The sequence below is a fragment of the Rhinoderma darwinii genome, chromosome 13 (assembly GCF_050947455.1).
Source record: "Rhinoderma darwinii isolate aRhiDar2 chromosome 13, aRhiDar2.hap1, whole genome shotgun sequence".
NCBI classification, from domain to species: domain Eukaryota; kingdom Metazoa; phylum Chordata; class Amphibia; order Anura; family Rhinodermatidae; genus Rhinoderma; species Rhinoderma darwinii.
The window spans coordinates 5,351,662-5,423,750 of record NC_134699.1 but is presented as its reverse complement, the minus strand read 5'-3'; the positions used below and the strand labels follow the sequence as shown (position 1 = coordinate 5,423,750).

The following is a 72,089-nucleotide window of genomic DNA, read 5'->3' as shown; positions in this document are numbered from 1 at the left end:
AGATTGCCAGAGGCGAGTACATCAGCCCGTGTTTCCCAGGTACCTATAGAACGCTTATAGTATTGAACATGGAACTTTATTATAAATGACTATAAAGCCAAAGAGTGAAGATGAAAAGCGCAATGTGAGCTGAACGTCCCTGTGGCGCTGCGGTTATTAGTCTGTAGTCGGTGCGGAGTGCAGGGTCAGACTACGACCTCTGAGGACCGCACGGCCTGTACGAGACACCTAAACTAGCGGCAGCGGTCCGCTTTAGGATATGTTCACACATAGTGTTTTCAGCCGTGTTTTCGGGCCGTAAACGTCGTTCTGTTCCGACGGGCCGTTTTTTTCATGGCCGTTTTGGAGCCGTTTTCATAGACTATAGAAAAACAGCTCCAAAAACGTCCGTAAAAAAAAGCAGTGAAAATCGCGAGTGGCTTAAAAAACGTCAGAAAATCAGGAGCTGTTTTTCCTTTCCGTATTTTCAGACGTTTTTGAGTTTGTGTGTGCACAGAGCCTTACAAAGGACTTAGGTTTAACAAGACACATTAAATTTAAAACAAGTGGAGCACCCCCCTCCCCCCGACATGTTTCCCCACCGCAGTGACGTCCTCAGGGGAAAATGGGGTTAATGGCGTCGAACGCAACAAAGTCTCCTATTCATGACCTCACACGTGACATCCGCTACACTGATGCCGCCAATCAAAATGATTCTCATAGGAAAAAACCCCTAGATGAGGAGACTGACAGGAAAATGCTCCAATCCCACAGCACTAATGCCCAACCAATGAGGGACTTGCTTTCACTCTTGTGGATAGATTGATTGACAGGAGAATGCTCCAACCAAGCAGCACTAATGCCCAACCAATGAGGGACTTGCTTTCACTCTTGTGGATAGATTGATTGACAGGAGAATGCTCCAACCAAGCAGTGCTGCCGCCCGACCAATGAGGGACTTGCTTTCACTCTTGTGGATAGATTGATTGACAGGAGAATGCTCCAACCAAGCAGCACTGCCGTCCGACCAATGAGGGACTCGCTTTCGCGCCTGCGCGGTGGAAAGAAATTCCACCAGATTTCAGAGTATAAACTACAGTCCACCGCGCACGTCCGTGGCCTCACATATGGAGCGCATAGCAGTTTGTAAGTGACGTAAAGCGTTACCACAGGACCGCCAGATGTGAGCGGAAAAATCACCACAATGTCCGTTGACTAAAATGCAAGAATACAATGCGAGGCGCAAAAGAATATATAGAATAGATCAATTCTACTGGGAGATACGATTATCCCACTCTCAGTCCCTCTGTCCGTCACCGACTGCTCGGTGGAATATAAGATATTAGTTATTAGTGGGACAATATACAACGATCTGTATCTACGGGATGTTCGGGATGGAGAGAAAAAGGCGACTACATATATAGATAAGCCCGGATAGCGCTAAATATCAATAACCATAGCGACAGAAGGTTAAGGCGGAAAGATCGATCATCAAAGACGAGATATTCATTCCAATATATATACATGAGAAGATAAGAGAGACCTCCGGGAATAGGAGCAGCAGTGAGGTGTATATATATATATAGGGGCAGGACATTGGTGAAGACGATATGCGATCGCACCGTAGCAAGAAATATTTAGAAGATTAGACAATATTGAGAATATTAAGAAGAGAAAAAGATGTATTTATTATTTATAGGAGGTTCAGGATCGTCCGCGCAGCTCAGAAGGGCTTTGGGATCAATGAAATATTTATATTCACAGGAGGGCTACAAAAGTGAAGCCCCTCATGGAGTCCACCAGGACTGAGGCTGTTTAGGCGGTAAATCCACCGCGCTTCCTCCGGTAACAACCTACGGTCCATATTACCTCCTCTGGGACCAGGTTTCAACAAAGGGATTCCCCAAAATTGGATGGATCTGGTGTCATTCTCGCGCGCACATCTCGTGTCTCCGGACAGGGGTGGGGGGTTTCTTCTTTTCGTTTAATGGAACTTAAACATTTAGAAATTCGTCTTCTAAATTGTTGAATGGTTTTGCCTACATGGTCTTCAGGACATGGGCATTGCGCAATATATACTACGCCCGCACTCTGGCAATTCATGAACGGTCTAGTCTCATAGGACCTCCCGTCTAAAGGACTGACAAATTCCTTCATGTTTGGCATGAGAGGACAGAAGGAACCGTGTCCATATGGATCGGAACCAAAGGTGGGTGATGGGAGCCGAGTATCACGTGGGATCGATGGCTATGAACCAAAAATTCTCTCACATTTTGCCCTCTACGGTAAGTTAAACTTGGGGCGCTGGTTATTACCTCGCGTGGATCGTGGTCGGCCAAAATTATGGGCCAGTGTTTTTCTAAGATGGTTTTCACTCTCTGGGAACAGATATCATAAGTCCCAGTGCATCTAGTGTTCGTATTAATTGATTCCAAATTTTTAGTTTGATTGGCAAGAAGATCCTGTTCTGTCCGTCACGCCCTGGCATAGACCCTATAAAAGCTTTTTTTGGGGTAACCCCGTGCTCTAAATTTTCGATATAAGGGGTCACATTCTTTTTGAAAAGCAAGGTCATTGGAACAGGTTTCTTTTGGCTCGTAAGTACTGGCCTATAGGATTCCCTTCTTCAGGCTCGGTGGAGGATAAATACTCCAATGTAAAAAGCAGTTAGTGGCAGTAGATTTACGGAAGATGTCAGTGTGTACACTGCCCAACAGGATCCAGAGAAATTCACAGGTCAAGGAAATTAATCTCAGTTTCGTTAACTTCTTTCCAATGGTTTTATTATTAGGAATTGTGAGAAAATAAGGAAATATTTTCTTTTCACCATCCCATAAAATCAAAATATCGTCAATAACACGACCCCAAAACAAAATGTGAGAAGTGTAAAACAAAAGGTCTTCAGAAAAAAAGTGAAAATATTCCCACCACCCTAAAAATAAAATTGCATAGGTGGGTGCACAGATCGTGCCCATCGCGGTGCCTTTTAGTTGATGGTAAATGTTACCATCAAATGTGAAAAAAATTATCTGTAAAAAAGGAAAATCAAGAAGTTTAAGAACAAATTTATTATGTGACTGGAACTGAATCCCCTGGTGCTGAGAAAATGTTTGACGGCTGCAAGGCCAAACTCATGTTGTATATTAGTATATAACGATTCTACATCAATACTTGCTATGAGAGTTGTCTCTGTGACGTGAATTTCGTGAATCCTGGTGACCGTGTCCTTGGTGCCCCTCAAAAAAGATGGAAGAGAAGTGACAAAAGATAAAATTTCATCAGCCCAAGTGCTGATCCCAGTGTTCGGTTATCATCGCCTGAGACTATAGGTCTGCCGGGGACAGGGCGAGAGGTCTTATGGGCCTTCGGCAGTTCATAGAAAGTGGCCAAAGTGTGTACAGGGTTATACATGTGTTTATATCCGTCTTGTGTGAGGAGATCTTTAGTTTTAGCTTCAGTGAGTATATTCCATAATGGAGATCAGAATTTCTCAGTAGGATTTCCATCCAGGATTGTATAAGTGGTGATGTCACCCAGTAACCTGTGGACCCCTCACAGTCCGCGCGCTCCATGATCACTATGGTCCCACCTTTATCTGATGGTTTAAAGATTAGATCTTCATTTCTAGATATTTCTTCCACAGCTATTTGTTCCTTTTGCTGAGATGATCATAGACTCTTCAGCTTTATTCGTTCTGAGTTGTTGTAATTCCGTACTGAACATTTTTACAGAGGTGTCTATATACGAGTACTGAGAAAAGGGGGGGGCACTCTCAGATTTAGGACGTAATGAAGAAAAGGGACCAATTGCCGAACTCGCTGGATATTCATTCTCATCGTACGAATCCTCTAACGCACCAAGGGCGCTCCTCTCTCTCCGGTCCATGTCGCCATTATCCTGTGAATTCGCTTTGTGATATTTGTGTAACGCAAGTTTTCTGGCGAACAAATTTCTGTCCTTAATCCATAGAAATTCACCGTACGCCGGTGCAGGAGTATAAGACAAACCCCTCCGCAAAAGGTTCTCCTGATGAATGTCAAGTTGATAAGTAGAAAGATTGAAAATCTGCATTTCATTTTCTCTTGTGTCCTCCCTTATTGCATCTCCACCCAATGCGATTTGTGATTGAGTCCCCATCTTAGTGTTGCTGGTCCTAAAAAAGGAAAAGTATTGGGGGGACCTGTAGGGGTCCCTATTGGACAAGGGATGTTCGTACCAGTTTGGTTTATTATTGATCCAGTTGGATTGGATGTCACAGTTGATGTAGAAGAAGTTGGTAGATAAGGATGGTGCAGTAGGGGTTGTGGGTAGCCCCCCCATAAGTGGGATTTGTCTGCATGGTGCAGCGTTCGAGAGTGTCAGGGTAAGAGTGCGCTTGTCATCTAGGAGGTCTCAGAGGGTCCGGATGTTTGTTTTTTTTGGAAGGAATATAATTCCGATTCCTAATTTTACGTTTGGTCCCCGGTCTCGCTTGTTCGTTTGTCTGGAATCGTCTGTACCGGAATGATCAGATTCTGAGTGATCGGTGCGTCTCGTTCCCAGTTATATCTCGTATCTTGATTATAGATGGAGCGTGGTCTACGATTGTACACTTGTCCAGTATCAAAATATCTGCAGTCTCGTACGTATTTCCGATGTGTCCTATCTTTATTTTCTCCCTGTAGATTTCCTGTATCTGTTTTGTAATCGGGATTCACATACCCTGAATTCCGGGAGGGAATTAATGACTGTATATCACTAGTTTATTTTCACGTTGTGTCCCGATTTTTAAAAATTCACACTTCTCGAACTCCAGATGATAATTCTTCTTACTAATAACTCATTACGTATGCTGATCTCCCCCCCCCCTGTAATGAAATCAATATCCCCACGAATTAATATTACTCCCAATTCACATCATGTGGATATTGATTTCATTACAGGGGGGGGGGGGGGAGATCAGCATACGTAATGAGTTATTAGTAAGAAGAATTATCATCTGGAGTTCGAGAAGTGTGAATTTTTAAAAATCGGGACACAACGTGAAAATAAACTAGTGATATACAGTCATTAATTCCCTCCCGGAATTCAGGGTATGTGAATCCCGATTACAAAACAGATACAGGAAATCTACAGGGAGAAAATAAAGATAGGACACATCGGAAATACGTACGAGACCGCAGATATTTTGATACTGGACAAGTGTACAATCGTAGACCACGCTCCATCTATAATCAAGATACGAGATATAACTGGGAACGAGACGCACCGATCACTCAGAATCTGATCATTCCGGTACAGACGATTCCAGACAAACGAACAAGCGAGACCGGGGACCAAACGTAAAATTAGTCCGAATTATATTCCATCCAAAAAAAACAAACATCCGGACCCTCTGAGACGTCTAGATGACAAGCGCACTCTTACCCTGACACTCTCGAACGCTGCACCATGCAGACAAATCCCACTTATGGGGGGGCTACCCATAACCCCTACTGCAAAATCCTTATCTACCAACTTCTTCTACATCAACTGTGACATCCAATCCAACTGGATCAATAATAAACCAAACTGGTACGAACATCCCTTGTCCAATAGGGACCCCTACAGGTCCCCCCAATACTTTTCCTTTTTTAGGAACAGCAACACTAAGATGGGGACTCAATCACAAATCGCATTGGGTGGAGATGCAATAAGGGAGGACACAAGAGAAAATGAAATGCAGATTTTCAATCTTTCTACTTATCAACTTGACATTCATCAGGAGAACCTTTTGCGGAGGGGTTTGTCTTATACTCCTGCACCGGCGTACGGTGAATTTCTATGGATTAAGGACAGAAATTTGTTCGCCAGAAAACTTGCGTTACACAAATATCACAAAGCGAATTCACAGGATAATGGCGACATGGACCGGAGAGAGAGGAGCGCCCTTGGTGCTTTAGAGGATTCGTACGATGAGAATGAATATCCAGCGAGTTCGGCAATTGGTCCCTTTTCTTCATTACGTCCTAAATCTGAGAGTGCCCCCCCCCCTTTTCTCAGTACTCGTATATAGACACCTCTGTAAAAATGTTCAGTACGGAATTACAACAACTCAGAACGAATAAAGCTGAAGAGTCTATGATCATCTCAGCAAAAAGGAACAAATAGCTGTGGAAGAAATATCTAGAAATGAAGATCTAATCTTTAAACCATCAGATAAAGGTGGGACCATAGTGATCATGCAGCGCGCGGACTGTGAGGGGTCCACAGGTTACTGGGTGACATCACCACTTATACAATCCTGGATGGAAATCCTACTGAGAAATTCTGATCTCCATTATGGAATATACTCACTGAAGCTAAAACTAAAGATCTCCTCACACAAGACGGATATAAACGCATGTATAACCCTGTACACACTTTGGCCACTTTCTATGAACTGCCGAAGGCCCATAAGACCTCTCGCCCTGTCCCCGGCAGACCTATAGTCTCAGGCGATGATAACCGAACTTAAGGATCAGCACCTATGTTGATGAAATCTTTTATCACTTCTCTTCCATGTTTTGAGGGACACCAAGGACACGGTCACCAGGATTCACGAAATTTACGTCACAGAGACAACTCTCATAGCAAGTATTGATGTAGAATCGTTATATACTAATATACAACATGAATTTGGCCTTGCAGCCGTCAAACATTTTCTCAGCACCAGGGGATTCAGTTCCAGTCACATAATAAATTTGTTCTTGCATTTCTTGATTTCCTTTTAACAGATAATTTTTTCAGATTTGATGGTAAAATTTACCATCAACTAAAAGGCACCGCGATGGGCACGGTCTGTGCACCCACCTATGCAAATTGATTTTTGGGGTGGTGGGATAATTTTCATGTTTTTTCTGAAGACCTTTTGTTTTACACTTCTTACATTTTGTTTTGGGGTCGTGTTATTGACCATATTTTGATTTTATGGGATGGTGAAAAGAAAATATTTTCTGATTTTCTCACAATTCTTAATAATAAAACCATTGGAATGAAGTTCACAAAACTGAGATTAATTTCCTTGACCTGTGAATTTCTCTGGATCCTGTTGGGCAGTGTACACACTGACATCTTCCGTAAATTTACTGCCACTAACCGCTTTTTACATTGGAATATTTATCCTCCACCGAGCCTGAAGAAGGGAATCCTGTAGGCCAGTACTTACGAGCCAAAAGAAACTGTTCCAATGACCTTGCTTTTCAAAGAGAATGTGACCCCTTATATCGAAAATTTAGAGCACGAGGTTACCCCAAAAAAAGCTTTTATAGGGTCTATGCCAGGGCGTGACGGACAGAACAGGATCTTCTTGCCAATCAAACTAAAAATTCGGAATCAATTAATACGAACACTAGATGCACTGGGACTTTATGATATCTGTTCCCAGAGAGTGAAAACCATCTTAGAAAAACACTGGCCCATAATTTTGGCCGACCCCGATCCACGCGAGGTAATAACCAGCGCCCCAAGTTTAACTTACCGTAGAGATCAAAATGTGAGAGAATTTTTGGTTCATAGCCATCGATCCCACGTGATACTTGGCTCCCATCACCCGCCTTTGGTTCCTATCCATATGGACACGGTTCCTTCTGTCCTCTCATGCCAAACATGAAGAAATGTGCCAATCCTTTACATGGGAGGTCCTATGAGATTTGACCGTTCATGAATTGCCAGAATGCGGGCGTAGTATATATTGCGCAATGCCGATGTCCTGAAGTCCATGAAGGCAAAACCATTCAACAATTTAGAAGACGAATTACTAAACATTTAAGTTCCATTAAACGAAAAGAAGAAACCCCCCACCCCTGTCCGGAGACACGAGATGTGCGCGCGAGAATGACACCAGATCCATCCAATTTTGGGGAATCACTTTGTTGAAACCTGGTCCCAGAGGAGGTAATATGGACCGTAGGTTGTTACCGGAGGAAGCGCGGTGGATTTACCGCCTAAACAGCCTCAGTCCTGGTGGACTCCATGAGGGGCTTCACTTTTGTAGCCTTCCTGTGAATATAAATATTTCATTGATCCCAAAGCCCTTCTGAGCTGCGCGGACGATCCTGAACCTCCTATAAATAATAAATACATCTATTTCTCTTCTTAATATTCTCAATATTGTCTAATCTTCTAAATATTTCTTGCTACGGTGCGATCGCATATCGTCTTCACCAATGTCCTGCCCCTATATATATATATATACACCTCGCTGCTGCTCCTATTCCCGGAGGTCTCTCTTATATCTTCTCACGTATATATATATATATTGGAATGAATATCTCGTCTTTGATGATCGCTCTTTCCGCCTTAACCTTCTGTCGCTATGGTTATTGATATTTAGCGCTATCCGGGCTTATCTATATATGTAGTCGCCTTTTTCTCTCCATCCCGAACATCCCGTAGATACAGATCGTTGTATATTGTCCCACTAATAACTAATATCTTATATTCCACCGAGCAGTCGGTGACGGACAGAGGGACTGAGAGTGGGATAATCGTATCTCCCAGTAGAATTGATCTATTCTATATATTCTTTTGCGCCTCGCATTGTATTCTTGCATTTTAGTCCACGGACATTGTGGTGATTTTTCCTCTCACATCTGGCGGTCCTGTGGTAACGCTTTACGTCACTTACAAACTGCTATGCGCTCCATATGTGAGGCCACGGACGTGCGCGGTGGACTGTAGTTTATACTCTGAAATCTGGTGGAATTTCTTTCCACCGCACAGGCGCGAAAGCGAGTCCCTCATTGGTCGGGCGGCAGCGCTGCTTGGTTGGAGCATTCTCCTGTCAATCAATGTATCCACAAGAGTGAAGCAAGTCCCTCATTGGTTGGGCATTAGTGCTGCTTGGTTGGAGCATTCTCCTGTCAATCTATCCACAAGAGTGAAAGCAAGTCCCTCATTGGTCGGGCGGCAGCACTGCTTGGTTGGAGCATTCTCCTGTCAATCAATCTATCCACAAGAGTGAAAGCAAGTCCCTCATTGGTTGGGCATTAGTGCTGCTTGGTTGGAGCATTCTCCTGTCAATCAATCTATCCACAAGAGTGAAAGCAAGTCCCTCATTGGTTGGGCATTAGTGCTGCTTGGTTGGAGCATTCTCCTGTCAATCAATCTATCCACAAGAGTGAAAGCAAGTCCCTCATTGGTTGGGCATTAGTGCTGTGGGATTGGAGCATTTTCCTGTCAGTCTCCTCATCTAGGGATTTTTCCTATGAGAATCATTTTGATTGGCGGCATCAGTGTAGCGGACGTCACGTGTGAGGTCATAAATAGGAGACTTAGTTGTGTTCGCTGCCATTAACCCCATTTTCCCCTGAGGACGTCACTGCGGTGGTGAAACATGTCGGGGGGTCTCCTCTTGTTTTAAATTCAATGTCCTGTTAAACCGAAGTCCTTTGTACAGCGACCGCAGCTGCTAGTTTGACGTGTTTGTTTGTGTCGCGGCCCTCCAGCTGCCTGGGTCTTCCATTTTGTGTTTTTAAGGCTTATTATTAGGCTTCAAATATGAAAACTAGTGCAGACGAATGGAGCAAGCGTCGCCCATAGCAACCAACTTATTTATCAATATGGCTGCCACAACTCTCTAGGCGCGTTGACATATTTGTATTCCCCATGCCACCGCATGGCTGCCATATAGTACAACAATATTTTGCAGCAAAGAATTGGCGCACTTTACGGTTATTTTTAGCCACGCCCATTTTAAATTACTGTATATGGTATAGAAATTACATCTCAGACATTGTTCATAAATTATTTCATCTGCGCAGGAGATATTAATATCCAAAGTGAATATCGTGATCCAACCATCACAGCGCAGGAGGCGGAGCAACAGGATTCAGCGATCGGCCACAGTGAACAATCCCAAGACGATTTAATGAATGAATCAAGTCTCCTGGGCACTGAGGAGGATGAGGGTAGGGGACGGTCGCGTTGTACCCGCAGCTTTACAACCTCTACACACAGCAGGGAAAAAATTCTTAGTTCAGATCTGCTCCTGGGAAAGCTGGGTGACAACCAATGTGACCATCAATAAAGCTCCCAGAGACTGGCACCCATCTTTCCCAGAATTCTAAATGGCAATACTATCAACTTTTGAAAGTGCCCATATAATGCAAGCTACATAGTAATGCCCATACAGTATTGCCTGCCATATTAGTGCCCGTAAAATATTGAGCACCGCATCCCAGTGCCCATATACTACCAACATTAGTTCCTATAGGATGTGCCAACCACTTATCACTACCACCTTATGTTCTATATAATAGGACCAGCCATATCAGTGACCATATAATAGGCCCAGCCATATCAGTGACCATATAATAGGACCAGCCATATCAGTGACCATATAATAGGACCAGTCATATCAGTGACCATATAATAGGACCAGCCATACCAGTGACCATGTAATAGTACCTGCCATATCAGTGACCATATAATAGGACCAGCCATACCAGTGACCATATAATAGGACCAGCCATATCAGTGACCATATAATAGGACCAGCCATATCAGTGACCATATAATAGGACCAGCCATATCAGTGACCATATAATAGGACCAGCCATATCAGTGACCATATAATAGGACCAGCCATATCAGTGACCATATAATAGGACCAGCCATATCAGTGACCATATAATAGGACCAGCCATATCAGTGACCATATAATAGGACCAGCCATATCAGTGCCCATATAATAGGACCAGCCATATCAGTGACCATATAATAGAACCAGCCATATCAGTGACCATATAATAGGACCAGCCATATCAGTGACCATATAATAGGACCAGCCATACCAGTGACCATATAATAGGACCAGCCATACCAGTGACCATGTAATAGTACCTGCCATATCAGTGACCATATAATAGGACCAGCCATACCAGTGACCATATAATAGGACCAGCTATATCAGTGACCATATAATAGGACCAGCTATATCAGTGACCATATAATAGTACCAGCCATATCAGTGACCATATAATAGGACCAGCCATATCAGTGACCATATAATCGTACCAGCCATATCAGTGACCATATAATAGTACTTGCCATATCAGTGACCATATAATAGTACCAGCCATATCAGTGACCATAGAATAGTACCAGCCATATCAGTGACCATATAATAGTACCTGCCATATCAGTGACCATATAATAGAACCAGCCATATCAGTGACCATGTAATAGCACCAGCCATATCAGTGACCATATAATAGTACCTGCCATATCAGTGACCCATATAATAGTGCCAGCCATATCAGTGACCATATAATCGTACCAGCAATATCAGCAACCATATAATAGGACCAGCCATATCCATGACCATCTAGTAGTACCAGCCATATCAGTGACCATATAATGGCACCAGCCATATCAGTGACCATATAATGGCACCAGCCATATCAGTGACCATATAATAGTACCTGCCACATCAGTAACCATATAATAGTACCTGCCATATCAGTGACCATATAATCGTACCAGCCATATCAGTGACCATATAATAGGACCAGCCATATCAGTGACCATATAATAGTACCAGTCATATCAGTGACCATATAATAGTACCAGCCATATCAGTGACCATATAATAGTACCTGCCATATCAGTGACCATATAATAGTACCTGCCATATCAGTGACCATATAATAGGACCAGCCATAACAGTGACCATATAATAGGACCAGCCATATCAGTGACCATATAATAGTACCAGTCATATCAGTGACCATATAATAGTACCAGTCATATCAGTGACCATATAATAGTACCAGTCATATCAGTGACCATATAATAGCACCAGCCATATCAGTGACCATATAATAGTACCTGCCATATCAGTGACCATATAATAGGACCAGCCATATCAGTGACCATATAATAGGACCAGCCATATCCATGACCATATAATAGTACCAGCCATATCAGTGACCATATAATGGCATCAGCCATATCAGTGACCATATAATAGTACCAGTCATATCAGTGACTATATAATAGTACCAGCCATATCAGTGACCATATAATAGTACCTGCCATATCAGTGACCATATAATAGTACCTGCCATATCAGTGACCATATAATAGGACCAGCCATACCAGTGACCATATAATAGGACCAGCTATATCAGTGACCATATAATAGGACCAGCTATATCAGTGACCATATAATAGTACCTGCCATATCAGTGACCATATAATAGGACCAGCCATATCAGTGACCATATAATAGTACCTGCCATATCAGTGACCATAGAATAGTACCAGCCATATCAGTGACCATAGAATAGTACCAGCCATATCAGTGACCATATAATAGTACCTGCCATATCAGTGACCATATAATAGAACCAGCCATATCAGTGACCATGTAATAGCACCAGCCATATCAGTGACCATATAATAGTACCTGCCATATCAGTGACCCATATAATAGTGCCAGCCATATCAGTGACCATATAATAGTACCTGCCATATCAGTAACCATATAATAGGACCAGCCATATTATCCACCATATAATAGTACCTGCCATATCAGTGACCATATAATCGTACCAGCAATATCAGCAACCATATAATAGGACCAGCCATATCCATGACCATCTAGTAGTACCAGCCATATCAGTGACCATATAATGGCACCAGCCATATCAGTGACCATATAATAGTACCTGCCACATCAGTAACCATATAATAGTACCTGCCACATCAGTGACCATATAATCGTACCAGCCATATCAGTGACCATATAAAAGTACCAGTCATATCAGTGACTATATAATAGTACCAGCCATATCAGTGACCATATAATAGTACCTGCCATATCAGTGACCATATAATAGTACCTGCCATATCAGTGACCATATAATAGGACCAGCCATATCAGTGACCATATAATAGGACCAGCCATATCAGTGACCATATAATAGGACCAGCCATATCAGTGACCATATAATAGTACCAGTCATATCAGTGACCATATAATAGTACCTGCCATATCAGTGACCATATAATAGTACCTGCCATATCAGTGACCATATAATAGGACCAGCCATATCAGTGACCATATAATAGGACCAGCCATATCAGTGACCATATAATAGTACCAGCCATATCAGTGACCATATAATAGGACCAGCCATATCAGTGACCATATAATAGGACCAGCCATACCAGTGACCATGTAATAGTACCTGCCATATCAGTGACCATATAATAGGACCAGCCATACCAGTGACCATATAATAGGACCAGCTATATCAGTGACCATATAATAGGACCAGCTATATCAGTGACCATATAATAGGACCAGCTATATCAGTGACCATATAATAGTACCTGCCATATCAGTGACCATATAATAGGACCAGCCATATCAGTGACCATATAATAGTACCTGCCATATCAGTGACCATATAATAGTACCAGCCATATCAGTGACCATATAATAGTACCAGCCATATCAGTGACCATATAATAGTACCTGCCATATCAGTGACCATATAACAGTACCTGTCATATCAGTGACCATGTAATAGGACCAGCCATATCAGTGACCATGTAATAGCACCAGCCATATCAGTGACCATGTAATAGCACCAGCCATATCAGTGACCATATAATAGTACCAGCCATATCAGTGACCATATAATAGTGCCAGCCATATCAGTGACCATATAATAGGACCAGCCATATCAGTGACCATATAATAGGACCAGCCATATCAGTGACCATGTAATAGCACCAGCCATATCAGTGACCATATAATAGTACCAGCCATATCAGTGACCATATAATAGTGCCAGCCATATCAGTGACCATATAATAGGACCAGCCATATCAGTGACCATATAATAGCACCAGCCATATCAGTGACCATATAATAGTACCAGCCATATCAGTGACCATATAATAGTACCTGCCATATCAGTAACCATATAATAGGACCAGCCATATTATCCACCATATAATAGTACCTGCCATATCAATGACCATATAATCGTACCAGCAATATCAGCAACCATATAATAGGACCAGCCATATCCGTGACCATCTAGTAGTACCAGCCATATCAGTGACCATATAATGGCACCAGCCATATCAGTGACCATATAATAGTACCTGCCACATCAGTGACCATATAATAGTACCTGCCATATCAGTGACCATATAATCGTACCAGCCATATCAGTGACCATATAATAGTACCTGTCATATCAGTGACTATATAATAGTACCAGCCATATCAGTGACCATATAATAGTACCTGCCATATCAGTGATCATATACTAGTAACTGCCATATCAGTGACCATATAATAGGACCTGCCATATCAGTGACCATATAATAAGACCAGCCATATCAGTGACCATATAATAGTACCAGTCATATCAGTGACCATATAATAGTACCTGCCATATCAGTGACCATGTAATAGGACCAGCCATATCAGTGACCATATAGTAGTACCAGCCATATCAGTGACCATATAATAGGACCAGCCATATCAGTGACCATATAATAGGACCAGCCATATCAGTGACCATATAATAGTACCAGCCATATCAGTGACCATGTAATAGTACCAGCCATATCAGTGACCATGTAATAGTACCAGCCATATCAGTGACCATATAATAGGACCAGCCATATCAGTGACCATATAATAGTACCAGTCATATCGGTGACCATATAATAGTACCTGCCATATCAGTGACCATGTAATAGGACCAGCCATATCAGTGACCATATAGTAGTACCAGCCATATCAGTGACCATATAATAGGACCAGCCATATCAGTGACCATATAATAGGACCAGCCATATCAGTGACCATATAATAGTACCAGCCATATCAGTGACCATATAATAGGACCAGCCATATCAGTGACCATATAATAGGACCAGCCATACCAGTGACCATGTAATAGTACCTGCCATATCCGTGACCATGTAATAGTACCTGCCATATCCATGACCATCTAGTAGTACCAGCCATATCAGTGACCATATAATGGCACCAGCCATATCAGTGACCATATAATAGTACCTGCCACATCAGTAACCATATAATAGTACCTGCCACATCAGTGACCATATAATCGTACCAGCCATATCAGTGACCATATAATAGTCCAGTCATATCAGTGACCATATAATAGTACCAGCCATATCAGTGACCATATAATAGTACCTGCCATATCAGTGACCATATAATAGTACCTGCCATATCAGTGACCATATAATAGGACCAGCCATATCAGTGACCATATAATAGGACCAGCCATATCAGTGACCATATAATAGGACCAGCCATATCAGTGACCATATAATAGTACCAGTCATATCAGTGACCATATAATAGTACCAGTCATATCAGTGACCATATAATAGTACCAGTCATATCAGTGACTATATAATAGTACCAGCCATATCAGTGACCATATAATAGTACCTGCCATATCAGTGATCATATACTAGTAACTGCCATATCAGTGACCATATAATAGGACCTGCCATATCAGTGACCATATAATAGGACCAGCCATATCAGTGACCATATAATAGTACCAGTCATATCAGTGACCATATAATAGTACCTGCCATATCAGTGACCATGTAATAGGATCTGCCATATCAGTGACCATGTAATAGGACCAGCCATATCAGTGACCATATAGTAGTACCAGCCATATCAGTGACCATATAATAGTACCTGCCATATCAGTGACCATATAATAGGACCAGCCACATCAGTGACCATATAATAGTACCTGCCACATCAGTGACCATATAATAGTACCTGCCATATCAGTGACCATATAATCGTACCAGCCATATCAGTGACCATATAATAGTACCAGTCATATCAGTGACTATATAATAGTACCAGTCATATCAGTGACCATATATAGTACCAGCCATATCAGTGACCATATAATAGTACCTGCCATATCAGTGACCATATAATAGGACCAGCCATATCAGTGACCATATAATAGGACCAGCCATATCAGTGACCATATAATAGTACCAGCCATATCAGTGACCATATAATAGGACCAGCCATATCAGTGACCATATAATAGGACCAGCCATACCAGTGACCATGTAATAGTACCTGCCATATCAGTGACCATATAATAGGACCAGCCATACCAGTGACCATATAATAGGACCAGCTATATCAGTGACCATATAATAGGACCAGCTATATCAGTGACCATATAATAGGACCAGCTATATCAGTGACCATATAATAGTACCTGCCATATCAGTGACCATATAATAGGACCAGCCATATCAGTGACCATATAATAGTACCTGCCATATCAGTGACCATATAATAGTACCAGCCATATCAGTGACCATATAATAGTACCAGCCATATCAGTGACCATATAATAGTACCTGCCATATCAGTGACCATATAACAGTACCTGTCATATCAGTGACCATGTAATAGGACCAGCCATATCAGTGACCATGTAATAGCACCAGCCATATCAGTGACCATGTAATAGCACCAGCCATATCAGTGACCATATAATAGTACCAGCCATATCAGTGACCATATAATAGGACCAGCCATATCAGTGACCATGTAATAGCACCAGCCATATCAGTGACCATATAATAGTACCAGCCATATCAGTGACCATATAATAGTGCCAGCCATATCAGTGACCATATAATAGGACCAGCCATATCAGTGACCATATAATAGCACCAGCCATATCAGTGACCATATAATAGCACCAGCCATATCAGTGACCATATAATAGTACCAGCCATATCAGTGACCATATAATAGTACCTGCCATATCAGTAACCATATAATAGGACCAGCCATATTATCCACCATATAATAGTACCTGCCATATCAATGACCATATAATCGTACCAGCAATATCAGCAACCATATAATAGGACCAGCCATATCCGTGACCATCTAGTAGTGCCAGCCATATCAGTGACCATATAATGGCACCAGCCATATCAGTGACCATATAATAGTACCTGCCACATCAGTGACCATATAATAGTACCTGCCATATCAGTGACCATATAATCGTACCAGCCATATCAGTGACCATATAATAGTACCAGTCATATCAGTGACTATATAATAGTACCAGCCATATCAGTGACCATATAATAGTACCTGCCATATCAGTGATCATATACTAGTAACTGCCATATCAGTGACCATATAATAGGACCTGCCATATCAGTGACCATATAATAGGACCAGCCATATCAGTGACCATATAATAGTACCAGTCATATCAGTGACCATATAATAGTACCTGCCATATCAGTGACCATGTAATAGGACCAGCCATATCAGTGACCATATAGTAGTACCAGCCATATCAGTGACCATATAATAGGACCAGCCATATCAGTGACCATATAATAGTACCTGCCATATCAGTGACCATGTAATAGGACCAGCCATATCAGTGACCATATAGTAGTACCAGCCATATCAGTGACCATATAATAGGACCAGCCATATCAGTGACCATATAATAGGACCAGCCATATCAGTGACCATATAATAGTACCAGCCATATCAGTGACCATATAATAGGACCAGCCATATCAGTGACCATATAATAGTACCAGCCATATCAGTGACCATATAATAGGACCAGCCATATCAGTGACCATATAATAGGACCAGCCATACCAGTGACCATGTAATAGTACCTGCCATATCCGTGACCATGTAATAGTACCTGCCATATCCATGACCATCTAGTAGTACCAGCCATATCAGTGACCATATAATGGCACCAGCCATATCAGTGACCATATAATAGTACCTGCCACATCAGTAACCATATAATAGTACCTGCCACATCAGTGACCATATAATCGTACCAGCCATATCAGTGACCATATAATAGTCCAGTCATATCAGTGACCATATAATAGTACCAGCCATATCAGTGACCATATAATAGTACCTGCCATATCAGTGACCATATAATAGTACCTGCCATATCAGTGACCATATAATAGGACCAGCCATATCAGTGACCATATAATAGGACCAGCCATATCAGTGACCATATAATAGGACCAGCCATATCAGTGACCATATAATAGTACCAGTCATATCAGTGACCATATAATAGTACCAGTCATATCAGTGACCATATAATAGTACCAGTCATATCAGTGACTATATAATAGTACCAGCCATATCAGTGACCATATAATAGTACCTGCCATATCAGTGATCATATACTAGTAACTGCCATATCAGTGACCATATAATAGGACCAGCCATATCAGTGACCATATAATAGTACCAGTCAAATCAGTGACCATATAATAGTACCTGCCATATCAGTGACCATGTAATAGGACCTGCCATATCAGTGACCATGTAATAGGACCAGCCATATCAGTGACCATATAGTAGTACCAGCCATATCAGTGACCATATAATAGTACCTGCCATATCAGTGACCATATAATAGGACCAGCCACATCAGTGACCATATAATAGTACCTGCCACATCAGTGACCATATAATAGTACCTGCCATATCAGTGACCATATAATCGTACCAGCCATATCAGTGACCATATAATAGTACCAGTCATATCAGTGACTATATAATAGTACCAGTCATATCAGTGACCATATAATAGTACCAGCCATATCAGTGACCATATAATAGTACCTGCCATATCAGTGACCATATAATAGGACCAGCCATATCAGTGACCATATAATAGGACCAGCCATATCAGTGACCATATAATAGTACCAGCCATATCAGTGACCATATAATAGGACCAGCCATATCAGTGACCATATAATAGGACCAGCCATACCAGTGACCATGTAATAGTACCTGCCATATCAGTGACCATATAATAGGACCAGCCATACCAGTGACCATATAATAGGACCAGCTATATCAGTGACCATATAATAGGACCAGCTATATCAGTGACCATATAATAGGACCAGCTATATCAGTGACCATATAATAGTACCTGCCATATCAGTGACCATATAATAGGACCAGCCATATCAGTGACCATATAATAGTACCTGCCATATCAGTGACCATATAATAGTACCAGCCATATCAGTGACCATATAATAGTACCAGCCATATCAGTGACCATATAATAGTACCTGCCATATCAGTGACCATATAACAGTACCTGTCATATCAGTGACCATGTAATAGGACCAGCCATATCAGTGACCATGTAATAGCACCAGCCATATCAGTGACCATGTAATAGCACCAGCCATATCAGTGACCATATAATAGTACCAGCCATATCAGTGACCATATAATAGGACCAGCCATATCAGTGACCATATAATAGGACCAGCCATATCAGTGACCATGTAATAGCACCAGCCATATCAGTGACCATATAATAGTACCAGCCATATCAGTGACCATATAATAGTGCCAGCCATATCAGTGACCATATAATAGGACCAGCCATATCAGTGACCATATAATAGCACCAGCCATATCAGTGACCATATAATAGTACCAGCCATATCAGTGACCATATAATAGTACCTGCCATATCAGTAACCATATAATAGGACCAGCCATATTATCCACCATATAATAGTACCTGCCATATCAATGACCATATAATCGTACCAGCAATATCAGCAACCATATAATAGGACCTGCCATATCAGTGACCATATAATAGGACCAGCCATATCAGTGACCATATAATAGTACCAGTCATATCAGTGACCATATAATAGTACTTGCCATATCAGTGACCATGTAATAGGACCAGCCATATCAGTGACCATATAGTAGTACCAGCCATATCAGTGACCATATAATAGGACCAGCCATATCAGTGACCATATAATAGGACCAGCCATATCAGTGACCATATAATAGTACCAGCCATATCAGTGACCATGTAATAGTACCAGCCATATCAGTGACCATATAATAGGACCAGCCATATCAGTGACCATATAATAGTACCAGTCATATCAGTGACCATATAATAGTACCTGCCATATCAGTGACCATGTAATAGGACCAGCCATATCAGTGACCATATAGTAGTACCAGCCATATCAGTGACCATATAATAGGACCAGCCATATCAGTGACCATATAATAGGACCAGCCATATCAGTGACCATATAATAGTACCAGCCATATCAGTGACCATGTAATAGCACCAGCCATATCAGTGACCATATAATAGTACCAGCCATATCAGTGACCATATAATAGGACCAGCCATATCAGTGACCATATAATAGGACCAGCCATATCAGTGACCATGTAATAGCACCAGCCATATCAGTGACCATATAATAGTACCAGCCATATCAGTGACCATATAATAGTGCCAGCCATATCAGTGACCATATAATAGGACCAGCCATATCAGTGACCATATAATAGCACCAGCCATATCAGTGACCATATAATAGCACCAGCCATATCAGTGACCATATAATAGTACCAGCCATATCAGTGACCATATAATAGTACCTGCCATATCAGTAACCATATAATAGGACCAGCCATATTATCCACCATATAATAGTACCTGCCATATCAATGACCATATAATCGTACCAGCAATATCAGCAACCATATAATAGGACCAGCCATATCCATGACCATCTAGTAGTACTAGCCATATCAGTGACCATATAATGGCACCAGCCATATCAGTGACCATATAATAGTACCTGCCACATCAGTGACCATATAATAGTACCTGCCATATCAGTGACCATATAATCGTACCAGCCATATCAGTGACCATATAATAGTACCAGTCATATCAGTGACTATATAATAGTACCAGCCATATCAGTGACCATATAATAGGACCAGCCATATCAGTGACCATATAATAGTACCAGCCATATCAGTGACCATGTAATAGTACCAGCCATATCAGTGACCATATAATAGGACCAGCCATATCAGTGACCATATAATAGTACCAGTCATATCAGTGACCATATAATAGTACCTGCCATATCAGTGACCATGTAATAGGACCAGCCATATCAGTGACCATATAGTAGTACCAGCCATATCAGTGACCATATAATAGGACCAGCCATATCAGTGACCATATAATAGGACCAGCCATATCAGTGACCATATAATAGTACCAGCCATATCAGTGACCATGTAATAGTACCAGCCATATCAGTGACCATATAATAGGACCAGCCATATCAGTGACCATATAATAGTACCTGCCATATCAGTGACCCATATAATAGTGCCAGCCATATCAGTGACCATATAATCGTACCAGCAATATCAGCAACCATATAATAGGACCAGCCATATCCATGACCATCTAGTAGTACCAGCCATATCAGTGACCATATAATGGCACCAGCCATATCAGTGACCATATAATGGCACCAGCCATATCAGTGACCATATAATAGTACCTGCCACATCAGTAACCATATAATAGTACCTGCCATATCAGTGACCATATAATCGTACCAGCCATATCAGTGACCATATAATAGGACCAGCCATATCAGTGACCATATAATAGTACCAGTCATATCAGTGACCATATAATAGTACCAGCCATATCAGTGACCATATAATAGTACCTGCCATATCAGTGACCATATAATAGTACCTGCCATATCAGTGACCATATAATAGGACCAGCCATAACAGTGACCATATAATAGGACCAGCCATATCAGTGACCATATAATAGTACCAGTCATATCAGTGACCATATAATAGTACCAGTCATATCAGTGACCATATAATAGTACCAGTCATATCAGTGACCATATAATAGCACCAGCCATATCAGTGACCATATAATAGTACCTGCCATATCAGTGACCATATAATAGGACCAGCCATATCAGTGACCATATAATAGTACCAGCCATATCAGTGACCATATAATAGTACCAGCCATATCAGTGACCATATAATAGTACCAGCCATATCAGTGACCATATAATAGTACCTGCCATATCAGTGACCATATAACAGTACCTGTCATATCAGTGACCATGTAATAGGACCAGCCATATCAGTGACCATGTAATAGCACCAGCCATATCAGTGACCATGTAATAGCACCAGCCATATCAGTGACCATATAATAGTACCAGCCATATCAGTGACCATATAATAGTGCCAGCCATATCAGTGACCATATAATAGGACCAGCCATATCAGTGACCATATAATAGGACCAGCCATATCAGTGACCATGTAATAGCACCAGCCATATCAGTGACCATATAATAGTACCAGCCATATCAGTGACCATATAATAGTGCCAGCCATATCAGTGACCATATAATAGGACCAGCCATATCAGTGACCATATAATAGCACCAGCCATATCAGTGACCATATAATAGTACCAGCCATATCAGTGACCATATAATAGTACCTGCCATATCAGTAACCATATAATAGGACCAGCCATATTATCCACCATATAATAGTACCTGCCATATCAATGACCATATAATCGTACCAGCAATATCAGCAACCATATAATAGGACCAGCCATATCCGTGACCATCTAGTAGTACCAGCCATATCAGTGACCATATAATGGCACCAGCCATATCAGTGACCATATAATAGTACCTGCCACATCAGTGACCATATAATAGTACCTGCCATATCAGTGACCATATAATCGTACCAGCCATATCAGTGACCATATAATAGTACCTGTCATATCAGTGACTATATAATAGTACCAGCCATATCAGTGACCATATAATAGTACCTGCCATATCAGTGATCATATACTAGTAACTGCCATATCAGTGACCATATAATAGGACCTGCCATATCAGTGACCATATAATAAGACCAGCCATATCAGTGACCATATAATAGTACCAGTCATATCAGTGACCATATAATAGTACCTGCCATATCAGTGACCATGTAATAGGACCAGCCATATCAGTGACCATATAGTAGTACCAGCCATATCAGTGACCATATAGTAGTACCAGCCATATCAGTGACCATATAATAGGACCAGCCATATCAGTGACCATATAATAGGACCAGCCATATCAGTGACCATATAATAGTACCAGCCATATCAGTGACCATGTAATAGTACCAGCCATATCAGTGACCATGTAATAGTACCAGCCATATCAGTGACCATATAATAGGACCAGCCATATCAGTGACCATATAATAGTACCAGTCATATCGGTGACCATATAATAGTACCTGCCATATCAGTGACCATGTAATAGGACCAGCCATATCAGTGACCATATAGTAGTACCAGCCATATCAGTGACCATATAATAGGACCAGCCATATCAGTGACCATATAATAGGACCAGCCATATCAGTGACCATATAATAGTACCAGCCATATCAGTGACCATATAATAGGACCAGCCATATCAGTGACCATATAATAGTACCAGCCATATCAGTGACCATATAATAGGACCAGCCATATCAGTGACCATATAATAGGACCAGCCATACCAGTGACCATGTAATAGTACCTGCCATATCCGTGACCATGTAATAGTACCTGCCATATCCATGACCATCTAGTAGTACCAGCCATATCAGTGACCATATAATGGCACCAGCCATATCAGTGACCATATAATAGTACCTGCCACATCAGTAACCATATAATAGTACCTGCCACATCAGTGACCATATAATCGTACCAGCCATATCAGTGACCATGTAATAGCACCAGCCATATCAGTGACCATATAATAGTACCAGCCATATCAGTGACCATATAATAGTGCCAGCCATATCAGTGACCATATAATAGGACCAGCCATATCAGTGACCATATAATAGCACCAGCCATATCAGTGACCATATAATAGTACCAGCCATATCAGTGACCATATAATAGTACCTGCCATATCAGTAACCATATAATAGGACCAGCCATATTATCCACCATATAATAGTACCTGCCATATCAATGACCATATAATCGTACCAGCAATATCAGCAACCATATAATAGGACCTGCCATATCAGTGACCATATAATAGGACCAGCCATATCAGTGACCATATAATAGTACCAGTCATATCAGTGACCATATAATAGTACTTGCCATATCAGTGACCATGTAATAGGACCAGCCATATCAGTGACCATATAGTAGTACCAGCCATATCAGTGACCATATAATAGGACCAGCCATATCAGTGACCATATAATAGGACCAGCCATATCAGTGACCATATAATAGTACCAGCCATATCAGTGACCATGTAATAGTACCAGCCATATCAGTGACCATATAATAGGACCAGCCATATCAGTGACCATATAATAGTACCAGTCATATCAGTGACCATATAATAGTACCTGCCATATCAGTGACCATGTAATAGGACCAGCCATATCAGTGACCATATAGTAGTACCAGCCATATCAGTGACCATATAATAGGACCAGCCATATCAGTGACCATATAATAGGACCAGCCATATCAGTGACCATATAATAGTACCAGCCATATCAGTGACCATGTAATAGCACCAGCCATATCAGTGACCATATAATAGTACCAGCCATATCAGTGACCATATAATAGGACCAGCCATATCAGTGACCATATAATAGGACCAGCCATATCAGTGACCATGTAATAGCACCAGCCATATCAGTGACCATATAATAGTACCAGCCATATCAGTGACCATATAATAGTGCCAGCCATATCAGTGACCATATAATAGGACCAGCCATATCAGTGACCATATAATAGCACCAGCCATATCAGTGACCATATAATAGCACCAGCCATATCAGTGACCATATAATAGTACCAGCCATATCAGTGACCATATAATAGTACCTGCCATATCAGTAACCATATAATAGGACCAGCCATATTATCCACCATATAATAGTACCTGCCATATCAATGACCATATAATCGTACCAGCAATATCAGCAACCATATAATAGGACCAGCCATATCCATGACCATCTAGTAGTACTAGCCATATCAGTGACCATATAATGGCACCAGCCATATCAGTGACCATATAATAGTACCTGCCACATCAGTGACCATATAATAGTACCTGCCATATCAGTGACCATATAATCGTACCAGCCATATCAGTGACCATATAATAGTACCAGTCATATTAGTGACTATATAATAGTACCAGCCATATCAGTGACCATATAATAGGACCAGCCATATCAGTGACCATATAATAGTACCAGCCATATCAGTGACCATGTAATAGTACCAGCCATATCAGTGACCATATAATAGGACCAGCCATATCAGTGACCATATAATAGTACCAGTCATATCAGTGACCATATAATAGTACCTGCCATATCAGTGACCATGTAATAGGACCAGCCATATCAGTGACCATATAGTAGTACCAGCCATATCAGTGACCATATAATAGGACCAGCCATATCAGTGACCATATAATAGGACCAGCCATATCAGTGACCATATAATAGTACCAGCCATATCAGTGACCATGTAATAGTACCAGCCATATCAGTGACCATATAATAGGACCAGCCATATCAGTGACCATATAATAGTACCTGCCATATCAGTGACCCATATAATAGTGCCAGCCATATCAGTGACCATATAATCGTACCAGCAATATCAGCAACCATATAATAGGACCAGCCATATCCATGACCATCTAGTAGTACCAGCCATATCAGTGACCATATAATGGCACCAGCCATATCAGTGACCATATAATGGCACCAGCCATATCAGTGACCATATAATAGTACCTGCCACATCAGTAACCATATAATAGTACCTGCCATATCAGTGACCATATAATCGTACCAGCCATATCAGTGACCATATAATAGGACCAGCCATATCAGTGACCATATAATAGTACCAGTCATATCAGTGACCATATAATAGTACCAGCCATATCAGTGACCATATAATAGTACCTGCCATATCAGTGACCATATAATAGTACCTGCCATATCAGTGACCATATAATAGGACCAGCCATAACAGTGACCATATAATAGGACCAGCCATATCAGTGACCATATAATAGTACCAGTCATATCAGTGACCATATAATAGTACCAGTCATATCAGTGACCATATAATAGTACCAGTCATATCAGTGACCATATAATAGCACCAGCCATATCAGTGACCATATAATAGTACCTGCCATATCAGTGACCATATAATAGGACCAGCCATATCAGTGACCATATAATAGGACCAGCCATATCCATGACCATATAATAGTACCAGCCATATCAGTGACCATATAATGGCACCAGCCATATCAGTGACCATATAATAGTACCTGCCACATCAGTAACCATATAATAGTACCTGCCATATCAGTGACCATATAATCGTACCAGCCATATCAGTGACCATATAATAGTACCAGTCATATCAGTGACTATATAATAGTACCAGCCATATCAGTGACCATATAATAGTACCTGCCATATCAGTGACCATATAATAGTACCTGCCATATCAGTGACCATATAATAGGACCAGCCATACCAGTGACCATGTAATAGTACCTGCCATATCAGTGACCATATAATAGGACCAGCCATACCAGTGACCATATAATAGGACCAGCTATATCAGTGACCATATAATAGGACCAGCTATATCAGTGACCATATAATAGTACCTGCCATATCAGTGACCATATAATAGGACCAGCCATATCAGTGACCATATAATAGTACCTGCCATATCAGTGACCATAGAATAGTACCAGCCATATCAGTGACCATAGAATAGTACCAGCCATATCAGTGACCATATAATAGTACCTGCCATATCAGTGACCATATAATAGAACCAGCCATATCAGTGACCATGTAATAGCACCAGCCATATCAGTGACCATATAATAGTACCTGCCATATCAGTGACCCATATAATAGTGCCAGCCATATCAGTGACCATATAATAGTACCTGCCATATCAGTAACCATATAATAGGACCAGCCATATTATCCACCATATAATAGTACCTGCCATATCAGTGACCATATAATCGTACCAGCAATATCAGCAACCATATAATAGGACCAGCCATATCCATGACCATCTAGTAGTACCAGCCATATCAGTGACCATATAATGGCACCAGCCATATCAGTGACCATATAATAGTACCTGCCACATCAGTAACCATATAATAGTACCTGCCACATCAGTGACCATATAATCGTACCAGCCATATCAGTGACCATATAAAAGTACCAGTCATATCAGTGACTATATAATAGTACCAGCCATATCAGTGACCATATAATAGTACCTGCCATATCAGTGACCATATAATAGTACCTGCCATATCAGTGACCATATAATAGGACCAGCCATATCAGTGACCATATAATAGGACCAGCCATATCAGTGACCATATAATAGGACCAGCCATATCAGTGACCATATAATAGTACCAGTCATATCAGTGACCATATAATAGTACCTGCCATATCAGTGACCATATAATAGTACCTGCCATATCAGTGACCATATAATAGGACCAGCCATATCAGTGACCATATAATAGGACCAGCCATATCAGTGACCATATAATAGTACCAGCCATATCAGTGACCATATAATAGGACCAGCCATATCAGTGACCATATAATAGGACCAGCCATACCAGTGACCATGTAATAGTACCTGCCATATCAGTGACCATATAATAGGACCAGCCATACCAGTGACCATATAATAGGACCAGCTATATCAGTGACCATATAATAGGACCAGCTATATCAGTGACCATATAATAGGACCAGCTATATCAGTGACCATATAATAGTACCTGCCATATCAGTGACCATATAATAGGACCAGCCATATCAGTGACCATATAATAGTACCTGCCATATCAGTGACCATATAATAGTACCAGCCATATCAGTGACCATATAATAGTACCAGCCATATCAGTGACCATATAATAGTACCTGCCATATCAGTGACCATATAACAGTACCTGTCATATCAGTGACCATGTAATAGGACCAGCCATATCAGTGACCATGTAATAGCACCAGCCATATCAGTGACCATGTAATAGCACCAGCCATATCAGTGACCATATAATAGCACCAGCCATATCAGTGACCATATAATAGTGCCAGCCATATCAGTGACCATATAATAGGACCAGCCATATCAGTGACCATATAATAGGACCAGCCATATCAGTGACCATGTAATAGCACCAGCCATATCAGTGACCATATAATAGTACCAGCCATATCAGTGACCATATAATAGTGCCAGCCATATCAGTGACCATATAATAAGACCAGCCATATCAGTGACCATATAATAGCACCAGCCATATCAGTGACCATATAATAGTACCAGCCATATCAGTGACCATATAATAGTACCTGCCATATCAGTAACCATATAATAGGACCAGCCATATTATCCACCATATAATAGTACCTGCCATATCAATGACCATATAATCGTACCAGCAATATCAGCAACCATATAATAGGACCAGCCATATCCGTGACCATCTAGTAGTACCAGCCATATCAGTGACCATATAATGGCACCAGCCATATCAGTGACCATATAATAGTACCTGCCACATCAGTGACCATATAATAGTACCTGCCATATCAGTGACCATATAATCGTACCAGCCATATCAGTGACCATATAATAGTACCTGTCATATCAGTGACTATATAATAGTACCAGCCATATCAGTGACCATATAATAGTACCTGCCATATCAGTGATCATATACTAGTAACTGCCATATCAGTGACCATATAATAGGACCTGCCATATCAGTGACCATATAATAAGACCAGCCATATCAGTGACCATATAATAGTACCAGTCATATCAGTGACCATATAATAGTACCTGCCATATCAGTGACCATGTAATAGGACCAGCCATATCAGTGACCATATAGTAGTACCAGCCATATCAGTGACCATATAATAGGACCAGCCATATCAGTGACCATATAATAGGACCAGCCATATCAGTGACCATATAATAGTACCAGCCATATCAGTGACCATGTAATAGTACCAGCCATATCAGTGACCATGTAATAGTACCAGCCATATCAGTGACCATATAATAGGACCAGCCATATCAGTGACCATATAATAGTACCAGTCATATCGGTGACCATATAATAGTACCTGCCATATCAGTGACCATGTAATAGGACCAGCCATATCAGTGACCATATAGTAGTACCAGCCATATCAGTGACCATATAATAGGACCAGCCATATCAGTGACCATATAATAGGACCAGCCATATCAGTGACCATATAATAGTACCAGCCATATCAGTGACCATATAATAGGACCAGCCATATCAGTGACCATATAATAGTACCAGCCATATCAGTGACCATATAATAGGACCAGCCATATCAGTGACCATATAATAGGACCAGCCATACCAGTGACCATGTAATAGTACCTGCCATATCCGTGACCATGTAATAGTACCTGCCATATCCATGACCATCTAGTAGTACCAGCCATATCAGTGACCATATAATGGCACCAGCCATATCAGTGACCATATAATAGTACCTGCCACATCAGTAACCATATAATAGTACCTGCCACATCAGTGACCATATAATCGTACCAGCCATATCAGTGACCATATAATAGTCCAGTCATATCAGTGACCATATAATAGTACCAGCCATATCAGTGACCATATAATAGTACCTGCCATATCAGTGACCATATAATAGTACCTGCCATATCAGTGACCATATAATAGGACCAGCCATATCAGTGACCATATAATAGGACCAGCCATATCAGTGACCATATAATAGGACCAGCCATATCAGTGACCATATAATAGTACCAGTCATATCAGTGACCATATAATAGTACCAGTCATATCAGTGACCATATAATAGTACCAGTCATATCAGTGACTATATAATAGTACCAGCCATATCAGTGACCATATAATAGTACCTGCCATATCAGTGATCATATACTAGTAACTGCCATATCAGTGACCATATAATAGGACCTGCCATATCAGTGACCATATAATAGGACCAGCCATATCAGTGACCATATAATAGTACCAGTCATATCAGTGACCATATAATAGTACCTGCCATATCAGTGACCATGTAATAGGATCTGCCATATCAGTGACCATGTAATAGGACCAGCCATATCAGTGACCATATAGTAGTACCAGCCATATCAGTGACCATATAATAGTACCTGCCATATCAGTGACCATATAATAGGACCAGCCACATCAGTGACCATATAATAGTACCTGCCACATCAGTGACCATATAATAGTACCTGCCATATCAGTGACCATATAATCGTACCAGCCATATCAGTGACCATATAATAGTACCAGTCATATCAGTGACTATATAATAGTACCAGTCATATCAGTGACCATATATAGTACCAGCCATATCAGTGACCATATAATAGTACCTGCCATATCAGTGACCATATAATAGGACCAGCCATATCAGTGACCATATAATAGGACCAGCCATATCAGTGACCATATAATAGTACCAGCCATATCAGTGACCATATAATAGGACCAGCCATATCAGTGACCATATAATAGGACCAGCCATACCAGTGACCATGTAATAGTACCTGCCATATCAGTGACCATATAATAGGACCAGCCATACCAGTGACCATATAATAGGACCAGCTATATCAGTGACCATATAATAGGACCAGCTATATCAGTGACCATATAATAGGACCAGCTATATCAGTGACCATATAATAGTACCTGCCATATCAGTGACCATATAATAGGACCAGCCATATCAGTGACCATATAATAGTACCTGCCATATCAGTGACCATATAATAGTACCAGCCATATCAGTGACCATATAATAGTACCTGCCATATCAGTGACCATATAACAGTACCTGTCATATCAGTGACCATGTAATAGGACCAGCCATATCAGTGACCATGTAATAGCACCAGCCATATCAGTGACCATGTAATAGCACCAGCCATATCAGTGACCATATAATAGTACCAGCCATATCAGTGACCATATAATAGTGCCAGCCATATCAGTGACCATATAATAGGACCAGCCATATCAGTGACCATATAATAGGACCAGCCATATCAGTGACCATGTAATAGCACCAGCCATATCAGTGACCATATAATAGTACCAGCCATATCAGTGACCATATAATAGTGCCAGCCATATCAGTGACCATATAATAGGACCAGCCATATCAGTGACCATATAATAGCACCAGCCATATCAGTGACCATATAATAGCACCAGCCATATCAGTGACCATATAATAGTACCAGCCATATCAGTGACCATATAATAGTACCTGCCATATCAGTAACCATATAATAGGACCAGCCATATTATCCACCATATAATAGTACCTGCCATATCAATGACCATATAATCGTACCAGCAATATCAGCAACCATATAATAGGACCAGCCATATCCGTGACCATCTAGTAGTACCAGCCATATCAGTGACCATATAATGGCACCAGCCATATCAGTGACCATATAATAGTACCTGCCACATCAGTGACCATATAATAGTACCTGCCATATCAGTGACCATATAATCGTACCAGCCATATCAGTGACCATATAATAGTACCAGTCATATCAGTGACCATATAATAGTACCAGCCATATCAGTGACCATATAATAGTACCTGCCATATCAGTGATCATATACTAGTAACTGCCATATCAGTGACCATATAATAGGACCTGCCATATCAGTGACCATATAATAGGACCAGCCATATCAGTGACCATATAATAGTACCAGTCATATCAGTGACCATATAATAGTACCTGCCATATCAGTGACCATGTAATAGGACCAGCCATATCAGTGACCATATAGTAGTACCAGCCATATCAGTGACCATATAATAGGACCAGCCATATCAGTGACCATATAATAGTACCTGCCATATCAGTGACCATGTAATAGGACCAGCCATATCAGTGACCATATAGTAGTACCAGCCATATCAGTGACCATATAATAGGACCAGCCATATCAGTGACCATATAATAGGACCAGCCATATCAGTGACCATATAATAGTACCAGCCATATCAGTGACCATATAATAGGACCAGCCATATCAGTGACCATATAATAGTACCAGCCATATCAGTGACCATATAATAGGACCAGCCATATCAGTGACCATATAATAGGACCAGCCATACCAGTGACCATGTAATAGTACCTGCCATATCCGTGACCATGTAATAGTACCTGCCATATCCATGACCATCTAGTAGTACCAGCCATATCAGTGACCATATAATGGCACCAGCCATATCAGTGACCATATAATAGTACCTGCCACATCAGTAACCATATAATAGTACCTGCCACATCAGTGACCATATAATCGTACCAGCCATATCAGTGACCATATAATAGTCCAGTCATATCAGTGACCATATAATAGTACCAGCCATATCAGTGACCATATAATAGTACCTGCCATATCAGTGACCATATAATAGTACCTGCCATATCAGTGACCATATAATAGGACCAGCCATATCAGTGACCATATAATAGGACCAGCCATATCAGTGACCATATAATAGGACCAGCCATATCAGTGACCATATAATAGTACCAGTCATATCAGTGACCATATAATAGTACCAGTCATATCAGTGACCATATAATAGTACCAGTCATATCAGTGACTATATAATAGTACCAGCCATATCAGTGACCATATAATAGTACCTGCCATATCAGTGATCATATACTAGTAACTGCCATATCAGTGACCATATAATAGGACCAGCCATATCAGTGACCATATAATAGTACCAGTCAAATCAGTGACCATATAATAGTACCTGCCATATCAGTGACCATGTAATAGGACCTGCCATATCAGTGACCATGTAATAGGACCAGCCATATCAGTGACCATATAGTAGTACCAGCCATATCAGTGACCATATAATAGTACCTGCCATATCAGTGACCATATAATAGGACCAGCCACATCAGTGACCATATAATAGTACCTGCCACATCAGTGACCATATAATAGTACCTGCCATATCAGTGACCATATAATCGTACCAGCCATATCAGTGACCATATAATAGTACCAGTCATATCAGTGACTATATAATAGTACCAGTCATATCAGTGACCATATAATAGTACCAGCCATATCAGTGACCATATAATAGTACCTGCCATATCAGTGACCATATAATAGGACCAGCCATATCAGTGACCATATAATAGGACCAGCCATATCAGTGACCATATAATAGTACCAGCCATATCAGTGACCATATAATAGGACCAGCCATATCAGTGACCATATAATAGGACCAGCCATACCAGTGACCATGTAATAGTACCTGCCATATCAGTGACCATATAATAGGACCAGCCATACCAGTGACCATATAATAGGACCAGCTATATCAGTGACCATATAATAGGACCAGCTATATCAGTGACCATATAATAGGACCAGCTATATCAGTGACCATATAATAGTACCTGCCATATCAGTGACCATATAATAGGACCAGCCATATCAGTGACCATATAATAGTACCTGCCATATCAGTGACCATATAATAGTACCAGCCATATCAGTGACCATATAATAGTACCAGCCATATCAGTGACCATATAATAGTACCTGCCATATCAGTGACCATATAACAGTACCTGTCATATCAGTGACCATGTAATAGGACCAGCCATATCAGTGACCATGTAATAGCACCAGCCATATCAGTGACCATGTAATAGCACCAGCCATATCAGTGACCATATAATAGTACCAGCCATATCAGTGACCATATAATAGGACCAGCCATATCAGTGACCATATAATAGGACCAGCCATATCAGTGACCATGTAATAGCACCAGCCATATCAGTGACCATATAATAGTACCAGCCATATCAGTGACCATATAATAGTGCCAGCCATATCAGTGACCATATAATAGGACCAGCCATATCAGTGACCATATAATAGCACCAGCCATATCAGTGACCATATAATAGTACCAGCCATATCAGTGACCATATAATAGTACCTGCCATATCAGTAACCATATAATAGGACCAGCCATATTATCCACCATATAATAGTACCTGCCATATCAATGACCATATAATCGTACCAGCAATATCAGCAACCATATAATAGGACCTGCCATATCAGTGACCATATAATAGGACCAGCCATATCAGTGACCATATAATAGTACCAGTCATATCAGTGACCATATAATAGTACTTGCCATATCAGTGACCATGTAATAGGACCAGCCATATCAGTGACCATATAGTAGTACCAGCCATATCAGTGACCATATAATAGGACCAGCCATATCAGTGACCATATAATAGGACCAGCCATATCAGTGACCATATAATAGTACCAGCCATATCAGTGACCATGTAATAGTACCAGCCATATCAGTGACCATATAATAGGACCAGCCATATCAGTGACCATATAATAGTACCAGTCATATCAGTGACCATATAATAGTACCTGCCATATCAGTGACCATGTAATAGGACCAGCCATATCAGTGACCATATAGTAGTACCAGCCATATCAGTGACCATATAATAGGACCAGCCATATCAGTGACCATATAATAGGACCAGCCATATCAGTGACCATATAATAGTACCAGCCATATCAGTGACCATGTAATAGCACCAGCCATATCAGTGACCATATAATAGTACCAGCCATATCAGTGACCATATAATAGGACCAGCCATATCAGTGACCATATAATAGGACCAGCCATATCAGTGACCATGTAATAGCACCAGCCATATCAGTGACCATATAATAGTACCAGCCATATCAGTGACCATATAATAGTGCCAGCCATATCAGTGACCATATAATAGGACCAGCCATATCAGTGACCATATAATAGCACCAGCCATATCAGTGACCATATAATAGCACCAGCCATATCAGTGACCATATAATAGTACCAGCCATATCAGTGACCATATAATAGTACCTGCCATATCAGTAACCATATAATAGGACCAGCCATATTATCCACCATATAATAGTACCTGCCATATCAATGACCATATAATCGTACCAGCAATATCAGCAACCATATAATAGGACCAGCCATATCCATGACCATCTAGTAGTACTAGCCATATCAGTGACCATATAATGGCACCAGCCATATCAGTGACCATATAATAGTACCTGCCACATCAGTGACCATATAATAGTACCTGCCATATCAGTGACCATATAATCGTACCAGCCATATCAGTGACCATATAATAGTACCAGTCATATCAGTGACTATATAATAGTACCAGCCATATCAGTGACCATATAATAGGACCAGCCATATCAGTGACCATATAATAGTACCAGCCATATCAGTGACCATGTAATAGTACCAGCCATATCAGTGACCATATAATAGGACCAGCCATATCAGTGACCATATAATAGTACCAGTCATATCAGTGACCATATAATAGTACCTGCCATATCAGTGACCATGTAATAGGACCAGCCATATCAGTGACCATATAGTAGTACCAGCCATATCAGTGACCATATAATAGGACCAGCCATATCAGTGACCATATAATAGGACCAGCCATATCAGTGACCATATAATAGTACCAGCCATATCAGTGACCATGTAATAGTACCAGCCATATCAGTGACCATATAATAGGACCAGCCATATCAGTGACCATATAATAGTACCAGCCATATCAGTGACCATATTATAGTACCAGTCATATCAGTGACCATATAATAGGACCAGCCATATCAGTGACCATATAATAGGACCAGCCATATCAGTGACCATCATGTTCTATATAATAGTATCAGCCACATTAGTGTCCATATAATACGGTGTATGCCAGCGCCATAGAGCTGCATTGGTCTGTATGATCGCCAGTAGTGCTGTGGGTGCTCCTATGATTACATTAGGGGGGTCATCATTCTGTGTCTCTTATCTGATCTCTGGTATATTAAATACAGACTTATATTTTTTTCCAGCAAACTTCAGGGCGCCTCGTACTTCATCCCCCATGGTCTCCAGTCGCTGCAAGCAAATCTTAAATATCTCAGGGATCTGTCCAGGATTTGGAAATGTGACGCTGGACGACAGGGACAACAATGGCGAGGAATGCGCGGTCACCTCGGCAGCAGAGGCCTCGACATGACGGACGCTGCATTTTCATGAATTCTACAGTCGTTCAACCTTCATCAGGGTATTTGAGGTTGTCACTACATGCACCTATGGCGCCGCCGTCCGTCATTGCCCGCTGACCGGGAACTTTATTACGTCTTGATGGCGGTTTATTAATATTTGCTAAAAAAAATAAATAATTACTGACATTTTTCAATTGTTTACAATCAGCGGTTATACAATGATGAGCGTCCTCGTAGGCGCCGTGCCTGGAGGAGATGACATGGAGACCATTGACCTCTGTACAGGAGAAAGCTGGGTGAAGACAAAAATGGCCTCCCTTACAATTTCTACACCCAGCTTTCCCACATTCCTGAATGTCAGAGCTACTCCGATATGAGGGCATTTCTTTTCTGTAAATATGGTGAATACATTTTTCTTTACTGTGGATTTACGTTTTTTTCCTTTGTGGGGTTACGTTAGTTTATTAGGGTATGTGCACACACACTAATTACGTCCGTAATTGACGGACGTATTTCGGCCGCAAGTCCCGGACCGAACACAGTGCAGGGAGCCGGGCTCCTAGCATCATAGTTATGTACGATGCTAGGAGTCCCTGCCTCTCTGCAGGACAACTGTCCCGTACTGTAAACATGATTACAGTACGGGACAGTTGTCCTGCAGCGAGGCAGGGACTCCTAGCGTCGTACATAAGTATGCTGCTAGGAGCCCGGCTCCTTGCACTGTGTTCGGTTCGGGACTTGCAGCCGAAATACGTCCGTCAATTACGGACGTAATTAGTGTGTGTGCACATACCCTTACTCTCAGCGCAGCAGATGTCGTCTCGCCCCAGACCGGACATTTGATTCATTAGCTCGGACTAATAATAATAAGGCTATGTTCACACGGGGTATTTTGCCGAGTTTTTTGACGCGGAAACCGCGTCGCAAAACTCGGCAGAAACGGCCCGAGAATGCCTCCCATTGATTTCAATGGGAGGCGTCGGCGTCTTTTTCCCGCGAGCAGTAAAACTGCCTCGCGGGAAAAAGAAGCGACATGCCCTATCTTCGGGCGCTTCCGCCTCTGACCTCCCATTGACTTCAATGGGAGGCAGGAGAAAGCGTATATCTCGCTGTTTTATGCCCGCGGCGCTCAATGGCCGCGGGCGAAAAACGGCGCGATAATTGCCGCGAAAATCAGCGTGCGGAGAGAGGAATATCTGCCTCAAAGTTCCAAACGGAATTTTGAGGCAGATATTCCTCCCCCAAAATACTCCGTGTGAACATAGAGCGGAGTCCGCATTGGGCCCCCCCAGAGGGGTAACTTGTAGCTCCTGGGCCCCAATGCAAAATCTGTACCAGAACCCTTCAGCGATCATGTGCCACTTCAGGTGCCAGGTCCCAGGGGTGACGGCTGCCTGTGCACCCCTATACCCCACATCTGTTACCCCAACCAGCTTCCATAGGACTTTTTACAAGATAATAAAAACAACCCCTATAAGTAGGAGACAAAAACAAGTCCTAGTCCTACCTCTGTATAGAAGAGTCGCCCGGACGGTCACCCGGCTCCTTGGTCAATGCATCCAGCCGGCATCTCACATTGCATCCTAATGTGGCAATAGAAACCAACACTTACCCCTCATGCCATGCAGCAACCTCCAGGCCTAGCGCTGACCCTGCTCTGCTGCATCTGTCTGGAGTAGTTCACAGCTGAGGAAATTAGGTTCCTTTCCTGTGCAGGTTAACCCCAGAACTGCTGGGCTGCTCAAAGAATGAAGAAAAGTAAAGTCCTGGACCTTCTGATGCTGCTGGAGGATCCGTCTTGTAGATAAGACCGTATTCACACAGCGAGGGTTGCAGCTCAGTGCGTTTGCTGGCGGCTTTTTTCATCTGCAGGAGCCGCGGGGCTTCACTGAAACATAGTAGAAGATGTTATTGGTGGGAGTCAAGACCAAACATAAGAACGAAAGACTGTGGCGCCCTAATGAACACTATCAGCGCAGATTATAAATGCGGATTTCGCACTGAAAATACGTGAAAATTTACAGTACAATAAATGTGGATGAGGTCAGGGGCGTAGCTAAAGGCTCATGGGCCCGGGTCCAAGAATTCAGCTTGGGCCCCCCTCCCCCTCCCCAACACCACCAGACCCCTGTACACTTCTATGCCCAGCCGCCTTACCTGACAGACCCCATGTAGGCCTCCACAGTATAAAGTCCCATAACTGCCCCATACAGTATAATGCCCCCCATACAGCGTAATGCTCCCCCATAGCTGTCCCATACAGTATAATGCCCACATACAGTGTAATGCCCCCATACAGTGTAATGCCCCCATAGCTGCCCCTTACAGCATAATGCCCCCCATACAGTGTAATGCCCCCCCATATCTGCCCCATACAGTATAATGCCCCCATACAGTGTAATGCCCCCCATAGCTGTCCCATACAGTATAATGCCCACATACAGTGTAATGCCCCCATAGCTGCCCCTTACAGCATAATGCCCCCCATACAGTGTAATGCCCCCCCATATCTGCCCCATACAGTGTAATGCCCCCATAGCTGTCCCATACAGTATAATGCCCCCCATACAGTGTAATGCCCCCCATAGCTGCCCCTTACAGCATAATGCCCCCCATAGCTGCCCCTTACAGCATAATGCCCCCCATAGCTGTCCACTACAGTATAATACCACCCTTAGCTGTCCTATACAGTATAACGACCCCATATAGTATAATGCCCCCTCCCATACCCAGTATAATGTCCCCCATACGTACGTACCTAATTGAAAAATAATAACAATGACTTACCTATCCCCGCTCCCCCGCCGGGTGTAGAATCCTTCTCCTCCGGTCTGTGCTGTGAGTGATTCGGCGCGGTGATGATGTCACTACATCGCGCCTGCCTGCGCCGAGCCGCTTGCGGCACAGTGAACGCTGGAGCAAGACTCCGACATCGCACTGAACTGGATTTGTGTCCTGAGGATGGCGCGCTCGGCGCTGTGTGGGAACGGGGGCCCTGCGGGAATCATGGAATTGCTGCAGATTTCAACCTTGGCAACGCATGTAACACACGCAGATTTCCGCAGCGTCTAAGACCATGTTCACACGGAATATTTGCAGGCGTATTTCAGTGCATAAACCGCCTGAAAACAGCTTTCCATTGATTTCAGCCTTTCCCACTTTTTTTTTTATTAAAGGTCTGAAAATACGCATCAAAATACGCTTGCGAAATTGAAAAACGCTTTGAAAATCAGCTTGTGAAACACCTGGATACGAAGGACGTTTTCTCTGATAATCAGTCTCTTATTTTTCAGCTTTAAGGCCGGGTTCCCACGGGTCGGATACGTTGCGTAAAAACTGTGCAGCGTATCCGACCTCGAACCGCAATACATTCCATTAGAAAAACCGCCCCGCAGATCATTTTATTAACGTTTACGCTGCAGGTTTTTTTTCGCAGCGTGGGCAGGAGATTTTTTTTTTATCTCATCCACTTTGCGGCTACTGTAAATGCTGACCTACCCAGAGCAGCTGATCGGTGCGGGGTCCGGGTGTCAGACCTCCACCGATCATATACGGATGACCTATCCTGTGGATAGGTGATCAGTTGCCCATTCGTGGACAACCCCTTTAATATATGCCCAGTGAACTTAGCCTAAAACTTCCCTAAGGCCACATACACACGACCACGTTTTTGCAGACCCATTCATTTCTATGGTCCCATGCACACGATCGTGGCTTACTCGGATCGGTGCGGGAGCCGCAAAAAGTCCAGATAAGTTATTTTATGATCCGGATTTGCAGATTCACCAATAGTGGTGAACTGCCGCGAATCCATCAGTCCGTACGACACATGGATGCACAAGTAGGTTTTTTTGGGGCGGTCCGACGGACCCATGGTTTAGCGAACCGCAAAGCCAATACGGTTGTGTGCATGAGGCCTAAGGAGAGCCAATAGGACGACATCGACCCATTAAGTAGATGGTTGATTTAAGTGGAGATGCGGAAAACGCCAAGTGAAGGCACAAAAGCCACCAGAGCAGAGCGCCTGCGGGAGATTTTGTTGCAGAAGTGTCAAGGACTGGATCAGTTCCATTTATATGACCGCGGTTGTTTCGGAAGCACGCGCAGGGGGCCGTATTCTAGCAGTCGGTGGTGGTCTCCCTCACTGGCATAGCTGTACTGTGCATGGACAATTTTGCATATCTCGGGAGGAGCAGAGACCGGAAAAGGGAAGGAAAGATTTCTCCTGCATAACGGACAGCCCATAGCTGTACATAAAGGACTGTTTATATCAAGGACCTCCATCCAGGTTGGGCCAGTCTGGTGTAATTGTTTACATTTCCCCACTTCTAAAGCCCCTTTTACACCGGCCGATTTTAGCCGGTGCAGCGAGCGCCGATCAACGAGACAGTTAGTTGATCGGCGCTCGTTTGCTCCGGTCACACGGAGCCATGGGTGTGGAGGAGCGCTCGTTACTCCGCTCTCGTTCCCATACGTTATCATGCCGGTAGAGCGTCTCCGGTTTACACACCAAGATGCGATGCCGACCACAATAATCTATTTTTTTTTAAACTATACGACCCGCAGATGATCGCGTTGAGCGTTTGCTCGTTAGTCTGCTGATCGCTCCCGTTTACACAGGTCAATTATCGGCAACGAGCGTTCTATGAACCGATAGTTTGCCCGATAACTGCCCAGTGTAAAACCCAATTAACACAAGAGGACCCACCTGCGTAGAGCCCCACACATCACGTCTCTGGACAGCTGTGACCTTACCTGCTCAGGAGGTCTTCACTTGGTTCCAGGTGACCAAACAAAAATAGCCAATAGAGAAGGATGGTTGGGGGGGGGGGGGGGGGGGGGGGTCGGTCAACCCATGAGGATCTTCACCCTACTGGTCACACTGCTTCTTCGAGCCCCTATTTGACAACTGGTAAGGCCATCTAGGTGGCTTTATTTTATTTTATTATACTCTTAGATACAAAGCTTACAGGCAGTAGCCCAGTTGTCCTCATTCTTTAACTTGGAGGCCATTCAATATCCATCACGGGACTTCTAATATAAAAGATGAGAGTCCTGATCTTAGGAGAAGCAGAGCCGTGACCTGTCCACTCGTGATAGTTTGAGGAGGGGAATACAGACAAAACGACGGTCAAGGATGGAGAATACAATGAGCAGAATTCACCAGCAGCACAGAGTATTTCAGAAAACCGATCTTTGGTTGGGGCAGGGTACCATGAATATGTTTGGGCAACATGTGATGGGGATTGTCATGAGGGGAAATGAAGACCAGGCAAACATAAGGAACTATGAGAGGACTGGTTATATAGTAGGACAAGCAGCGTCTTCGAAAAGGAACTTCAGGTATTTTGATTTGCTAGGAGCGGAATTGAATCCCGGAACATAGATCGGTTTTATTTTCTCTGCAAGTTTTGCCAAAAATTATGGGGTGGGGAATTTAAAAAAAAAAAAACAAATTATTTTTTTTTAAACCATATTTCAGCCCCCCCGCCACAAAAACCAGAGATAACCACCATCATATTCTCGCTCTTTATTTTCCAGATTGCAATTAACAGAATACACATTTTTTTTCTTCCTCAAGCATTTACCAGGAGGCCAAAATAAAAGGCAGTAGAAATACTTCAAGAATACAGACCAACAAACAGTGAAAAAAAAAAAAAAGTTAGATCCAAAAAGTCTCCACTTGTCCCCCTCCCCCACCACTCCCCATGCCAGGTGTTGTGTCCAGTGATTCACATAATATTAGAGCTAAAATTAAATAAGTGCCACAGATAAATAAATAAAGTGTGAAATTCTTGTAGATTCCTATATAGGTTTACATGATATAAATATTCATCATTTCCTAAATATTGTGAAATTACCACCATCACAAAAAACAGAAGCACGGTCACCAGGTCCCCCGTGTTCGCAGCCCTTGTAGCGGTCAATAATTGGTACGGACCACAACGCAATAAATAGGAGAGCATTTAGATTTTGGACCCTTTGCCCCACCAGGGGGCGCCGGGAAGGTCAAACAAAACAAAAACAAGGAGTGATTTTTTGGGTTAACTGACAATCTCGAAGTAAAAAAAAAAAAAAAAAAAAAAAAAAGTTTTATTCGGATGGGCCTCGTCATCAGAAAGGACAAAAATAATAAAGTTATAGATGCTTAAAATTTAAAAAGCCCTTTAGGTCCGGTCACCTTTGTCCATCTTCGTTTTTGGGATTATGAAGGTCAGAAGGGTTTCCATAAAAAAAGGAGGTTACTGCGGAGGAGAAGCCTTGCTTTCGGGGTGAAGACCTGATCCTTGACTTGTCTTTTTTAATGTCTCAGCAATATGGCAGAGGATTCCGAAAGGCTGCGTGACTTCAAGGCGCTGCCGGTGAACTCACTATGGTGGCTCATATCAAGGACGTCCAAGATATATTCCTCACATTTTATGCAGATGTCCATGGAAGTCCAGTTGTACATAATTCTCTTGTGAAAGGAAAGGTCTTCTGCTTTGTCTTTGGGCTCAAAGACCAGAGGAACGCTAATAAGGAAACAAGATCGTTACATGAACCATATAGATCTTAGAAGGGTAATTTTGGACTTTAAAAAAAAAAAAAAAAAAAAAAGTTTTTGTATTCGAGAGTAGAATTAGGCAAAAGGTGGGGGAGAACCTCAAAAACAAAACAAAACATTAAATATAAACATATCCATCTATAAAGCTGGAGACCTGTTGTACGTAATACTTACTTTTAGCCAATACCTAAAACAGGAGCCTTTAGGGCTGCAGACAGACATTGACCACAATTCCTTTCCAATAGGATTAAGATTCGGATTTGTAGAAGTTTTGTATACAAACAAATAATTTGTGACGAAGGCTTCCTTCACATCTGCGTTGGGGCTCAGTTCATGGATTCCATCGGAGCTCTCCGTAAGGGGAACCCATGAACGGAATCCTGACGAACCATAGGTTTCCAATACTATCACCATTGATTTCAATGGTGACGGATCCGGCGCCAATGGTTTCCGTTTGTCCTCGTTGTTTAAGGGTTCCGTCGTTTTGACTGAATCTGTACTGCAGTCGACTGCGCTACATTGTCAAAACAACGGAACCCTTACACAACGGGGACAAGGGGAAACCATTGGCACCGGATCAGTCACCATTGAAATCAATAGTGATGCAATCGGAAACCTACGATTTGTTAGTTTGTCAGGGTTCCGTTCATGGGTTCCCCTGACGGAAAGCTCAGACGGAACCCACGAACGAAGTCCTGGCGCAGATGTGAACGAAGCCTAAGATTATGGAGAGAGAACGAAGCTCCCACCCCATTTATTGGTTATGGGCCAGTTGAGACAGTATAGAAATCAGTCATTAAATCACGTTATAACCGGAATATTAATCAAATATAAATTTTAAGGGTGGGGGGGGGGGGGGTCAACTCTAATTTCTATATGTGTACAGCAGTTTACACGAGGGCTTTAAAGGGGTTGGATCAGAAAAATGTGTCTCTTCCAAAAACAGCGCCACTCCTGTACATTGGTGGTGTCTGGTATTGCAGCTCAGCTTTATTGAAGTTAAAGGGTCTGAGCTGTAATACCACACGCAACCCACGCATAGGTGTGGAGCAGCTTCTGGAGCAAAGCAGCCATGTCTTTCTAATCCTGGACAACACCTTTGAATACAGGTGAAAGTCTTCATAATCAGGACTCACCTGGAATAGTCCCAGTGCACGACCTCCCTACAGAACATATGGTTTTTCTGTGCTTGGCAGAAAGGATCATTGTCCCGAGTCAGGACCAGAGCTTTGAAGAAGCTGACCGGCAGATACATACATTGCTTAAAGGGCATCAACATCTGGAAATAAGAAGAACACAAAAGTAATGGATCTATACGCTGCCTATCAAAAGTAAGAAACCCCTAATAGAGGGGTCAGGAATACAGAACAGATTGTTCCTATTCGTATGCTCTTAAAATCGTTCAGGATTAGAAGAAAAACAAAAACTGAGAGACAGCGCCACGTCTGTCTATGGTTGTGTCTGGTATTGCAGCTCATCCCTATTTAAATGAATACTATACACAGCCCATGGACAGAAAAAAAATAAAAATTCAAGATCAAGTTCTAGATTACTACAAGACAGGAAAAGGCTACACAAGAATATCCCAGGAGTTTTGTAGGATCAACTGAGGAAACGGGAGCTGCAGCGTAGCACCCGTCACTGCCTAGACAAGGCCATCCCTCAATGGAGCCCCCATCATTTACAAGAGCGAGGGCGGTGACGTCTTTGGTGGATTCATCACCTGATTATAGAATATTCCAACTTTCTAAATTACCTCAACGTGACATTCGGGGCAGATTGTCCTATATGGGAAAATAAATAAACAAAATTACTGAAGGTTTACTACAAAATTAAATTTGTATGTTAAATCTACACAAAATTGGGTAAGTTGACAAATTTTCCTCACCTGGACGGTCGTGGCGGGGGCTAAGCATACAAATCTATAGGTTCTACGGAATCAGGTTTTCCATATCGCCAATAGATTAGTATAAAGCAGCCGCATGGTCGTTCACTCCATTAACCCCCACCACGACCCTCCTAGTGGCGAGATCTCCACAAATCTAGTATTTCTCCTGTGGAAGGCGGAATATTATGGAAGAAAAAAAAAATTATTTTTTAGCTGTACCGCGTAAAATTTTTTGTACCTTTCACAGAATTTACAGGAGAACGGCCAAGAAAAGAAGAGCGTCTTCCGGAAGCAGCTGGAACAAACCTGAAGAGAGCGGAAATCAGCGACCTCCTCACAGCGCAGGCCATAAACCCCAAAAGTCTTAGAGAAGTTGTTACCTTGTACCCCGGGAAGTCTTTACTTGATGCAAATAGCAGCATCTCCGTTTTGATAATGGACCTTCGTAAAAGAATCAACTCTGAGATGGTCGGGGGTAGGCGAATCTTTGGAGCGCGCCAACTCTGGAATACAGATAAAGCTGAAGTTATTGAGGAGATGGACAATAGTTATTTTTATTTTTTTAAGATTTGGCTACACAAAAAAATAAAAAATTTGCAAAAATTTTCCATTAAGATGTCCAACTCAGGAAATCAGGTAGTCAAGGAATAGGAACAACGTGTATTAAAATACTCTAAAAGGGATCATGGTAAAAAAAAAAAACAAAAAAAAAAAAGGTCAAGGCTTAGGTCACATGACTGACAGGGTGGAGATAATATGCCGTCTGTTTCAGAAGCTGCAGATATGAATAGGGAATGTGACCTGAAAGAACTAGAATCTGCCATACTGGTGAATTTATAGCTGGGTAGTCAGCAAAGAGCGTCTCTGGAGGACCCAGCAGGTTTGGGCGTTACAGGATCAACCTATTCATTTCAATGGAAGCTGTGTAATGCTTTATTTCACCTGTGGTGGCACTGCAGGGAAATTGAACACTTCCGCTCAGGATCTGAAAATTTACAGCCGATCACAGAAGATCAAATGGTAACCAAAGTAAACCACGCTAACCATACAGAGCACAGTCGTATTGACTAGACACTTTTTGGCCTTTGTTCCTTAAGCACCTACCTGTCTACAGCTGCTGCCTTGGAAGGAGCCCTCATAGGAGCTGGACCTCTTGTGACCGTAGGACATCTGTTTCTCAGAATTTGAAATACTGTTCATTCGGAGGTCCAATTGGGAGGAAGTCAGGACAGGTATAAAGGAGAAATCTAGAGAATAGGACATCACTAGGTGTAAGAGAAACAGGGCAATGGACTGGATATATTTACATCCAAAAGGGGTTTTCCACTCCTTACACAGAATAGGCTGTAAACATCCGATGTGGGATCCCACCCTCAGACCCCTGTAGTGCAAGGCAGCCATATCCAGGCGGAGAATGAATGGAGAAGCGACCGCATACGTGTGCGACGATCTCCATTGAAATTTTGGGAAATTACAGACACCTTAGACCCAGCAAAATTTCGCATTTACGTACAGTAGTCTATAGCTAGGGGGCTTTCCACACAAGAGTCATTACTCCAAGTCCAGACTACCAATGTATACAGTGGTTAACCCTATGGTTGAGTAATATGAAGCGATTCAGCCCAAAAACCTCATTTGCTTTAGCAGCAGCTGCCTGTCGCTGAGCGCTCATTCCATTTGTAGTCTACCAGCATTCAAGTGATTCTTATTAATAGATTCTTCTCAATTACCGGTGCTGCTCGATGTCAGGTGAGAAAACTTGTGTTCGGAGGAGGATTCATAGCTGAATTCTGGGTGCCCACTGATTCTGCCCTGTAAAGACGACAGCCATACACTGGTGATCGTACAACACACACACCGGCATCTTATGGTCAAGATTAATTTGATCTGAGACAAAATATATTAATGATCTAAACCAAGTTCCCATGAGCCTTCATGTCCCATTAACATTGGAAAACTAAAAAAATTATAGATTTTAATAATTTAAGTTTACATCAACTCCATTGTCCAGCGGATTCATGACGGGCAGCCGACTCCACCTGTTCCCCATCCGGCAACTGTATAAGGAATATTCATGTGGCAGAGAATTCAAATTGTTTGAAATTTTCAATTCTTCATCTGTGGAAGCTGGAAAAAAAAAAAAAAACATTCAACAATTTCACAGATTATCCGTAACCAGTGATCTCCTATTGTAGTACATTAGAAGATTTATTTATTTTTCTTCCAGCGATACACCTGGTTGTGTCGGGTATTGAATTCACTTGAACAGAAATGAGTTGCAATACCAGACACCAACACAAGGAGGAGTGGCGCTGTTTATGGACAAAACAAACATTCTAGTCTCACACATCACCTTGCATTAAACTTCTTTTTACATCCAGGGTTGATCTAAGAGTCTTGGAAGATTTGATTTCGGACATCAGCAGGGCGTGCAGGCTCGGCTCTACCGGGGTTCGTTCTTTCAGCTTCCTCTCAGATGCCTGGAGAAAAGAAAAAAATAAAATGTTTCGCGCTCGTCTTGGTTTACTTTCTATGAAGACGTTTTTCGACCTGCAGATCACACTATTGTGTAAACTTCCATCACTCCGCGGCTTCTACTAACCAGACGCCTCGATACACCGGGGATAGGGAATACTAGTGTTTCACGTAGGGGGGCGGCTGACCACACATCGCGTAACCTCTGCGGAGGGCAGAACACACTAAAGAAAATTTTAAGCGGTTGTCCAGGGGGTAGAAAAACACGACGGCTTTCTTCCACAAACAGCTCCACAACTGTTCACAGGTGGTGTATGGTATTGCAACTCAGCCCCATTCCCTTCAATGGACGTGAGCTGCAATACCACACACAACCTGTGAACAGGTGTGGAGCCGTTTGTGGAAGAAAGCAGTCGTGTTTTTCTACCCCCTGGACAACCCCTCTAAGGATAGCATCACTTTTAGTGTGAGCAGTTAAGAAAAATAAACCCAGTTCCACCGTAAGACCAGCGTCGACATTTACCGGTTTCAGCGTATGTGTGCGAATCAGGTCCAAAATGACATCATCTTCACTTCTGCTGGACTTGCTCTGATCACATTCCTGGAAGAAAGGCGGCAGATATTTAGGACACCGTCCATAGGAAACCATAAGCTTTTTCTTGAATTTATAGGTCACATCCAGAGCTGCATTCACAATTCTGCCATTTTACTGGTCTCTATACTGCCCCCAGCTGGTTCAGTGTCCGTGCGGACAATGCTTCATCCTGGTGCATTGTGGGAGATGCTTTCTACATCATGCTAGGTATAAACACACTACAAAGCTCATAATGCAATGCATTAATACGGATACATTCTAAGTGGCAGAGATGGGAATTCTGAATGCAGCTTTGGGTGTGACTAGAGCATAACATGATGTAACGGTACAATACCTTCACCGGGCGCAGGTGGTGTCTCTGAGACCGGATGTCGTTCATCAGGAGCTCATATGGAGTAAGCTCGTACTCTACAGGCAGCGCGGCGTAGGACCACCGATCAACGCTGCGGAGACTGACCCCAAGACGAAGCTCAGTCATCACATTGCTCCACGAGGTGTCCTGCGATTGGTTAAGAACAGATTAAACTTCTCAATCCCTTCCACAAAAAGAGTTTTAGTCGTCTGGTCAGGTTTAGAGGGCATTAAAAGGGTAAAACAAGTCCTTGAGTTACCGCGATCACCCAGCTTTCCCAGACTCCTGAACAGCAAGTTTGCCTAGTTATGCAAAACTTTATTTCTAGGCAGATTTGTCGTTTAAGACAACCAGTGGGGCAGTGATTGCCCACAACTTTCCCAGAAACGCCTCCAATATAGACACCTCAATAGAACTTATATTTAAATTTAAACGTCCATACGACACCACTGTTTTATTTTCTATCCATATAGGTCCAGAATAGGATTAGAGTCCCCCCCCCCCCACCAAAGACTTAAATCATAAAATGGTCACTGCCTGCCACCACCACTAGAGGGAGCTCATTACTGAGCTTAATATTTATTAAGCAATGAGCTCCCTCTAGTGGTGGTGACAGGCAGTGACCATTTTATAAATTTCACGGTCTATGCAGAGTATTTGGAGCTCTGTCTGATAGAAAGATAAAATATCGGATTTATTTAAGTGAATCCGTGTCTGTTCATGATGAAGTCTGGGCCCCTGGAACAATAGTAGTCATGGGCCCCTAAACCAACCATCCTAGTTCTGAAAGACCAGAGCTGGGGGTGTCATTGAATTTCAGACTATACACAAGTATCGCGATATTATACAAACTATAATGATTCAAGACGTTACCAGGTTATCCGTAATAACAGAATCCTCTTGCACGTCGTCTTTAGGACTGGATTTTATCTAAAGAAAAAAAACAAAAACATCAAAAAGGTGTGAAGTTTTGCTGCACGGATGGCGGGGAACATGTAACAGATACTAATATTTGAACCCCAAATCATGACAAGCCACACCCATTTCTGTCTAGGAACGCCCCCTTTTATGCAAAATCCCACCCCTTCTGTAATCCGGTTCCTGGGAATGTCCTGCAAAAACTGGGACGGTTGGCAAAATGTACTTAACATACAATATAGTGATTTTCTAGCTCAGTTTATAGGGGGCTGTCCAGTCATCCAGATCTAGTCCTACAGCTGGATTTTGTTACTATGTATCAGTGTAGGTAAGAGTTCAAGACAAGCGAGAGTTATTCTGCAGCTGCTATTTTGGACCTAAACTGGATACTTTGTAACAAGCACATCAGTTGTGTGAGCAGGACTGGGTTTCCATTCACTAACAGCAAGCAATGTACTTTGCTTCAATTCCACATTATTTCAAACATCAGTAGATCGCAGGACTTACAAGGATTACGATTTACATGAACAAACACTTTAATATGTTCGGATTTGTGCCTTGTGGTGGAAATATGTTGGCAGGAACCAGGGTTGGGATGGTTTACCTTAAAGTGACTCTCCGGACCCAGGACAATATTATAAATGCGAGGGGGTACATGGAGTAATATTACTTGGTGCCCTCCAGTCGTGTCCCTCTGCTGTGGTTCTGCTGCTATGGGGTCCCCTCTGTGTTTCAAAGCGGCCACAGACTGAGTCTAAGACACGCCTCTGCCCTCAGATTGGCCAGAACTGCTCAAGTGAGCCACTCTGGCCAATCCGAGAACAGTGGGAGTGGCTCAGACTCCGTCTAAGAAGTGCTACAGCCATGTTGGGACAACAGAGAGGGCGCCCTAAAAACTGGAGGGCACCGGCTATTACTACTCCATGTTAAAAATGTTGTCATGGGTCACTTTAAGACGACCCAGCTAGAGGGTGCAAAGGTACCAATTGCAATTGGATCCTAAATCTTTGGCCACCTTAGGCCCTGGCATTACATATGTGGATGAGGAAGGGATGTGACCCGGGTGAGAAGTCATAGTCTGAAAGATTCTTCAAGAGAAACGGCATGAATACTACCGAGCTGCCCCTCCCGCTTCTCTGCTGCCAGTTATGACTTCTATATGGGCTGGCACATCCATGCCAACCAGTCTGCCTCAGATACCTTAGGTCTTCATCTCCGGGCCAGCCAAGCACCAAGGCCATTACCAAAGCAGCCTTTTCATCTCTTACTGCCGTAGTAAGAACATTTTCGGGAAATAGGTGGAGAACCCCTTTAAGGCAACATTGGGAAACTTGAACGGAGTGTATGGCGTGGCTTGTGCTCACCTCTACCGGCCGCAGGTGGAGTCTCTTAGACCGGATGTCGTTCATTAATTGCTCATATGGGGTAAGCTCGTACTCTACGGACATCGCGGCGTAGGACCACCGATCAACGCTGCGGAGACTGACCCCGAGACAAAGCTCATTCATCACATTGCTCCACAGGGCGCTCTACAAAATGGGTAAAAATAGCAAACCAAATATATTACCCATCAAACCAGACATTGGAGTCGGCCATTGGTCGGAAAAAGCAATTGACGGCGGTATTCTATAAACACTAAGAAAAAAAACGAAGAAGAAGAAATCCCGAGTCCAATCATTGCGTACCCAATTATACATTTCGAGAACTTCCTTTTCTAGTTCTTCAGTAGAATCCAATCTCCTCAAACTCTGCAACAAGAAGAGAAGGAGATGAAGCGGACGCGGCGCCGAGGAGGAGGATGATGGGAGTAGACGGCGGCGGAGGATTCTACCTGCTTGGAGAACTGTATGGTCTGCAGGAGTCGGTCGATGTCTTTATATTCGGTGTATTGGATGCGGCAGACGGCGATGTAGTGAGCGGACGCCTCCGAGGGAACAAACAGTCGCTCAACGCATTCCTACAGGAAGACAAGACGGGGTTAGGCGGTGGGGGGGGGGGGGGTCTTCAGTTTAGAGGGGGGGGGCAGATCTTTAGTAACAAGTCTGAGCTGCGCCTAAGGCCTTATTCAGACGAACGTGAAAAGTTTGCCACATGGTGGATTTCAACGTCTGAATAAGGCCTAAAAACACGACACGACGGTCTGGAGGTCAGGGGTCATACACGTTCCCATCCCATTGGGGACATCATGAGATTATTTTCTTTGGATTTCCCCGTCTTCCAGGGGATGGGATGGAGCGTACAAGCATTACAGAGTCTATAAATTCATCACCCCCATCGTCCTCCCCGGGTGGATGATGCGGTACCTTGATGATGTCATTTAGCGTGAAGGCGAGCCGCTTGGCTGCAGGGGACTTGCTGTTAGGAGTGTGCAGGCCCAGCATATAGAAGAGCAGGCGGTCCAGAGAGTCACCCAGGACCCGCTCAATTTCACTACTGAGACCCCAGTCCAGAGCCGCATACACAGCCTTCCCGAGACGCTCTATGACCTGCACAGTACAGGAGATGGATTAGGAAAGAGGCAGCGTATCTAATCCGGTCACGTGTGATACTGTCTGCTGAGCTGTGTATCTAATCCTATCATGTGTGATACTGTCTGCTGAGCTGTGTATCTAATCCTATCATGTGTGATACGGTCTGCTGAGCTGTGTATCTAATCCTATCATGTGTGATACTGTCTGCTGAGCTGTGTATCTAATCCCATCATGTGTGATACTGTCTGCTGAGTTGTGTATCTAATCCAGTCATGTGTGATACTGTCTGCTGAGCTGTGTATCTAATCCTATCATGTGTGATACTGTCTGCTGAGCTGTGTATCTAATCCTGTCATGTGTGATACTGTCTGCTGAGCTGTGTATCTAATCCTATCATGTGTGATACTGTCTGCTGAGCCTCTGTATCTAATCCCATCATGTGTGATACTGTCTGCTGAGCTGTGTATCTAATCCTATATGTGTGATACGGTCTGCTGAGCCTCTGTATCTAATCCCATCATGTGTGATACTGTCTGCTGAGCGGTGTATCTAATCCAGTCGTGTGATACTGTCTGCTGAGAGGTGTATCTAGTCCGATCATGTGTGATACTGTCTGCTGAGCCGTGTATCTAATCCTATCATGTGTGATAATATCTGCTGAGTTGTGTATCTAATCCTATCATGTGTGATACTGTCTGCTGAGCTGTGTATCTAATCCTATCATGTGTGATACTGTCTGCTGAGCTGTGTATCTAATCCTATCATGTGTGATACTTTCTGCTGAGCTGTATCTAGTCCGATCATGTGTGATACTGTCTGCTGAGCCCTGTATCTAATCCTATCATGTGTGATACTGTCTGCTGAGCTGTGTATCTAATCCTATCATGTGTGATACTGTCTGCTGAGCTGTGTATCTAATCCTATCATGTGTGATACTGCCTGCTGAGCTGTGTATCTAATCCAGACACTGAACCTTGGTATATTCAGTCAAACAGTTAAACACACCCTCACCCTTTTCTCAGATAGTTTCGAGTCTTTGGCACCTAAAAAACAGAATATGTAGAATTTAATGGGCAAAAGGTTTATAAACTCCGGGAACGGTATAACAAACATCTATTGGCACCTTTGTAATTATTGTGACCACTAGGTGGCGCTTTTCCCTTGAAAATAAGGTCTAAGGCTACATTCACACTTAAAAGACACGCGTATATCTGGTCCGTGTGAATTGCGTGAGTGGCACGCGTTTCACACTCACAAAGCACATTTAATATATTTTTTGGAATGGAAATGTAGCACAAATTACTCACCGCACATGGATGTGCGTCCGTGGTTTTCACGCACCAATATAGGACATGCGGTGAGTTTCACTTAACGGACTCTCGCCACGTGAAAACTCCTGCATGTGTGAACAGCCCCATGGACATCAACGGGTCCGTGTGCTGCGGTGATTTCCATGCACAGCACGCGGACGAGTTTTACGCCAGTCTGAATGAGCCCTAATCCAGGGAGGTGTCAATCATCCATCAGACATGACAGTTTGACGCCACCAAGAGCGCAGCAGGGCACGTTCATCAGCAGCGTGGCAGGTACGAAACTTCACAAGTTGGCGAAGACGTTACCAAAACAGTCACAACGGCGTACACACCATGAAATAATTTGGTGCAACTAACATTTATCTTCCTTACACCACATCACGTGACCTTCTACGCCAAAGACCGGCTCACGGTCATAGCAAATTAGGCCGTGTCCATTTTATCCACCGTTTTCCTAAACTACTGCAGCTTAAAAACGGCGCACGTTATTTCAAAGAGATCATGAATGACCTTGTTGTCCGTAGCAACCATTAAACATTCACCGAAACATGAACGGTGGTTGCTATGGACAACAAGGATATTTAGTTCACTATGCGCCCTCTACTGGACATAGGGTGGAACAACCTGTAGACAGATCATGTATTGCAGCGATCATTAACTTTTGGCTCGCTGGCTGCCGCACCGCTACAACTCTCAGCAGACAGAGCCTGCTGGGCGTTGTAGTCCCGAAACTAAAGAGCATTAGGAAATCATTCTTATTCTCGCTACAGGGGAAGTTTAGCCTGTAGGACCTATAAGTGGGGTCAGGGGATACAATGATGTGGAAGTAGTACATGACAACATCCCCTTATGTATAGTCACGTGTCCTTGGTGTCCAGGTGGGAGCAACGAATGCGGAAATTCAATACCACAACGTTTGACTTGGGACTGCTGGGGATTCAGTCCCAGCTTAGGAGAACACGTGGGGGAAGGGGAGCGACAACCACACATTTTCGGCGACACTTACCAGTGGTGTCCACAAAAGACACGGCTCCGTCGTGGTGAATATATATGTGCTCGGTCCCCCGCAGCACCGGGAAATATCCGTCTCGCAGGATCATCTGCTTCAGTTCACGGCCGCACTGGTAGCACAGGGCCCAGGCCTGCTCCTCGCTGACCGGCTGTCCAGACCCCTTTAAGACGTCCTTCAGCCTCACTTTACCGTGAAGCTCAGCGGGACCCCTCTCATTCATGATCCCCCCTCTATAACAACGCAACGTATGATCCACAATCAGCACAAGACGACTTATGACCAGAAGGATTTCACCAGACTCGTTCCCGATCCTTCCATCTTCTTATAGAGCACAGGCCCCTCCAATCTCCACAATCACCACGCAGCGTTAACCCTTCATCGGCAATCAATGATATTGCACGCATGTGGCAGGGCCAGCAGAGATGGGGTTAAACAGTGAGGGGGCATTTCTCATTTTTGTTTTTTTTCTTGCTGCAGTTTTGGCAAATACCGACGTGGATTTAGGATTTAGTAAAAAGTACAAAAAATCAAAAAAAAATACGACTCGTGTAAATATACAGTAAGGCCGCGTTCACACGTGGCATAAACACTGCAGATTTCACACAATGGATTTCGTGGCGGAAAATCGGCAGCATAATAGAGAAGCGGAGGAGGGGATGACAAGACAACAAATCGCCTCCGCGCGCTGCGTGAACGATGAGCGGAAAAAAACACTCAGAAATTGACCTGCGGTGCGGAGTTTTATTCCGCAATTATATTTGCGTAATCGCTGCTTTTTTGTTGCGGGTTTTCTCCGTTGAATTCAATGTGGAGGTAAAACCCGCCACAATTAGCAGATGTTGCAAATTTTTACAACGGAAAAGCTTTGATTCCGCTGCAAAAATCGCAACTCAGAAAAAAGGTTTGTATATTTACCCAGAAATCTGTGCTTCTGCGTCCAGGGATGACGTTTCATACAATGTGACCGCTGCAGCCAATCACAGGCCAATCACAGGCTGCAGCGGTCACATGGGATGAAACGCTATCCCAGGAGTCCGAGCTGCAGGACGGCAGAGGAACGCGTCACCGCGGCTACGGGTAGTATGAATTTGATTTTTTTTTTACATGCAGTTTTTCGCAGCGGACATTCCGGATGAAAAACTGCAACACAATTTGGCGCGGTTTTTCAGCCAGAATTCCCTGCGGCAACCAGGGCGGATACGCTTTTATGCAGCATATCTGCCCTCTGTGAACACACCCTTAGGGTATGCTCACACGCCCTATTTACGGACGTAATTCGGGCGTTTTACGCCTCGAATTACGTCCGAAAATACGACTCCAAACCGCCGGCGAACATCTGCCCATTGAAATCAATGGGGTTACGATGTTCTGTGCACACAGGCTTTTTTTTTACGCGCTGCTGTCAAAAGACGGCGCGTAAAAAGACGCCCGCGTCAAAAAAGTGCCTGTCACTTCTTGAGACGTAATTGCCGCCGTTTTTCATTGACTCCATGGAAAAACAGCTCCAATTAATCCGTAATTGACGCCGCGAAAAACGCGAGTACGAGCAATTACGTCTGAAATTCAGGAGCTGTTTTCTCCTGAAAACAGCTCCGTAATTTCAGCCGTAACGGACGCTGCCGTGTGAACATACCCTGAGGCTACATGCACACGTCGAGTATTGTGCTGCGAAAAATACGCAGCAAAACCGCAGGAAACCGTAAGAAATTCGCAGCAAAAAAAAAACTTACCCGAAGGGGCGTTTTTACGTTTTGCTGCGTAAATAGCAGCGTTTTCATGCTGCGCGTTTTGCTGCGTATTTCCGTAGAACTAGAGGGATAGAATTCGCATGCGGAATCGCAGGATAAATTGACATGCTGCGGTTTAGAAAATACGTACCGCGGGTCAATTTACGTCCCGAAAAATACTGCAGCGTGGACGTGAGATTCCCTGGAACCTCATTCTCTATGCTGGTACTGGATTACACTGCGGTTTTGGCGCATACAAATACTCGCGGCAGAACTGCACGTAATACGCATCGTGTGCACTGACCCTTATTTGTCGGCTATATTACCGCCACATTGTACGGCTGCAATCATAATGGCGTTGTCTAGTCCTAGATAACTAAAGCTTCCCGCCTCAGACATTTATAGCCTATCCACGGGATATATGCGGCTTCCACGGCTCGGACCCGCAACTATCTCTAGAACGGCGTCCCCTGACCGCCGTTCTACCTTCTACTGCTGTCGCCGGGCTCCGGGCGCTGCCTGACATAGTGGTTGAGAGTACGAGAAGAGCTGAGAGCGCTTTGCTACGCTGTTTCTGGCTCCCGAGAGCTACAAAAACAGCTGAGCTCGCCGTGCCGCACGCTTCTTGGAACTTCCATTCCCATCTCTGGAGGTCCCGGAAACAGCAGAGCAAAACGCGTTCAGCTGTGTCTGGGGATTCCAACCACGTTGTTAGTCAGTGACCGAAGAGTAGTGCGAGCAGCAGGAGATAGGACATGAGGCCCGTTCTGGAGACGCGTCTATCGGACATTTATGGCATATCCTGTGGTTATGCCATAAATGTCCGAGATGAGAATAACCCTTTAATTATTGTGAGATCCGCAGCTTTCTAATAGACTTTGCGTTTAATTTCCGCATCATTTTCAAGATCTCTGCTTGCTGACAGTGAATAAGAGCATTAGGGTATGTTCACATGCATAACAAACAACGTCTGAAAATACAGAGCTGTCTTCAAGGGAAAACAGCTCCTGATTTTCAGACGTTTTTTAATTAAGGGTATGTTCACACGCACTTCTTTTTCGCTGGCGTTTTTTTTCCGTGCCGTTTTCTAAAAACGAGGAGTAAAAAAAACGCCCCGTCGGAACAGAACGCCGTATTTCCCATTGAAATCAATGGGCAGATGTTTGGAGGCGTTCTGCTTCCAATTTTTCAGTCGTTTTTCGTCACGTTTGAAAATAGCACGTGTGAACATACCCTTATTGTTTACATCCAGAGGATGAAAACCTGTACAGATCTACTCCTCACAGCTGAGGGTTTGCTACAATTGTAGACAATCCTCTGTCAGATAAACAGACTGATATATTTTACCTGCACTGTAACATTGTAACAAACTGTCAGGACAGGAGTGAGATCTGTGTAGCTCACGGTGGATTGTCCAGATTGGATACAATTGTATTGCCAAGGGTTTCCAGTAGGATTGTGAGCGCAGCTTTGGATGTGACTAGAGTATAGAACAGGATGCAGGTCTCATCAGGTCTCAAAGGATTTACTAATTGTTTAAAGAAGGGGCACGGTTTGCTGGTAAAGTGCCACTCTGGTGCAGTACCATTGATCTCGGTCATACCGATCAGATAGTGACAGGAACCCATTAACTTTGCGATTGATTTGGCGTAAAGCGACTGGCGGTCATGATGGCGAGGCCCGTGCCGCTGCTTACACTGAGTCCTTGTCATTATTCATTGGGTAAAGCTGCAGCGATAGAAAGGACTGGGGTCTCGGGGATGTGCAGACGGCTCAGCTGGACGCAGATAATGGGGCTGGTGATCTTCAGTCTATCACGTCGGCTTGTTGCTGGGTCCCCTCTGTATTTCCAGCCATACTAATCTCCGGCAGACGTGTCAGCCCGCGATTCAGACAGATGCTCAGACCCTCCTGGGAGCCCAAGCAGCAGAGTAATGAGCATAAAAGCGTTAGTTCTAGGCCTACGCCAGGAGGTCCCATAGACGGCGGCCGCAGATGCAGCGCTGCTTACGGATGATGACCACACACTATTTCTATGTCATGTTTTTCGCAGATTTGTTTCCATACCCAGGCAGGACTTGTAGCGCTGTTCACCCTGATCTTCTTGGTTCATGAGTAGAATGCCAGAACTGCAGTGAAGACTGACACGCAAAGAAGATATAGGAAAGAGTGACCAGGGGTGGTTGCAATCAATAATATTTTGATGTAATATGTAATATAGACTTATAAGTCATTCAGGGTCTGTAGAAAGCTGGGTGATAAGCCGTATAGACACCGTAATGGCTGCCACTAGTGGTAGTCACCCAGTATTTTTTAGCCACGAACGAGACTGAGATAACTCAGTAACACCTAAACATATTAATAAAGGCCTTGATATCAGAGGACGGCACCGGGCGCAGGCGGACTGACATATTGAGAGGAATCTGTTGTGTCGCGGTTTCTCTTTTAGACAAACATGTTATATGAGTTACAGGAAGTTTCATGTCAAAAAAATAACCAGTAATTATAAAACTCAGTTTATATGTAAAACATTTTTCCCTGGTGAGCTGTCCAAAGGTTACAACGATGTTTATCCCAGAGGCAAAACACTAGATTTAATACTGCGGTGCTCCACTAGAGGGCATCAATCTTTATAGGATCATGGCTTCAGTTTTGTGATACAGAGCTCCAAATCTTCTGCAGACATATAGTTACATAATACAATTCAAACAACCTGCAGCCACCACTAGGGGGAGCTCACTGCAGACACATTTATTCAGCTCCCATTGAACTCTATTGTAAAGTAACAATGAGCTCCCCCTAGTGGTGGCTGCAGGTAGCCAGTATTTTGCTGCCTATTGCAGCACGGCCATGGTGCCCTTATGTTTTAGGGTGGATCTATTCCTCTAAACCCTCCCTCTGCCGATACGACCTCTATTTGATCAGGGGAGGGGCCAGATGACAAACTATGACTGGCGACTTCCAAATTCAACAATTTGTCCAAAGCTATGGACCGGTCTGCCAACTATTCTTTTCAATTCACCAAAAGCGAAACTCAAACCTGTGAAATAGTTTCGCTCACAATCGGATAAATCGATTTCACCATCTTTAGTGTTGAGACCTGGAAATATATATATCTAACTAGCGCAAATATTGCAAATTATAGGTGCTGTGGGTGTCATTAAGTGGCATAACAAAAAGGCGCCTACACTGTAAGGGCTCGTCCACACGTAGCAGAATTACTGCGTATTTTCTGGCCGGATTTGTGGACGGAAAATACCCAGAATGCAGTAGCAGCAAAGTGGGTGAGACTTAACAAATCTCATCCACACACTGGTGTAAAAATTGACCTGCGGTGCGTATTTTTCGTAAATGTCAATTCCTGCTGCAGCTCCGTATTTTCAGAAGTTTTTTGCGTTTGAACATAAGGAGACGTATATTGCGCACGTGTTAACCTCGGACCTATGTATCATGTATCATTGTACTGTGGCGTCTTTTCCAGATTTATCACGTTGCGTTCAGCCGTTTTGTGCGCTCATTTTGCCTGGGTCAGACTGATGAAAGTCTCCATGATGCAACGTTACATTACACACTGCAGGTCAGCGCAGCGCGGTACAATCCCTGACCGGCCGCCGAGTCACATCTCTTCTATACCCAGCTCCATTAACCCTGTCAGGGCGCAGTCACCTGTTATAGGTTCAGAACTTGAAGCTGCTGAGCCCCAATACAAAAACTATAACAGGGCCCCCACTTACCATATATCATTTATAATACTGGTGTCTTCTTATGCGGCTGAGGGGCTTTTGCGGCCCTCAGGCTCTAGTGCTTGGGTGCGACTGATATCACTGCACCCACTATAGCTACGCCCCGGTATAGATTATAGAGGAACATTATCCAGGTTTAAAAAGCATTCAAGTCACAGCTTGTGCAAAAGTATTTACTCTTGGATTTCAGGGCTATAAAATCTGCTGGGATATAGTTTGGGGAAAGTCAGAACAATGTGGATGTCATTACAGCACTCATGCCTCAGGATCAGGCCAACACGTCATATTTTCTTGCAGCCAAACTAAACTAAATCTGCTTACTACATCGCTAACTAATTTAAGGCTGCCCCCTATGTACAAGAATATACTTACTATAATACTGCCCCCTATATACAAGAATATAACTACCATAATACTGCCTCCTATATACAAGAATATAACTACTATAATACTGCTCCTATATACAAGAATATAACTACTATAATACTGCTCCTATACACAGGAATATAACTACTATAATACTGCCCCCTATATACAAGAATATAACTACTATAATACTGCCCCCTATATACAAGAATATAACTACTATAATACTGCCCCCTATATACAAGAATCTAACTACTATAATACTGTCCCCTATATACAAGAATATATCTACTATAATACTGCCCCCTACATACAAGAATATAACTACTATAATACTGCCACTATATACAAGAATATAACTACTATAATACTGCTCCCTATATACAAGAATATAACTACTATAATACTGCTCCCTATATACAAGAATATAACTACTATAATACTGCCCCCTATATACAAGAATATAACTAATATAATACTGCCTCCTATGTACAAGAATATAACTACTATAATACTGCCCCCTATATACAAGAATATAACTACTATAATACTGCTCCTATATACAAGAATATAACTACTATAATACTGCCCCCTATATACAAGAATATAACTACTATAATACTGCCCCTATATACAAGAATATAACTACTATAATACTGCCCCCTATATACAAGAATATAACTACTATAATACTGCCCCCTATATACAAGAATATAACTACCATAATACTGCCCCTATATACAAGAATATAACTACTATAATACTGTCCCTATATACAAGAATATAACTACTATAATACTGCTCCTATATACAAGAATATAGCTACTATAATACTGCCCCTATATACAAGAATATAACTACTATAATACTGCTCCTATATACAAGAATATAACTACTATAATACTGCCTCCTATATACAAGAATATAACTACTATAATACTGCCCCTATATACAAGAATATAACTACTATAATACTGCTCCCTATATACAAGACTATAACTACTATAATACTGCCCCTATATACAAGAATATAACTACTATAATACTGCCCCTATATACAAGAATATAACTACTATAATACTGCCCCCTATATACAAGAATATAACTACTATAACACTGCCCGCTATATACAAGAATAGAACTACTATAAGACTGCCCCTATATACAAGAATAGAACTACTATAATACTGCCCCTATATACAAGAATATAACTACTATAATACTGCTCCCTATATACAAGAATATAACTACTATAATACTGATTCTATATACAAGAATATAACTACTATAACACTGCCCCCTATATACAAGAATATAACTACTATAATACTGCCCCTATATACAATATAACTACTATAATACTGCTCCTATATACAAGAATATAACTACTATAATACTGCTCCCTATATACAAGAATATAACTACTATAATACTGCCCCCTATATACAAGAATATAACTACTATAATACTGCCCCCTATATACAAGAATATAACTACTATAATACTGCCCTATATACAGGAATATAACTAATGTAATACTGCTCCTATATAGAAGAATATAACTACTATAATACTGCCCCTATATACAAGAATATATCTACTATAATACTGCCACCTATATACAAGAATATAACTACTATAATACGGCTCATATATACAAGAATATAACTACTATATTACTACCCCTATATACAAGAATATAACTACTATAATACTGCCCTATATACAAGAATATAACTACTATAATACTGCCCCTATATACAAGAATATAACTACTATAATACTGCTCCTATATACAAGAATATAACTACTATAATACTGCTCCTATATACAAGAATATAACTACTATTAGGGCGGGTTCACACATGGCGGAATTTCACTTAAATTCCGCTGCGGACACTCCGCAGCGTTAATCCGCAGCGGAGCCGTTTCTCCATTGACTTTCACTTTAATTTAGCAGTGTTCGTTTACACGATGCGTACAATTCCGCTGCGGAGCATAGGCTGCGGAGCGGAATTTGGTGTCCGCAGCATGCTCTGTCTGTTGCGGAGCAGTGGCGGACTCATGGCGGAATTTCTCCATTGACTTCAATGGAGATTCAAAGTTCCGCAATGAAGTCCGCAGCTGTCATGCACATGTCATGTGTGCTGCGGATGCGTCTTGCTTTTTTAACTTGACATTTCTTCATTCTGGCTGGACCTATGTATTTCTAGGTCTACAGCCAGACTGAGGAAGTCAATGGGGCTCCCGTAATGACGGGAGCGTTGCTAGGAGACGTCAGTAAATAGTCACTGTCCAGGGTGCTGAAAGAGTTAAGCGATCGGCAGTAACTGTTTCTGCACCCGGGACAGTGACTACCGATCCCAATATACATGTATCTGTAAAAAAAAATGAAGTTCGTACTTACCGAGAACTCCCTGCTTCTGTCTCCAGTCCGGCCTCCCAGGATGACGTTTCAGTGTAAGTGACGGCTGCAGCCAATCACAGGCCAAGCACAGGCTGCAGCGGTCACATGGACTGGCGCGTCATCCAGGGAGGTCGGGCTGGATGCCGAAGGAGGGACGCGTCATAAAGACAACGGGCGGTAAGTATGAATTTCTTTTACTATCACTAGGGAAAGTGCTGTCCCTTCTCTCTATCCTGCACTGATAGGGAGAAGGGAAGCACTTTTCCCGCAGTCCGCAGCAGCTAGTCCGCATCAATTTTCTGCACATTTTGTGCAGATCCGCAGCCGTAATCCGCAACCCGGATTAGGTGCGGCATTGATGCGGACAGTTGCGGAGGAATTCCGCCATGTGTGGTCATGCCCTAATACTTCCCACTATATACAGGAATATAACTACTATAATACTGCCCCTATATACAAGAATATAACTACTATAATACTGCCTCCTATATACAAGAATATAACTACTATAATACTGCTCCTATATACAAGAATAGAACTACTATAATACTGCCCCCTATGTAAAAGAATATAACTACTATAATACTGCCCCCTATATACAAGAATATAACTACTATAATACTGCTCCCTATATACAAGAATATAACTGCTATAATACTGCCCCCATATACAAGAATATAACTACTATAATACTGCCTTCTATATACAAGAATATAACTACTATAATACTGCCCCTATATACAAGAATATAACTACTATAATACTGCCCCTATATACAAGAATATAACTACTATAATACAGCCCACAATATACAAGAATATAACTGCTATAACACAGCCCCCTATGTAAAAGAATATAACTACTATAATACTGCCCTATATACAAGAATATAACTACTATAATACTGCCCCCTATATACAAGAATATAACTACTATAATACTGCCCCTATATACAAGAATATAACTACTATAATAATGCCCCTATATACAAGAATATTACTATAATACTGCCCTATATACAAGAATATAACTACTATAATACTGCCCTATATACAAGAATAGAACTACTATAATACTGCTCCTATATACAAGAATATAACTATTATAATACTGCTCCCTATATACAAGAATATAACTACTATAATACTGCTCCTATATACAAGAATATAACTACTATAATACTGCCCCCTATATACAAGAATCTAACTACTATAATACTGCTCCTATATACAAGAATATAACTACTATAATACTGCCCCTATATACAAGAATATAACTACTATAATACTGCCTCCTATATACAAGAATATAACTACTATAATACTGCTCCTATATACAAGAATATAACTACTATAATACTGCCCCTATATACAAGAATATAACTACTATAATACTGCCCCTATATACAAGAATATAACTACTATAATACTGCTCCTATATACAAGAATATAACTAATATAATACTGCCCTCTATATACAAGAATATAACTACTATAATACTGCCCCTATATACAAGAATATAACTACTATAATACTGCTCCTATATACAAGAATATAACTACTATAATACTGCTCCTATATACAGGAATATAACTACTATAATACTGCTCCTATATACAAGAATATAACTACTATAATACTGCCCCTATATACAAGAATATATCTACTATAATACTGCCCGCTATATACAGGAATATAACTACTATAATACTGCCCGCTATATACAGGAATATAACTACTATAATACTGCTCCTATATACAAGAATATAACTACTATAATACTGCCCCTATATACAAGAATATAACTACTATAATACTGCTCCTATGTAAAAGAATATAACTACTATAATACTGCCCCCTATATACAAGAATATAACTACTATAATACTGCTCCTATATACAAGAATATAACTACTATAATACTGCCTCCTATATACAAGAATATAACTGCTATAATACTGCCCCTATATACAAGAATATAACTATTATAATACTGCTCCTATATACAAGAATATAACTACTATAATACTGCCCCTATATACAAGAATATAACTACTATAATACTGCCCCCTATATACAAGAATATAACTACTATAATACTGCTCCTATGTAAAAGAATATAACTACTATAATACTGCTCCTATATACAAGAATATAACTACTATAATACTGCCCCCTATATACAAGAATATAACTACTATTATACTGCTCCTATGTAAAAGAATATAACTACTATAATACTGCCCCTATATACAAGAATGTAACTACTATAATACTGCCCCTATATACAAGAATATAACTACTATAATACTGCCCCCTATATACAAGAATATAACTACTATAATACTGCCCCCTGTATACAAGAATATAACTACTATAATACTGCCCCTATATACAAGAATATAACTATAATCCTGGCATCCTGTTAGGATCACCCGTGTGCCGCATGAAGGTAGACCTGTTATTTTCTACTATATGGAAAGCAATGAGAGATAAGAGGAGGATGTATGAGATAAGCGGAGCTGTTATTTGCAGGACCTCAGTGGTCTCTTTCTCCATGATGAAAAAGTTACTTCACACCAGGCCTGAAACGCATCAGTCACCTTCCACCCAATGCCCGGCAGAGCCTCCATCAGCCAAAACAGGTGCATGGACCATAAAGTTCAAATAAATAAGAGCTTATTGTGCAGATCTATGGTGCCACATTGTACCCTATATGTTAATATTTACTGCCCCATTGCAGCATGAACTCTTTTTATTCCTTATTATATGGAGTTTGGTCAACGCGTTTCATGTAAATCTGCCAGAGACCAGTTAGAAAAAAATATGTTTTTCTCCTTTCTGTGAAGCTGACCTTTGAACAAGTTATACCGTATATCTGCCCTTTTATTTAACTGTTTTATCCCAGGAAGCGATGTATATGTGCTGACAAAAGCATTAAAGTATCTACGCGTTTCAGGGTAATGGGTGGGTATTTCAGGGCAATGGGTGGGTATTTTCTGTGGTAGTCTGCCGTGTTGGGGCAGATGGGCAATGAGATTTCTCCATATACAAGGGGCTTCTCCAGTCCCCCTGACCTCATTCATGATACTATGAGCGTGCAATGATATCTATAGGATTTTCAAGGATTCTGCAGAAGACAATGCCAGAGGATCTGCCAATTGAGTGGTCACTGACCCACATTCAACCCACATGGACAGGTTGTAACAGAGAGGCTGGCTGAGGTCTGACCCCTCATTTCCCAGTTAACTTAGGTAGTCAAAAGGATGCCCACTGGTCTCAAGTGAGGAGGCCTGCTGAGGTCAGGGGCCAGCAGGTGGAATCCTATAATGTCCACCTCGGATTTTGGGTGGAGTTCTCTCTAAATCTATACATTATTATTTTTTTTACCAATGGTACAAATATTGTCTGTGATGGAACATGATTGAATTAGAATCAAAATTTCAGTCCCACATTATATTATCTTCTAGATCTACCTGTAGTAAATATGTTTCCAAAATCCCATAAAACATATGAAAAACATCTCCTGCCCTGCCCCTGACCTTTAGACAGCAGGTTACGTAACCTATATGGCTTGTTATAAAAGTAGTAAATCGAATTATTTTTGTTTTATTCAGATGATCTTGGCCTTTGATCTTGTGTCCTATGCCCCGAGGGTCTTGGTGCCCACACCCAATTCAATTGCATCTGTCTCCTCACCAGTGCCCCATAGTGTCCTAGGTATCTTCAAAGTTTACCAACATTCTTGCCAGGCAACCAATCGGCCTCTGATCTGGGGGCTGAGAAGGGGCGGGGAATCTTGGTTTTCGCATTAGCCACATTTTTGTAAAACAAAATTTAGGTGGAGGATCTCTTTAAGACTAGAGCTCCATGATGGCTTGTGGTTCCAAGTGCCAGATCCAAGAATGATGTCCATCCTAAGTCACTCTTTATTGCAAGATCGAAGGAGAAGAATGACCACCATACGTTGGCATAGTGTTGCACAATTTTCGTTGACTTCTATGGAGTATGGTTTTTACGGAGATGGCCAGGTTGTTGCAAAAACGACTTCTTCATAACACCACTCGCCCTCACGGGCTGCCTGCTCATAGACATAAGATTGAATCCGGCCAACAGGTGGAAGATGGATCAGTCATCTGACAGAATTTTTGTCCAATAATATAAATACATATTCAACCGCAGACAAAGATCCTCAGATACAAAAATTTAAAAAAAAACACCCTTGTAGCTTTTTGAAAAGAACTTAACAGATTTATGGCGAACAATCGGAAAAAATGACCGGATGACCGGTATGTTATGGCCGTATTAACAAACACTTTGAGAAGAGTAGGGGTTTGAAAACATTGATGATCATGTCTATGGTGACCCCGGATCCAAAAATCAGTAGAACAAAGAATGGGACTAGGCTGCTGTACCTGGCACAGCCATATACACAAGAGGGGCACTGTGTTGGTTACTGCAGTGAGGGTCAGCAGGTGATCATGGGTCTTCTGGGAATCAGACCTCCACCAAGGAGATGAAAGTCTCTGTGCAAAAACGTAATCAAAATGCAAGGTAATAATCTGTAGCGTACATAGAGGACTATAGCAACGATAAAAATGTGGCCCCTTTCAGGAGCTGCTTGACACCATCACACTCCTAACTGTAAGAATTTTTCTCTTCCACCCTCTCACTGGGATTCTAAGGTTAGGCTCAATAAATGAAATACAAAAGTGGGTGTATAAAATTTTTTATATTGTATAAAGAGTGAAATGACTATTCTGAGACTTATATGGAGATATGTACAAAGACAGTCATAAGCAATAAACTTTAGAGACACTTTTTGCTTATCATCAACAATAATTACATTACACATTATACTTACCAGACATGGACTTTCCGCACACTCCAGTCAGTGTCCTCTCCAGTATGTCCCTCCATGTATCCCTCCCTCAAATGGTCTCCCAAGTGGCTCCCTAGTGCCCCCCAAGTTCCTCCTTATGAGTCATGCTTGGGTTTTTATACCCCTTTGTCTGCCCCTCTTGGAGACAAATAGTCTGACCCTCCTGATCAAAGAACTTCCTCATGTTACATGCAAATATAGAAGACTGGTCCCACTTATCAACCACCTTTAGCATTTATGAGATCCTGAGTTTGTCCATGGATAAGACATTGTCCACATTACCGGTGAGAATCTGTAAGAGATACCGGTGATTAAACAATGGGTATCTTGCATACTAATGAGATGCATTTCATTGACTATACCCATGATCCTCCATCTTTGATTCATTCAAATAAACTACACGATATGATATAATACAGAACATTATATAAGGCTTTCATTTTTCCAAGCCTTCATTTCTTACATAACCCCCCAAGGCATGTAGTCCCGATACCCTCGCACTATTTTCAAGACTCGAGTACATTTTCCACTTCCTTCGCTAACATTAATTTTTTAGTGACTTTGGAGACCAGGTGCAGATGGCGGTCCCCATCCCATCTTTGTAACCTGGACCCCGCCTGATCGCCGCCACATATAGGAGAGGTAGTCGTGCATCCATATAGTGCTCACCAGTGAAGTCCATGGGAGTAATGACTGTTGAGCCAGTGACTCGCTTAGAAGAGAGAGCAAAATGCGTTTGTGGCCACCTCTTCTCAGCAGGCTAGGATTGCCGCAGCCATTAGGTCGCGCCTCTTTTAAAAAAAATGTGGGTTCCCACAGGTGAGCAGTGTATACACTGCCCATGCCGGTAGTGATTGCCAGGGGTGTTACCAGCTTGGTGGACACATTAGAAGACCCGGCCTAGGCATGGGGGGGGGGGGTGGGTGGGTGGAGGAGGAGGAGGCCCCTTGGATCCTCAAGGTGGAGGCTCTGGGAGGGTGCACAGCGTGCCTTCCCTATAATGCGACCCTTCATATACCCTTGGTACTAAGTGGGTGTTAATATATCAAAGCTGGAGTCCAAAACAGGAGGGATATCCGTGCTGCTGTGTTTAGCTCACAGAAGTATTGCCGACACTCACACAATGTAACAACCGGCAGCTGTATGAGCAGGATTAGGTCAAGAGATCTTTCAGCTGATTCATATATTGAAAATTGTGAAGAATATTAGAAAGTGGCAGAATTTTTACAATATTCAATCTATATTACATTACAACAGATGGTCCATTTAAGCCACTTATAATAGTTCAGTCCAATATGATAATGGTATGGGGCCCCAAATCCATGTACGGGGCCCTGGTAAATTCTAGTTGCACCCCTGATATTGGAGAATTTTACTAGTACTCCAGTTAAACAGGGCTAAATCTTAAAGGGGTTTTTCAGCTACTAAAAATTGATGGCCTATCCTCAGGATAGGCCATCAATAGCTGATGGGTCGGGGTCCAACTTTCGGGACCCCCACCGATCAGCTGTTACGAGGGGGCCGCAGCACTCGTACGAGGGTAGGCCATCAATTTATAGTGGCTGGAAAACTCTTTTAAGATGTTCTCGATGACAAGTTCTGGACTCGGTATCTACGAATATCTACTAGCCACATTTCCGTATACCTGACACGGTGGTGATTTAAAGCGGTTAATTAGTTTTTTTAGTGCGGACGGTGATTTTTTTACTCGCTGTTTATTGCGTGACATCAGAATTGACTTTGCAGCCTAATGAGTTATATCGGAGCTGATAATCAGGTTTACACTTCACAAGTCAATTCCAAAGATAAAAGTCAATAGCGGGAACGCCAAGATGCATTAATCCCGGGCACAGACGTATTTCTCAGTAGAATAAAATGTGTTAACAGGAAATCATGTTTTGTACAAAGACAGGACACAGAAAAAAATCCTGTCGGGACAGAACAAGGACTGTAAATTTAAAGGGCCGGTAACCTTATATTCCTCAGCTTATAATAGTGCCGCAGCTTTATAAGTAGAACAGCTGAAATCAGTCACTCCAGGGGGTGCAAAGGTGCCCAAATGTCCCTCTGCCACAAATGAAGACTCCAGTATTATGAATTGCACATTTAAATATCGGGGGCCCTGGTACATATTTTGCATTGGGGCCCAGCAGCTTAAATTTAGGCCTCCAGTCACACCGCAAATTTCCAAGTGAGAGCAGAACATTCATTGTCGGTTGTGGTCAGGAGGAAGTAAAGCTAGAACTAACCTGTGGAGGCTGCGGCTGCAAAGAACTACAAGTCCCAGTATGGACCTATATGTATGGGTTGTTTAATAGACATGTACAAGACCTCCCAGAAAATGTTATAAGCCTCATCTCTAGGACGTACCCCTCAAACAGGTGTAGCTAAAATAGAAGACCCTGATCTAGGTTTTTTTCTCAAAGGGCCAGTAACCCTCGCAGTCCAGAATTTTGTCAAGTAGGTGGAGCAATGTAAGGGTTCATATTTTTCTCTGTGAATCAGATATAGTCTAAAGGGGTTGTCTAGTTTTAAAAAACTGGTTTTCAAAATATTATTAGGGCATTTTGAGTCAAGGAGGTCCCATATTCATAACCGCTACAAAGAGCATCTTTCTCTATCTGGCGGACCAGGCCTGTCTGCATTATATAGCCTATTGATTTTAAAGAGCAACATGTAATGCGTCGTTTTTCCTGTGGTGGTGCTGTTGGCAAATGAAACACTTGTTGTGATGTTCCCCTACAGATTACAGCTGATCGCTGGGGTCCCAGCTGCATGACACCTTGTGATCAACTTGAGAGTAACTGCTTTCCCCTCTGGAAAAGGAACAGAAGACCCCTCTCTGTTAACTCAGAATTCCCTAATACAGTATGAAAATGTTTTTTCCAAACTAGACAACCCCTGTAATGTCCCCTGACAATATTGCAATTCAGAGGGAACCCCCCCCCTGAACCCACTAATGTAAGAGCAGTGATTAAAAATATGTATGTATTACATCATTACGTATGGACCATGACATTACGGATGTGTCTAGACCTGTCGAGAAGGTTAGATATATTGTACCCTGGCATTACCTACATTGTAAATGGTCACTGGCCAATCTTTTTCTGAGGAGCCCCTCAACTCTTTTATGTTATTATTATGGTGTTTTGTTTTTTTTTAATAAAGTTTTTGCTACAAAGAACAAGAGACTTGTATCATGTTCTTATAAAAAAAATCTTATTATTATTCATGAAACCGTAGTCAGAAAATAGACATAAAATCTTCATAATACAGATCGATATAAAAACATATAAATATTCTCTAAAACAAAATAAAAAACTTTAAAAAATAAGACTCTTCTCTCCTCTCACTTTGTATTTGTGTCCTCCAAACTCTCAGAACATACTTGGAAAAACTCCTTGTTGACTCCTCATCCTCTTTACAGTCTATCAAGAAATGTATTCTTCATCCTTTGCGGCTCCTTGCTCTCTTATTTACTATCTATAAGCTAGAGAAGGTATATAGAAAGACTGGAAGACAGTATACAGTACGTACTACTAGGTAGGTCACCCCTATTACATCTAAAAGCCCAGGAAGCAGCGGTACTAACTAAAGACCACATGTTAATAGATTCAACTGACGGGGACCCAGGTTCAATATTTAGAGACATTTTCTTCTCTAAAAACGTAAGTGCTCTACCACTGACCCCCTAAATGTCTTACATCTGCTTTAATCTCTCCCCTAAAGAGTTCAGTTCCCAGTCTATCTCATATGGTAAATCTGCATTGACTTGGTCATCAAAGTATTTCCTAATGTCCTTCACTTCGTCTTCCCAGAAATCTTTGGATATTTCGAACAGCTCTTCCATGTTGACATCTCCAAGCCCTTTCAGGTTCAAAGACCCTTCAGCCGGAATGTAGCCAATGGCGGTCTCCATGGCGCAGTTTTTCCCGTCGATCCGGTTGAACATCCACTCGAGGACACGGATGTTTTCTCCGTAGCCTGGCCAGAGGAAACTCCCCTGTTTGTCTTTACGGAACCAGTTGACATGGAAGATCTTGGGCAGCTTTGCAGATGGGAGGTGTTCCATGCTGAGCCAATGGGTGAGATATCGGCCAAAATTATAGCCAAAGAAGGGCCTCATGGCAAAGGGGTCATGCATTATGACCTTGCCTGTGAAGAAGAAAAGTAGCTGATCAATGATTTCTATACTTTATTACGAAGGCTTGAAGATGGAATTATACAGGGATAATTGAGGTATTCCCTTTTATAACGTCTTACCTTTATACTCAGCCGCAGCCGTTGCTTCAGATCTCATTGCTGACCCAACAAAGACTCCATGTTGCCAACTCAGTGCTTCATAAACCAGTGGCACACCTTCAAATAAAAATCACCAATTATTTACGTAAGACAATAAACAGGATAGCCACAATATCCTACCCAAGAGTGACATCCTTATGGAGACGTAACATATAACCAATAATCTCCCCATAACAAGGTTTGTCCAGGAAACTTACCTGCAGGTCTACGTCCACCAAAAATGATTCCTTCAATAGGTACCCCTTCAGAAGACTCCCACTCAGGATCAATGATTGGACATTGGCTAGCTGGAGTGCAGAATCGGGAGTTGGGGTGGGCAGCTGGCTCACCTGAAAAAATGAAGAGGACTATTGGTTGGGCTGTTTTGGCACAGAGGTTGAACGGTATATGTTCTGAACTTCTGAGGTAAAGTTATCTTTTATGGAAAGTTTTGTTAAAATTTTTTATTGGCTATGGTCATAAAATCTTTTGGACATACTTTTGAATAAACTATCGTTTAAAGGTTCTGGTCTTACCATCTTCTGGTGTCCATTCCTTGTTCTTCCACGAGGTCAATATTCCTGGTGCCAGAGGCTCATCCATACCTTCCCAGTAGACACCACCATCACTTGTCTCTGCCACGTTAGTGAATATCGTGTTCTTTGAAATGGTTTCCATGGCATTAGGGTTGGTCCTCACAGATGTTCCAGGGGCCACGCCAAAAAATCCATTTTCAGGATTGATTGCCCTGAGATTGCCTAGAAAAATAAAAGATATTTCTCAAAATTGTATATCTGGTCCTTTCCCATTAA

At 42.2% G+C, this 72,089-nt stretch overlaps 2 protein-coding genes across 2 annotated transcripts in view; both read right to left on the bottom strand.

Annotated features, from left to right (window-relative positions):
- Nucleotides 1–41,834: 41,834 nt before the first annotated feature.
- On the bottom strand, nt 41,835–54,281 carry LOC142666566 (protein spire homolog 1-like). Its single transcript, XM_075846667.1, has 18 exons — nt 53,866–54,281; nt 52,558–52,589; nt 51,379–51,561; nt 50,907–51,032; nt 50,761–50,823; nt 50,440–50,604; nt 49,031–49,087; nt 48,140–48,304; nt 47,734–47,811; nt 47,089–47,215; nt 46,729–46,862; nt 46,466–46,547; nt 45,840–45,982; nt 45,116–45,238; nt 44,974–45,041; nt 44,604–44,631; nt 43,984–44,126; nt 41,835–42,815 (listed from the first exon to the last, which is right to left on the bottom strand). Exons 1-18 carry the CDS (start codon nt 54,089–54,091, stop codon nt 42,605–42,607), a joined length of 2,154 nt encoding a protein of 717 aa, XP_075702782.1. The 5' UTR covers nt 54,092–54,281; the 3' UTR covers nt 41,835–42,604.
- A 15,907-nt stretch (nt 54,282–70,188) lies between these two features.
- Nucleotides 70,189–72,089, bottom strand: part of PCK1 (phosphoenolpyruvate carboxykinase 1) — a 5,170-nt gene continuing 3,269 nt past the window's right edge. The window contains exons 7-10 of the mRNA XM_075845833.1: nt 71,814–72,035; nt 71,496–71,627; nt 71,260–71,355; nt 70,189–71,151 (exon numbers count right to left, since the gene is read on the bottom strand). Of these exons, the coding sequence (XP_075701948.1) occupies nt 70,697–71,151; nt 71,260–71,355; nt 71,496–71,627; nt 71,814–72,035 (905 nt within the window). The 3' untranslated portion in view covers nt 70,189–70,696. The remainder of the gene's footprint in view (nt 71,152–71,259; nt 71,356–71,495; nt 71,628–71,813; nt 72,036–72,089) is intronic.

Coding starts and splice junctions, on each gene's coding strand:
- LOC142666566 (XM_075846667.1), bottom strand. CDS start 54,091: ATGAATGAGAGGGGTCCCGCTGAGCTTCACGGTAAAGTGAGGCTGAAG. Junction 51,033..51,378: donor CGCTAAATGACATCATCAAG/GTACCGCATCAT, acceptor GTCTTCCTGTAG/GAATGCGTTGAGCGACTGTT. Junction 47,812..48,139: donor ACCACCTGCGCCCGGTGAAG/GTATTGTACCGT, acceptor CCTTTCTTCCAG/GAATGTGATCAGAGCAAGTC.